We start from the raw sequence: 72089 nt of genomic DNA, 5'->3' as shown, positions 1-72089 counted from the left end.
AGTGACTATATGGATTATTCTCTTCACGAGCTCCTTCCTGCAGAAAATTAGAGCTTACTCCCCTTAATCCTACTGTGATTACGTCACAGTACTCCCTAACTCGCCAGTTACTTTTTCTGCACGCTGAAATCACACGGTGATTTTGCTGCTCCGTACTGCGACCGTCGCCACAGCTGTTTGCTCCGTTCAGGAAAGTCAGCTAAGTCATATTTTCCCTTTTGGGTTCCTTTATTACCATTCTAGTGCGTTTTTATACGCTTTTCTGGTGTTTTGGCGATTTTTTATAGAGTTTGATTTTGTAGCAAGTGGTCCCGGTTCTATTCAGTCGCCGGCCATGTGCATGGCTCTTCGATCGAGACTCTTGTAAGTTGGACAACTCTGGCACTCGGCACCCTAAACAGGTTTCCAACAAGTCCAAATACAAGGGCAAAGTGTCTAATAAATCCTTTAAATCACGCTCCCAGCCCTATAATAAAGACGACCGAAAAAAAAAAACAAGAAACAGTCTCCTCCTTCGGGGTCTTCGGGTTCCGGCTCAAAAGGGCAGCGCTCTGACTCCCCAGTAGCCCTCCCCCGCCTGGGGGGCGTCTTTGTCACTTCACCACCGAATGGCAGACAGTGACAAACAATCAATGAGTTCTGTCAGTGGTCAAACATGCGTTGTCGTCTCTAAAACCGCAGGTCACATTTCCTTGAAATTTGATGTACAAGTACATAGGATGACCCAAGTCGGGGTTTGTTCACACTGCGGTGAAATTTTCACATTTGTATTTTTGTGACAATTTTTGCTTTGTTTGGTCAAAAGTTTCTTTTGAAGAAACTGCTGGTCCGATTAGTTTGAATTTTGGTATGCAGGTCCCTAGGGAAGATGTGAGTCAGTTTTAGTGAAATTATGGTAAAATTTGCATATTTGTATTTTTGAGGATTTCAATTCCAATGAACTTTAATGTCTATACCTCAGCTCTAAGATTGATTTCAATTGCCAGAAGTCTCTTTTGAAGAAACTGCTGGTTTGATTAGTTTGAAATTTGGTATGCAGGTCCCTAGGGAAGATGTGAGTCAGTTTTAGTGAAATTATGGTAAAATTTGCATATTTGTATTTTTTGAGGATTTCAATTCCAATGAACTTTAATGTATATACCTCGGCTCTAAGATTGATTTCAATTGCCAGGTTTCTACTATAAATTCAATTTTAAGATTTCAATGACATCTAGCAGCCAGTGCGCTAAGGTTCTTAATGTTCATATTTTAACAGCTGTTTTTATCTCAAGTTTAAAAATTATTCAGTTCCAATCAAATGCATACAGATGATCTTTTAAAAGGAGTTTTATTGAACATTTCACTTGAATTTTATTGGCATAATTTGCAGATTTTATGGAATTGTTCTGCTGATATTAAGGTGTTTTCATGAAAGTGTTTTTGTTAAAATGAAGTTTTAAGCAACTTATTTGAGATTATAGACCAGTATTTGTAAAATTTTAGTGTTGGCATGGTGATTTGTATCATGGAACAGGTGTGTGGATGCCATATCTGATGTAAACGAAAACCAGTATGCAGGTGATGTAAGGTCATGTACTTCTTTTGCATATTAAGTGCCATTGTTAAACATTTGAACACAGTCAGTACTATGAGATAGAAATCAATTGTCAATATGTCACACGACCAGACCTCATTCATTATGGTACAGTATGGATACTGATTATTCAAGATTACTATGCAACATGACCGCCTCATTATTCATCTGCATATGTAATTCTGGGCTAACCAATAGGGCTTGGGCACCGACAATGCTGCTTGCAGCTTTAATTTGTGGGCTGTTTTTCTCTGGTGTCATCATTGGTTTCTTGCCCTATACTGTTACAGCTGATGAAATGATCAGTAGTTAGTTATAAATACAACCTTGTCATAGTTTGTTTAGAACGGAAAGACTGAACATTTCATTCTGCTATTTGGGAGGCAATTGATAAACCGTAGCTGATACATGGGAGAAAACACTAAAAATATATAGATAAATACAGTGACTGGGTCGTTCATGTGTCAATGTGCTAAGGTGATCTACATGCGTTTTGATTTGATTTGTACTCATTGCTGAAGATTTTGTGATATATTGTCATCGATTTCAGTACACAAGTGCTGCAAGGAAGTCTCTTGATATTATCAAATGATATTTTTTAGTCCCCGCGGACGCAGTCCGGCGGGGACTTATAGAATGGGTCCCGTTCGTCCGTCCGTGCGTCCGTCCGTCCGTCCGGAGCCGTTTCTCAAACACTACTGAACCGATTTTGTTCAAACTTGGCACATAGGTAATGCACTATGGCATACAGATGCACGTCGATTTATTTGCGATACGACCGAATATGGTCGCGAGGCGGCCATTTTTTTGCGAATTTTCGTGACTTTGAGCCATAACTCAAACATCCATTAACTGATTCTGTTCAAACTTGGCACAAAGGCAAAGCCTGATGACCTTCATGTGCACACCAATTTATATCGCGATACGACCGAATATGGTCGCGAGGCGGCCATTTTTTTTGCGAATTTTCGTGACTTTGGACCATAACTCAACATCCATGTACTGATTTTGTTCAAACTTTGCACAAAGGCAAAGCCCTATGACCCACATAGGCACATAAATTTATTTCACGATACAACCGAATATGGTCGCGAGGCGGCCATTTTGTTTGCGAATTTTCGTTACTTTGAGCCATAACTCAAAGATCCATTAACTGATTCCGTTCAAACTTGGCACAAAGGCACAGCCCGATGACCCACATGTGCACGCCAATTTATATTGTGATACGACCGAATATGGTCGTGAGGCGGCCATTTTTATTGCCAATTTTCGTGACTTTGGACCATAACTCAAACATCCATTAACTGATTCTGTTCAAACTTGGCACAAAGGCAAAGCCTGATGACCTTCATGTGCACACCAATTTATATCGCGATACGACCGAATATGGTCGCGAGGCGGCCATTTTTTTTGCGAATTTTCGTGACTTTGGACCATAACTCAAACATCCATGTACTGATTTTGTTCAAACTTGGCGCAAAGGCAAAGCCCTATGACCCACATAGGCACATAAATTTATTTCACGATACGACCGAATATGGTCGCGAGGCGGCCATTTTGTTTGCGAATTTTCGTTACTTTGAGCCATAACTCAAAGATCCATTAACTGATTCCGTTCAAACTTGGCACAAAGGCACAGCCCGATGACCCACATGTGCACGCCAATTTATATCGTGATACGACCGAATATGGTCGTGAGGCGGCCATTTTTTTTGCGAATTTTCGTGACTTTGGACCATAACTCAAACATCCATTACTGATTTTGTTCAAACTTGGCACAAAGACAAATCACTACGACCTACATGTGCACAAAAAGTAATTGGTCATTTATTGAATGTTGCTCCTATAACTTTAGTTTTGCAAGTCACAAGCCTGACTCAAGTTGCATCAATGTCATTCTACAGCTGCCTAGACGCCAAAGATTTTAAGAAAATAGACAAGCGGGGACTGTGTCATCAACGATGACTTGTTATTTTTAGTTTATAGACATGTTCAGTAAAACATCATGGCCATATTATTGGCCACACACGAGCAACTGATATCCTGTGAAGCTATTACAAGATATCTGATATCTGATGTCAGGTTGATTAACTCTTTGTCATTAATTTGGTGATCATACAGATGCTTACTGTTCCACATGGTAAAATGTTGTTCAAGAAGGTATAATGAGATATTTACTTAGTTTGGTCATTGTATCAAGTTTAAATTTGGAATAAAATACACAGAAATACCAATTCTGAGCTTTAGTTTGTAGTATTTATCATGCAGTATACACATATTGACTGGCCATGAGGGCAACAGCATACGTCTGTAACGCGAGGGACTGTGAGTCACCCCCAACACAGACTGTTTCCCGAGGCCGAAGGCCAAGGGAAACAGTCCGTTTTTTGGGTGACTCACAGTCCTGAGGTGTAACAGATGTATGCTGTTGCCCGAAAGGCCAGTCAAAATGTTTTTTGTAACACACCTCATTCGCAGTCATGCATAAGAAAGCAGGACCGAGAAATATCTCCACTTTCATTTCACTCGTCCGGGACGGCATGTTTGTTTACTTTCCAGTTCGGGCATGCCCAATATGTCATTTTTGAAGCGCTCCGGCATCATTTTTTGGAACTGATGCCCTGTGGGCAACAGTTCCGACAACTGATGCCTGATGACGACGTTTACATGGATCAGCGCAAAAGAATGCATACCACGTGACTATCAATTGATGAATGAGAACACAGACTGCGGATGAGGTGTGTTACAATATCATATGCATTTCTTTAACTCAACATTTTATGTGCAAATAACTGTATCTCATCACATCATCACATTTATTGATCCTTCTGGGATGTACTGGTCAACAGACAATTTGGAAATTCTAATTTTCTCATTTCATCAAAAAAGTAGAGCTTTAGATTAATTATCAGTTATCCTCAACTTTAATTTCTGACTTCATAAATCACTGGACTTATAATTCAGGCAGTACTGCCATTATGACAGACTAAGCTGTTGCCTGTCCTCAGTTGGAGGCAGCCTTTAACTGGGGGTAGGGGTGGACATGTGACAATGACTGCTGACTTCTTAAAATATCAAAGATTGCCCTCTGTAACCATATATTTTTGGAATCGCCATAAAATAATTGACCTAACAATGTGCAACTCTTTTGTCATCACTACAATAACTATACAAAATTGTGACCAAAACATATGTGTTTTTGCTAAGGATGGGGTACATTGGTAAATGATTTGGGAACCCTGGTAAAACTTTGGCTGTCCCCTAGTATGACTGCATCAATATGCCATTTACCTAGGTACAACCCTAAAAAAAACACTTTATCGAAATCTTTATTTTTTTTTTACACATTTGTTAATTTCCATAGAATATCACCAAAAAGCCATCATTTGCCATCCAAGTAGAGTGATATAAAATTGTCAAAATGTGGAGAGTTTTTTTTTGCATTTTAATTCATCAAGTATAAGGTTAGGTAGGTCGGGGAAATGTTTTATAACATCTGGCATCTTAAATTATCAGTAACTACTTTTAGAATTGCAATTAAATAATTGCCCCAAACATGCAAATTTTGATCATGTTACCCTGGAATTTTCAAAATGGTAGGTTACACAACATCTGGCATCTGAAATTAAAGTTTTCCCATAATGTTTATATATTTGTGTAAAACATAGAAGAATGTCCCAAAATTACGCAAATACAGCATACATGCGTTTACAGAGCTACTTTTGGGTTGCAGTTCTGGTCTACCTCTCACATCAAAGTTTTTTTTTTACATTGCCAGCCAAAAGCACACTATTTGCACCATATTGGCCATATGTTACTGACAGATCAATGAGTAATTTCTGTCCACCCCCCTGTCTGTTCACATTGTCAATTAAAAACAGGAGCTTGTCTAATATCTAGCCATTCAGAGGATCAAAATAAATTCTCTTCTCTCTATTCCATTTGGCTGGTATGGCAATAAAGGCAGTAGGCCTTGGCATCAGCATTTTGAAATATCAGGGGTCAAATTGTCATCATGCAGCAGTATATTAACCAGTGCTGAACAGGTTCAAAGAAATATAAATTGTGTCCACTGTTAACTAGCGAAGCATCAAGTTGTGTGTCCACAGTTGTACAGCAGACCCCCAACACTGTGTCCACAGTTAATATAGCAAGCCACCAAGTTGCGTGTCCACAGTTGTATAGCAACCCACCACAGTGTGTCCACAGTTGTTAGGCAGCCCACCAACATCGTGTGTGTCCACAGTTGTATAGAAACCCACCACAGTGTGTGTCCACAGTTGTATAGTAGGCCACCAATATTGTGTGTGTCCACAGTTGTATGGCAACCCACCACATTGTATGTCCAATGTTAATATAGCAACCCACCACAGGGTGCGTCCACAGTTGTATAGCAGGCCACCAACATTGTTTGTCCACAGTTGTATAGCAACTAACCAAGTTGCGTGTCCACAGTTGTATAGCAACCCACCACAGTGTGTCCACAGTTGTTAGGCAGCCCACCAACATCGTGTGTGTCCACAGTTGTATAGCAACCCACCACAGTGTGTGTCCAATGTTAATATAGCAACCCACCACAGGGTGTGTCCACAGTTTTATAGCAGGCCACCAACATTGTGTGTCCACAGTTAATATAGCAACCCACCAAGTTGTGTGTCCACAGTTGTATAGCAACCCACCACAGTGTGTGTCCACAGTTGTATAGCAACCCACCAACATTGTGTGTCCACACTTAATATAGCAACCCACCAAGTTGTGTGTCCACAGTTGTATAGCAACCAACCACAGTGTGTGTCCACAGTTGTATAGCAACCCACCAACATTATAAGTCCACAGTTAATATAGCAACCCACCAAGCTGTGTGTCCACAGTTGTATAGCAGGCTTCCAACAATGTGTGTCCACACTTATATAGCAATCCACCATGCTGAGTGTCCACAGTTGTATAGCAACCCACCACATTATGTATCCACATGTACAAAGCAAATAATCATCATATTTCCTGTACAAAACGGCAATATTTTATTTGGTTTTCATAATGAATAAGTAAATGCATATCCATTGCTCTATCCAAAACAACCCCTTCCTGAAAAACAACACCAACATTAACCCCCATAAAACTTTAAATATTTTAAAAATTGAGGTTAAGATTCATAAACCAAATCCTATGCCAGAAGTTTAAAACCACCGACTGGGGCCTCATAGACATCACATGTAAATTGATTCAAAATGACCATGGTGCACATAGTTTACTATTAAACAAGACAACTCTTAACTCAACGTGATGTCGAAGAAGCATGTGAGTCCTAGTTCATTTTAAATGTTAAAAACACACCCAATGGTGATTAAAATAATTGCTTTGGCGATCTAAAAGACAACACTTGCGAAAACTAACAGAGTATGCATGCCTGGTAACGTTATATTTACTGCTAGGTACAGCTTCTGAAAGATTGCAAAATATTTACAGGAAAATAAACTTTACACATGTGATTACAAAGTCCTGCCAAAAAGAATTTGATACATTTCAGATATTACCTTTTAGGCTTATTATACACAGCATTTGAAATGTAGAGCAGGTGAAAAAATACGTACTTATTATGGGCATTTTTCAGGTCATATCTAATGTAAACAAAGTGCCATATTATGATGGGATTTATTCAAATCGTGAACGAGTAAGTTATATATCCATAACAGTATCAAAAACGGGCAAATAAAACAAAAATAATTGTGTTAATTTGAGAATAACAATCCAAAACCGATGCTAGTGGGATGCTTTCGTACATTATACCCCTCAAAGTCAAAGGTACAATTGCCGGTATGTGGAGTCACATTTCACATAGTTTAATGACAACCTACTAATAGTATTGGGCAAATGTACAAAACAAGACCCTAAAGACCTGCCTTCCAGCATTATACATAGCAAACTAAAAAGTACAAAACGAAGACCTGCGATATTTCCAGTATTTAAGGGTATTATTTCACCATTAATGGCTTATTTTGTCAAGAACGGTGGGCGGAAGTCAATTCCTTACCGAAAATAAAGTTTGGACTACATGTAACTTTCGACGTAGTTTCAAAATAACCTAATCTTTTGGACATTTTTCAGGTCCAAATGTACAACACGAAGACCCTGCCATATCTCTCGTAATAATCGTCCATATTTCGTTGGGATTGATTCAATTAGTGAAGAAGTAAATTATACATCGAGAAAGTCATTGAAAATGGCCTTGTGAAACATTAAAACTTAAAATAATTGCGTCTTTTGGAGAATCGAATCCAAACCGATGATTGTGGCTTGCTTCCCTACATTATACGTGGCAAACTAAAAAGTACAAAACTAAGACCTGTGATAGCTCCAGTATATATAAGGGCCATATTTAGTCGGTATTGGCTGAATTTCATTTTGATTGCGAGTACTGTGTTTTATAAAATGTTAATGGCCACTGTTATGTTATGTCGCATAGCCGAGTATCCAGTCTGACTCGGATTGCTATAGTAATTTGGGGGTATTATGTCTGAAACAGGATATTAACGGTGTACTAAATAGTAAACAGTTTGATTCGTCTTTTCGGGTAAGATTGCCACATTGCATTGTCCCTATAATGAAAATTCAGGGGTCTTCGATCTTCATTTTGTACACCCCTAATTGTATACTAAAGATAAGATAAGATAAGATAAGATAAGATAAGATAAGATAAGATAAGATAAAAACTTTATTAAATCCCTAAAATAGGGAAATTTAAACGCCTGCTTGACAACACTAAAAAAACAATTTAAATCACAAATTAAAAAGCTAAAATACGTGTAAAACAGTACAACATCACAAACCATAAAAACAAAGTAAATTGACATGGGATACTTCATTCCTCTGTTAAAATTTGCATTAAAAATATTTACAGCTTGTGGAATAAATAGTTTGCATAGCGCTTGGTACGATCAAGCATCACCAGAGACTCTGGTTTGACACATGCCTATGTGACGACACTGTTGCTTTAACCTCTAAAGTATCTGAATTTCTAATGCCATACTACCGGTATTGTCAGATGTAAACCATATTTGAGTTGTCCATCAAAATGGCTGTAGGATTTTGCACTCACAGTTGCATTCAAATGTTGTTGGGCAGTGTCCACAGTTGAATAGCAGCTTATCAAGTTTGTGTCCACAGTTGAAGCCAACTGTGTGTCCACAGTTGAAGCCAACTGTGTGTCCACAGTTGAAGCCAACTGTGTGTCCACAGTTGTATAGTTGTTTGTACAAAATGTGTATATTGGGTGTGTCCACACTGTCTATGTAAAGATTCACATTAGTAAAACAAGGTATTTTCAAAAAACTGCTAATTCAGCAAGATTGTCTTCATTCGTTGGTTATGTCATTGCAATATTAATAGCCTAGGCCTTTAAATAAAAATGTCCACAGTTGGAGGTTGCATACCAAAGTCCACGGTTCGCACCTTCACATGTATGTGTGGTGTGTGTGTGTGTGTGTTGTGTGTGTGTGTGGTGATACAGTACAAGGCTGTCTGGAATAAGTATTGACAAACTAGCCATGGAGATCAACAAAATCTTACCTTTCTCGACTTGGCCCAATTGTAATAGAAGGGATGCCAGCTCTTTGTCTTTGTCTTTCATCTGTTCTGATAATTTGGCTTTCTGATGGTCAAGCTCTGTGATTTTTTCTGACAGCTTGTTCTTCTTCTTAGCAGTTTCATAACCACGTTCTGCTGTGGATTCCTTCCCCCGCTTCAGCTGAATTTTCTCCATGAGAAGAGAATGTTCTTGATTATCACTCTGTGTTTTGTCTTGATCTCGCCGATGTTTATGTGACCGCAATATGTTTAACCTGTCAGACTCCATTCCCTGCAGAGTGATGACTTTTCCAACTGATCTGAACTTGTTTTCCTTTAACTGCTGATGTCTCCGAGAAAACACACATACACCAGTCCTCCGAAGAAGCGCAGTCACACCCTGCTCCGACGCAACCGCTGAAGAACCTAGTAATGAGTGAACAGTAGGTCGCCCATGTTCTTGGCTTGAAATGATTAGATGTAGATGTGGAGATACTGGGCTTAAATCTGACATGGTGGGCTTCCTTGACTTGATCTCGTAGACTGATGAAACACTGTTTCTGCGTGATTTCATTCTCTTTGAATCTGTACAAGGCATTCATAAAGAATTAGTAAAACAATATAAGGTATAATGACGTGCCCATGTAACAGTAAATGCGGGATATAATTTACCAATATTACAAATAAACTATTGTTCCCAAAAGCAAATATTGTCATGTATGGAAATTGGCAGGCAACAAGTTCATTGCCAGCTTTCAAAAGCTTTTTACACAGTAAGTTTGGCATCTTTTACGTACCTTGCAAGGCAAGTAGTTCTTTCTTACAGAGCTGGTATTCTTCCATGTTTATGATCACTTGCAGAGAAAGGTACATCACACCTAGTTTGTTCATAACTTTTGGTGTGACCAGTATGTCTGCCATCATATTCAGCAGTCGTCCACTGCTATACTCTGACATCAGACATTCCAGTGCTTCCAGTGATTTGCATTTCATTATGAATGAAATACTGCCTGTCTCGGTGTCAACGACTTCAAGTTCTTTATGTAGCTTGTTTAACTTGGCCTGAATTTTAGCTCTTTCCTTTGCCATTTCAACTTCTACATCTCTAAACTTTGCTGCCTTTTCTTCTAACTTCCGTATTTTACGTTTCAGCGCCATTGCAGTTCGCCGCCTCCTTGGTGGAAAGAGGGCACGCTCCACATCTTTCACTGATTTGCCTTTCACCAATACAACACCTTCGATTCCAAGTTTTACTTTAACTTCGCCTGTTGATTGATTGTGAAGAAAACAAACGTAAATCGAAATGTCAAGTGGCAAAGATTTAAGCGTACCTTTTATTAACTAAGGGCACCATGTTGGAATGACAGATCGGATATTCCGAATTTACAACCCTATGTCCAAGATGACATATGTTGTTCTCTCAAGTATTAGTCATTTCTCTCTGCATTCATACCAAGCAAACAGAATCGAGCAAACTTTGGGTACAACTCTCATGACATAAATATTGAGCAACAGCTAAATTACAAAAACATTAACTCAATACAGCACTATACAAAGATTGAAGTGTTCCTAATGATACTCACAATTATTGCGTCCTTGTTCACTTGACAATGCTGAAGATGTACTTGTCGTGTCTGAGTTATCTGAATCAGTGTCATCCTTTTCGCTCTCTCCTGCCAAATTTATAACGAAAAGTTAGTTTCCATCTCAAATGTTGAATTTCCATCTCAAAATGTTGTTTAATTTTCGACGTTTACATGTGATTATCTCAATATGTTGATATTTTTTAAATGTTTCCAAGTGATTTAGCGTAAACATGGATTTTCGTGTATTTTTTCTTCAAATTCATTCTATTTGAAAAGATTTATTGTTATTTGCACAGTCAACACATCATGCAGAGTCATTAATTCATTCATTTGGACATGGAATAAAAAGCATGTTTGATAGTTACATCAATGTTCCCTTAATACATTAATTCACTGGATACAGAGCAGACAATTTCTGAATTAATAGTTTTTTGACTGGGCACTTGATAAAGTCTTAAATAGATGTGGAAAATTGACTGCGCAGGTTTTAATATCCCGAAGTTATTATTATAATAACTTCGGGATATTAAAACAATTACTATAATAGTAATTGTATACCACATTTGCATGTATTTATTGGATATTGTATTGGATGATTATGATTTATTTTTCAAAAGAAATTTGTCAATTATATCATGACCCACCTGAGTGTCTCTTCCTTTTCAGAGTTTGACCCTGAGTCACCGCTCTTTCACTTGCTCTCCTTTCATCAGTATTCCCCTTTTCATCTTGTTTTGCTGTATGTGTTACAAGATTGACACGACATTACTATATTCATACAAATCTGTCCAAAGCCAAATCAAATGAATGTTTAATATAACTGAAAATCCAAGCTTTGTGTTGGAAATAATGTTTTGACATTTGATTGTCGGAAGGATTATGTACTGATGGACCTGTTTTTATCATGTCATCAGGCCAACAGACTGTAACCATATAATAGTTTTCAGTCTATTTTTGTAATGTTGAATGTTGATATAAATGATTATCTTAATGCTGCCATTTAAAGGTAATACAGTAGAATGAACTTTGATCGAGATGTTTTATAATATCTGAAACCATAGCATAATTATGAAACGTAACCTGCTAGAAAGCTGCTAGCTGTGACTGAAGTTAATTTTTGATGTCAGTAATGAGATACCTACATTCACTACATTTATCTGTTTGGCGTGCTGAACATTGTGTTGCTGGCTCTGATGAGTATACTTCATCTCCTGATGGGGTGCCCACATCTGGTGTTTCAGCAGCTGTAGAGAATATACAAATTTATACACATTTTTGTTGAGAGAACATAGCATTCTTTAAATTCTATCACTTGGCCATATTCATCGAAATGCACCAGATCGCAGAAAATCATTTTTAAACTTTTCCCATCATTGTCTAAACTCACTGAATGAGCTCTATTTCATAGACTACAGTAACGATAGCAAAACTGATTCTATGTCAACACTCATCTCCTTAAATACTTCCCAAATATGTACAAGCAATGCCCTTCACAAATAAATATTTCCGACATTTGGCATTGACACCACAAAAATAAAATTACAAATTAAAAGTACCTTCCTAATTTCTACTGTCAACTTGTTAAAGGTAAAACCAAAGTTAGTCAAAATGTAAAATGAATATTCCAAAAAAGTCATGAAATTAAGATTTCATTTCCATTCCAACAAAAATCATGGAATTAGGATTTCATTTCCATTTTTGATATTCTTTAGTTTATTTATATCAATATCGCAACTAAACTTATCTTCAATTAACGTTGACTGTTTTGGTATTGAAACAACATGATTACAACTAACATTGGTGCCGACTACTTTCATCAGGCTGTATATGCATCTGCTCTCCATCTCCTTCTACAGTTTGTGAATCACCCCTGTCAGCTGGTATGATTTCTGTGTCATGACTTACACCTAACAAGTTAGAAAGTAGAAATCGATCCTTTCAGTAACATTCAGAAACTGTAGTATATTACCATACGTTTGTAACACTTAGTGAGTTAATCATGTCTTTGGCTTCATACATACATTAGGCATAATGATATAATTCTACATCTTCAAATACTGCGTGAATTGCATCCAGAGCCACATTTTTCTGTTCATCATGGTGGAGAATCAGGGTATTTTGAAACATGTGGCAATGGTATACTAATACATACAAGATAATGACTAGAACATTTACCTCTAGGGGTTTGATGATCAGTTTCAATGTCCACTTCTGCCATCTGCAGTTTAGTTTTCATAAATTTGACAAACACATCATTGGTTTCCTTGATTTTCGGTATTACTTCTTCCTTAACTTCTGCTTGATTATCTTCATTTTTTTCAACACAGCGCCATGTTTCTTAATCGTGTATATGATTGTCTCTGCTAGCACAGCTGTATTGCCATTCATGTTGACAAGCAAGTCGGTTTCGAATTCTTCCATGAACTCCTCAACAAAGCTGTGGCAAATAGAATCCTTTGGGGCCAAAACTGGAACTCCAATGGCCATCGACGTCAGAGCAAGATCTAGGACGTTGACCGACTTCGGGGGAATGAGAACAAGGTGTGAAGTTTGCAGTTCACATTCAAATTCTTTCAGTGATGTTGTCGAGAAGCAGGTCACTTCAAGTTTTGTGTGTTTTTGTAAACGTTTTTTTATTTCACTTTCCTTACTAGGAGGTACCCCAAGTATCTTCCACTTTGGTGGCTTGGTAAACATCTTTACAAAGCTCTCAGTAACTTCTTTCATTACATTGGCCAGGTATATGTGTTTGTCCAGACTATCGGCATCATGTTTATCAAGGAGAGAGCATATATGGATGAGCCCATTCAGCTCTGCCACAGGGGGAGAAAGATTGAAATATTTTCCTTCGGGCACAGGAGACAGCCTGAAGTGTTTGCCGCTTGCAGTATTAACATCAATAAATCTCTGTCTAATGAATTCGAAGGCATTTAATCCAATCGAGGATATCACATCGGCAGATTTAAATTCCTTTTCAAGGAAGACTGAACGTTTACAGAATGTGTCAGTAGACAAGCCAAGAAAGCGTTCAGATATTAGATCGTGGCTCCATAGATTCACAATTTGGATTTTTGCATCTGGAAAGAGGTCACGTTTTATTCGTATTGCATGACCCGAAGAGATCAACTCGAATCCAACCACCAAAGCTACATTCTCTATGGCTCTCATATCAGGGAAGAAATTGTCATGTTCCATCAACCAATCTGACTTTGGTTCTAAAGCGTCCAATTGTAGCCCAACCACTTCGCAAGGCAAACACAGCTTTATTCCACGATCTTTTGCCTCCTTGTTCACTGTTGGATTTGTCTTCAACAAAGTACAGTGGACCACCATTCCAATGGCTTGAAAGAGCTGTGTAAGAATTGACACTGCGCCAGCCACACCCCCTTGAAGAGCGCATTCCCATCGTTCACATACAATCAAAGCAGCAGGTTTGTTTTGCGTCTTCCTGTGCAGAGGAAAGAAAAATATTCATATATAACATTTCTCAAAAAGTCTCGCCTACCGCCAACAGTTGTCCAGAGAATAAGACATATGTTCATGATGACAAAAATCACATCTTACAACTTCCTGAACGCAACGTATACAGCATCCATCACTAAACCACATCTATGTTTTCTTAGGGTGTTCAACGAGACCTGCGCAGGGTATTGTTGTGCAACATTTAAGCCGCAAATAGATGTTGCATTAAAATCACGCAATAGTTGGACACAATAAATATTGTTGCAAAAAGTATTAAAATTTGTAATATAACAAGCAAGCAAGCAGAAATTGCCAAATTTGTTGTTTCGACAAATTTTCTCAGGACTTGTAAGGTAGCCCTGTAACATAACGCCCTTCGTTGGGAAGCGTTATCATTGTCATCTTTCATATCAGGTGTAAAAACGTCACAACAGACCTTATACAAAATCTAATTCGGCATCATATCCACCTTATGTACAAGTAAGCAGAACAGTTCGTTCAGAATCAGTGCAAGTTAAGATGATGACGACTCTCAACAGCTGTCATTCGTTTGATTCACTAACACCGATTTACCTGCCTAGCTGACCTGTTACTTTCTCGATGATTCGCATTTGCAGCGGGATCGAGCGAGATGTTTTCAACGTCTATGAATAGTGCCAGGAAAACGTTTTTCCTCACACTCAGGGCATAATAGAGGATTCATCACAGATGATCAGAGTCACACAATCTGTTGTTCGACAATCGTAGCACCTCATGCAATTTACATAAAATTGCTCTGATGGTTGTGAGCACGGTCCCTCCACAAAAGGACCGTGTTATGAGCAATGAAAATGGCATAGCAGCTTACGGCCAAAGACTTTACTGTGCACAGTCAAAGGTTGTTGGGTATATCGGCACAAATGAGTAACCAAATGCACGGTTTGTCCTCCATGAGAATGTGTGAAAAGATACCCTGGAGTCGATGGCAAATATTTTCTGAAAGGGCTGCAAAAATATGCAAGTAACAAGAACACCTTTACCAGCCAACAAGTGAGTCTGAAGCAATATATCTGAGTAAATTTAGTAAGCATAGCGCAGCAAGCGGTAGCAATGTGACGGGGAACCAGAATATAAGTTTAACAACTCTTTCGTTGATCAACTTCCGCATCATCAGGCCAGTATCCTTCTGCAGGTGCAACTCAAATCCCACCAAAGCTCACGAACTTTCAAGTCATGTGTGACGGCAGAGGATAAATTATCATAATTTGCCCACAACAGCATGCATATCGCACAGGCTTTTTGCCGGCCCATTACTTCCGCTGGCTGGCAGCGTTATACTAACTTAAAAAGCTTACGAACATACCCAAACCTGTTTGTAAATGGGCAAGGGAACCAAAGAATTATTCGCGTCGTCGTGTGTTCACGTCTTCATGTGCTTCAATGAACAAGGGTCTTTTTCAATTTCAACGTCGCAAAAACTTCGACAGAAGTGAACACAACACTCAGATAGCCTAAGAAAGGTAGGGTAGTGGATGGAAATGTGGAAACAGTCGTGATGGTGATGAAGCAAGGTAAGTAATGAAGGATCACTTGAACATCCAGCTGCATGAAGTGTCGTAACAGAGAACGTAAACACACTGCGACCATGTCACAGAAGAATAAAATAACATCCATGAAAAGTGATGACGGGGGAAGAAGTTAGACAGGGAGATGTTCAAACGGCTATAAAGAGATTAGAAGGATTGCAAAATAGTAAAGGTCTTTTGATGTCTGTAAATGTTTATCGAGATAACCTGGCCAGTAGCCAGTCATCGGCATTAATTGTAGAAAGAAAAAAACAGAAAATATAGGCGTGGTCTTAACATAACAAAAGTACCCGTCATGTTACCTGCATAGACGCTGTTTGTGAATGTGGGCTACGTGTAACAGTGAATAGAACATTTAACAATTTTGAATCCTGAATGACCGATAAAAATTGTTGTACTGTTCAATATTGCCAACTTTGTCGTCAATGGAGAGCTTAGGTTTACCATTTAATCATTATGCCCAAAATGATAATGAAATCGGACATACATATTTCCCGAGATATATTTGAATGATCATGCACTAGTTTCAAGACGATGTGTACTGAAAAGACTCATGAACTTGGCTTGTGCAGGTAATAATTGTGTTGGGCTGGTAATTTTGCACAGCACCTGCCTGGTGTGCAGGTAAGGCTGCACACAAAAATGGTGGTGGGGTGGCTGGATGAATTCAAGGGGATATGAAAATTCAGGGGATAACAAGACAACTTGAAAATGTTGCTCTGCCAGTAAGGAGAGACCTGAACATTTTTTGGTTCCTAACATTTTAATGTCATCCAATGATTCTAATGTCAGTCATAATTAAACAAAATATAGAACCATTTTGTCGCATTTCATGACTTTGATCTTGAAAAAAAATGTATGAAATCAATGCCATTTTTCGTAAAAGCAACAAGTTGGCCTTGTAACAGGGCAGGAGCTTCATTTGTTGATAATTTGTTCAGTATTTATTTGCAATGTATCAAATATAGTTTCTTGCTGTCTCGACAGCATGCTAGAACACACAATATTCAGACTGTCAACAAAGCCTATACATATAAATATCGTCAAGACTTAGAGTCATTTGTTAATGATACAAATGCACGGTACACGTACACAGTTCAACATACTGTTAGGAGTAGAACAAAAACCCTGTTGTACAAAATACTATCACAATTAAAGTTAATGTAGATACTGGCCTCGGACTGTGTCACTGTCACTGCATACCAGCAGTGACAGTAATAGCTTCGACTCTCGATGTAGTTGAAGAAGACTTTGGGACATTTGGCGCTCATGACAGTGAAACATACTTGTGCATAAGAAAAGGCCAAGAGCAAGACATGGAAGACCGCAAGACTCGACAGTTATCAGAGATTTATGAATTATTGCATATGGGAATATTAAAATACTAAAGAAACAATATAGGGTCACCATGCTCAATATTGTTCAAATGTACGACAAAACGTCACCGTTTTGACGAAAATCACTGAAAAATCATCACATAAAACCATTCATTTCAAGTTCGTGTTTACATTCTCATCGTACAATAACAGCAAAGTAAAAGTTAAAACAGTACAGACTCAAATTTAAACAAAAAATTGATATATATATATATGGAATTATTTATTTTTTGAACAAAATTTGTCATTATTACCGCAAAGTTCAAGAGATTAAAGCGTTCGATCTAATATTGTAACCTTCAGTTTTTAGGTCTCTGTGCTAAGTTTTTCACAATTTGGCAAAATGAAGCCAGGAATTCACAATTTGCGTACTCTTTCATGATTGTCATTTTATGTGGTCTTCAGCAAGTGCCATTGACCTGGCAAGGATTAAATCAAGTCGACTCTGACTGATAAATCCAAAAGGTCCACTGATTCCTTTAAAAATAATTCAATTGAAGAACTTGCCTTAGGAATATCGCTCCCGATACTGCTGATAAAAGTTTGTGTCAAACATCTGCACGCAGAACTAAGCTATACATTTTTTTCTTGTTTTTTGTGCTGCATCGCTAATACATATGCGGCTATATGATAATTTGGTGGGTGGGGGGACTTGAAAAAATTGATCATATAGACAGCCAAACTTGTAAATTTTTGTGAATTGTGAATTTTTGTGAAAACAAATGAAATTTCAACCACGATTATTCCAGCCCCCCCCCTCCCCACCACCACCACCACTATTTGTGAATGCAGTCTAATGAAAAAAAGAACTTTGAGATATATACTTTAAACAATCTCGGAACTTTCCTTACTTCTGAGATGAGTTTCAGCTTAAGCTTTAGTTTCGCGATCTATTTACAAAAGCATTAATTTCTCTGTGTATTCTGAGTTACTGTGCCAAGCAGACAGCTAGGACACTATGCTTTCTGTATCGCTTTCTCATAAAGTAATCCAAGGAATTGTATGACAAGCTAAGTGTTGCAATATTCTTAAACGGCTAATTTTGTTTATTTCCTTTGTGTAAAACCCTAGTTTCTTGGTGAAACACATGTTGTCTTTTTGTAAAACCATTTTCTTTTTGTTAACAATATTTCGTGCTGTAAAAATCTTATTTTCGTTTTTGTATAACTTTCAATCATGTTGGTAAAACCCATGCTTCTATTCCAAAACGACCATTCGTATTGGTCACGTGTCAAACCTGTTTGTGCTTGTCAAACTCATGTAACCTGTAGAAAAATGTATAGTTTTATTCGACATATCTATTATTATATTAAAAAAAAAACGTAAGCAAATTTTGTGTCTCTAAAACTTTCAGTCTTGTTAGTAAATCCTATGCTATATTGGTCATGAAACCTTTGAACTCAAGATGGCGCTCTAGTCAAAGGTTTTCTGAGGTTATTTGCAGATGTAAACCGTCTAGCACGTCTGTTATAGGTGTGTTAAAGCAGTACTAGGCGGCCCCGCTATGTTACTAAAAGTTTTACGAAGTTGACAATCCTGGAAGGTTACAATATTACATCAAAATTAACGTTTTGAAACTTTGGATGTAATAACGTCAAATTTGTTATAAAATATATAATTCCATTTAGTTACACATCTTTTCATATATTAGAGTCTTTACTGTTAAAAGTTTTATTTTTTGTGTTATTTTACGATGAGATTGTGAAAATTTCATTCATTGCACAAACTTTCAATGAATGGTTTTATACATTGATTTTACGTGATTTTTGTGCAACACTGGGATTTTTCATCGTTCATTTGTAAAAAATCAACCATGGTGATCCCATATTTTATTTTATTATTTGATTATTCTAAAATTTAAAAATCCCTGATAACTCTTACTTCTCCTGGTCTTCCATGTCTTGCTCAGTGGCCTGAGCTTGTGCACAAGTCATGAGCGTCATATGACCCAAACTCTTCTTTAACTACATCTGTGTCACTGCCGGTTTGCAGTGACATTAACACTGCCACTTGGCAGTAGCTGCATTAGCTTTGATAATATTGACAATATTTTTTCAGGGTATACATCTAGGTTCTTGTTCTACTCGCTCATGTTGAACTGTCCGTTATTTAGCTTGCCAACACGGCCTGAGTAACGTGTAATATGCACTGTATTATTCACAATGACTTTCCGTCTAGACTCCAATTCAGTATCGAAAATAGTGTTTTCATATAAAGACTGTGTTGACAGACTGAATATTGTCTGTTTCAGCATGCTGTATAGGGAGACACAAAGAAACTATTTGATGCAATGAATACAGAAAAATATAGAAAATATAGGAAAAATATATCAAACATTTGCAGCTTATGCCCCGTTACAAGGTCTACTTGTTTTTTACCTATAGAAATTGAATGCTATTCATACATTTTTAGATTTTTTTTGAAATAAAAGTAATGACATGTGACAAAATGGTTCTAAATTTTGTTTAATTGTAACATATTGTAACACGGATGACATAAATAATTTATTCATTTTGTCATTGAATTTCATTGAACAGGGAACGAAAAATCTTCAGAACAAAACTCTTTAGCTCCCCCTCTACCACCCCTCAAATTTTTGATCACAGAATGCTTGCAGCCTCCCCACCAGTATTTTCGAACACAGCTTAATAGCAGCAATCGTGCAAGGCGTGGACCCACATACCTACACCATGCTCAGTCGGAGCACAGACCTAAGTGCCTCGATTACGTGCTTGCCAAATGACTGTCTCTAATTGTGCCTCTCTGAAACACTGTATTCAAGGGGCTAATATAAATATTTAAAGTAATTTGTCTGTTATTGTAGCCTTATTTGATAGTGAAGGGAGCTCATAAAAGTTTTATTGAATCTGATGTTTTTGGGGGCTGCAAAATATGATATTTGTTTCTCATGTCCTGTCTGTAAATATTGTTCTTTTCCTTACAAAGTAATGATAGCTTTGTTGACGGCAGTATGCACCTAGAAAGTGAAAGATTTAGACTTTTGCTCAAACTTTCCTCGAGGAATCTTTGAACAATTATCTTTCATAATCACTAATAAAAATTGGGAGTCTCAGTGCAAATTTTGTTACCAGAGAACAAATTACTCAAGATTTACCAAAATTTGAAATTCAAAATTGCTGACACCTATGGAGTAAAATTCGATTTTCGAAAAAAAATAAGACGGCGAAGAGTTTTCTAATACCAAGAGCTTTAAAATGAACCCCGCAAGAGTGGAATAATTTATTATTTATTTAGCCCATCCATCCAACGGGTGCTTGCCCATTTACAGGATTAAGTACCCATAAAACCCACTACCCAATGGAGCACTGAGGAGTAAAGTGCCTTGCTCAAGGCAAGGGCACAACACCGAGCTAGAGTCTCGAATTCACCGTCCTCCGACAGTGAATCCGCTACTCTGGATCTACCGGGACTTGAATCGGGTCTCGAACTCACCATCCTCCTGTCATGTTTCTATAGTTTGTATCAGTTACTGTAAATCTTCATTCTAGTAATCGCCAAATTTCAACATTTCGCCACTTGGCTTGAATTCCCACGATTTACCGGAGGTGTAATTCTTAAAAATTGGCGGCAAATTTACATTTTCAAGTCTCTTCTGTTTAAAATTCAATGGCAACGCCATTCCAGGCACCCGCATGTCTCGTGAATTCCTATGATTATGCATGAAATGTCTCACGCAAGGTTGGACAATAGAAAGACAATGTAGTCGAACTTTTATCAGAACTGTAGCTGTTAAGTATCGTTTTTCATATTTCACAGCTTGGATTTAAAACAATGGTGTTGTGACATGTCTCATGCATACTACGTATTAATCATTGTGAAACTAGCGTTGGCAAGTTTTCTTGTCGACAAAGTATTGTAAATTTGGGAGTCGGACTTTGGGAGCCTTGGAGTGAGCATATCTCCAGGCTCTCGGAGCTAAGGGTTGCCCCAGGCAGCCATCAGGCTGACCTGGGGAAATAAAGTTTCGAGCGCAACGTTAATTCCTGTGTCGCCTGATCTATATATTTACTCCATCTACGCGTACTGTGGTCTGAAGTTCCCCTTAATCCTGATTCAGAACAGCATGAGCACTTCCTTACAATCCTTACAATTTGATATGGTGGAGAACTAAAACCCGGTTGCAATATCGACCAAATGTGGTGTTTGGTCGAGCCTCGAGCTGCAAAGCGAGTCGTTCTGCCAAAATCTGAGCTGCATGATTCCCCGAAAACGAAGAAAACGAAGCCTCTCACAGCAAAGCTGAATGGAATTTCCCGATAGAACTGCGAGAAGCGAGTCGCTCCCGGACACCTGAGTGAAATTCCGCGGATGACAAAGAGGATGGAGAATGCAGAGTTCAGACCGAAAAAAATTACAGGAGTTAAGTTGATATTTACAGAGGCAAGCTGAATCATTCAACCCAAGGAAGCTAGCGAAGAACACGTCAAGGTAGATCAACCATGAGAAGATAACAGTATTAAGATTTTGAAGGGTGAGCAGATTCGAGATTTGTCGAAGTTGAACAAGAGAACTGTGTATGATCGTTGGAACTGCGTGTTTTGTCTGCGAACTGAATTTGACAATTGTTCGAGGGTTTTTGTGGTCAAATAGTTAGTATAGTAGACTCGCTTTAATTCCAAATATTGGTATTGTTCAACAGAGAAATCTAATTATTTATACTCGTTTGTCTTTATTTTATACGAAGCCTCATCTACGCGGGTTGGTTTGGGGGTTGGGAGTGTTTTTTATTAAGTGAAGATAATTATAGAGCTACGAGAATTACCGACGCTGCAGTGCTACGCGTAAGACGTCCCCGATACGAAGGGTTGGGGGGTTGGAGAGTTGAATAGCTAGTTTTTAATTTGAACATCGTCAATATGGTAATTGAAATTGTTCTAGAAACGGATCTTACTGGGAGAAACTTTTGATCACAAACATAACCGCGGACATTGCCCGATACAGCTTGTATAATAGTACATCTGCTATCAGCACTGCAACACATACATTATTCGATTATTTTCAAAGAACGATGTCATATTTCTAATTACAAAAAAAAAATTGTACTTTCCACTTGATGTTCTTCTGAAATTCTGTACTTTCCTTGTGTATTTTGTGTAAATGTAATTTTTTTGTATTCTATCCATATTTGAGACACCTTTTATAAGGCTTGAGGGCAAGCCTTGTGGGAGAAAGAACGATATCATGTTTCTATAGTTTGTATCAGTTACTGTAAATCTTCATTCTAGTAATTCGCCAAATTTCAACATTTCGCCACTTGGGCTTGAATTCCCACGATTTACCGGAGGTGTAATTCTTCAAAATTGGCGGCAAATTTACATTTTCAAGTCTCTTCTGTTTAAATTCAATGGCAACGCCATTCCAGGCACCCGCATGTCTCGTGAATTCCTATGATTATGCATGAAATGTCTCACGCAAGGTTGGACAATAGAAAGACAATGTAGTCGAACTTTTATCAGAACTGTAGCTGTTAAGTATCGCTTTTCATATTTTCACAGCTTGGATTTAAAACAATGGTGTTGTGACATGTCTCATGCATACTACGTATTAATCATTGTGAAACTAGCGTTGGCAAGTTTTCTTGTCGACAAAGTATTGTAAATTTGGGGAGTCAGACTTTGGGGGCCTTGGAGTGAGCATATCTCCAGGCTCTCGGAGCTAAGAGTTGCCCCAGGCAGCCATCAGGCTGACCTGGGGAAATAAAGTTTCGAGCGCAACGTTAATTCCTGTGTCACCTGGCATGATCTACATCCATCTACGCGTACTGTGGCCTGAAGTTCCCCTTAATCCTGATTCAGAACACCTAGGAACACTTCTTTACAATTTGATCCGATAGTGAGTCCCTTACCCTAACCACTGGTCTACGGTGCCTCCCTTAAACAAGTTTGAGAACCCGAATATCTGTCCCTGAGGCGCATTTTACCTTAGGACTTAAGTGAATAAAGTAATTTCCTTTTGATCAATATATTTTAATGGGGATTTAGCATTTTATTTTCGTCCACGCTACTTATACTTAACTACAGTAAGAATTTACTGGCTAACCCCTGGCAACAATAACTGAACCCTCCTTTAATATATAGCTCTGCATGGCAGGGCTGTGTGTTACCGGCGTTATACGGCCTCCCACCACACACAGCCCTGCCATGCAGAGCTACTTTAATATATAGGTCACCAGCTACATACAGTGGTACCCATGGCTATTCACCAGGAGCATTGGTACAAACAACGCGTACGTGCTTTGCATGCAGTTCTTTTGTTACCACCTCGGTGCTGAATGATTGAAATAAACAGTTCTCTATCGTGGCTACTCCATTGAACATAATTGTAAGGTCACAGAATGACTGTGCAACCAAATGAGGTATCAAGAAATTTATCAGATTCTGAATAAGTGTTTTAGAAACATGGATGTGTTTTGCAACATATATATGCATACGAATGGCAGCATAGAGAATTTAAAATATTTAGACGTTTGACGAAAATAATAACGACGCAGGCCCTAAGCCCAATAGTGGGCGCGGCGCTTGTCCTGCACACAGGTAAGCTTTCTAAATAGCGCTCAAAGTTTAGAAAATAGCTGAAGTTTAGAAAGTCGGGTCTTAGGTTGAAAATTTTTTTCCAAGGATATATCGGATAAAACGATAATTATCACTTTCTAAGTAGCGCTCAAAGTTTAGAAATTAGCTGTAGTTTAGAAAGTCGGGCCTTAGGTTGAAATTTTTTTTCCAAGGATATATCGGATAAAAACGATAATTATCACTTTCTAAATAGCGTTCTAAGTTTAGAAATTAGCTGAAGTTTAGAAAGTCGGGCCTTAGGTTGAAAATTTTTTCCAAGGATATATCGGATAAAAACGATAATTATCACTTTCTAAATAGCGTTCTAAGTTTAGAAAATAGCTGTAGTTTAGAAAGTCGGGCTTGGAGTGGAAAAAGTTTCCCAAGGATATATCGGATAAAAACGATAATTATCACTTTCTAAATAGCGTTCTAAGTTTAGAAATTAGCTGTAGTTTAGAAAGTCGGGCTTGGAGTGGAAAAAGTTTCCCAAGGATATATCGGATAAAAACGATAATTATCACTTTCTAAATAGCGCTCAAAGGTTAGAAATTAGCTGTAGTTTAGAAAGTTTAGAAAGTCGGGCCCAGGTTAAAAAAATTTTCCAAGGATATATCGGATAAAAACGATAATTATCACTTTCAAAATAGCGTTCTAAGTTTAGAAATTAGCTGAAGTTTAGAAAGTCGGGCCTTGGGTTGAAATTTTTTTCCAGGATATATCGGATAAAAACGATAATTATCACTTTCTAAATAGCGTTCTAAGTTTAGAAATTAGCTGTAGTTTAGAAAGTCGGGCTTGGAGTGGAAAAAGTTTCCCAAGGATATATCAGATAAAAACGATAATTATCACTTTCTAAATAGCGCTCAAAGTTTAGAAATTAGCTGTAGTTTAGAAAGTTTAGAAAGTCGGGCCTTAGGTTGAAATTTTTTTCCAAGGATATATAGGATAAAAACGATAATTATCACTTTCTAAATAGCGTTCTAAGTTTAGAAAATAGCTGAAATTTAGAAAGTCGGGTCTTAGGTTGAAAAGTTTTTCCAAGGATATATCGGATAAAAACGATAATTATCACTTTCTAAATAGCGTTCTAAGTTTAGAAAATAGCTGTAGTTTAGAAAGTTTAGAAAGTCTGGCCCTAGGTTGAAAAAAATTTTCCAAGGATATATCGGATAAAAACGATAATTATCACTTTCTAAATAGCGTTCTAAGTTTAGAAAATAGCTGTAGTTTAGAAAGTCGGGCTTGGAGTGGAAAAAGTTTCCCAAGGATATATCGGATAAAAACGATAATTATCACTTTCTAAATAGCGCTCAAAGTTTAGAAATTAGCTGTAGTTTAGAAAGTTTAGAAAGTCGGGCCCCAGGTTAAAAAAATTTTTCCAAGGATATATCGGATAAAAACGATAATTATCACTTTCTAAATAGCGTTCTCAGTTTAGAAATTAGCTGAAGTTTAGAAAGTCGGGCCTTAGGTTGGAAATTTTTTTCCAAGGATATATCGGATAAAAACGATAATTATCACTTTCTAAATAGCGTTCTAAGTTTAGAAATTAGCTGAAGTTTAGAAAGTCGGGCCTTAGGTTGAAATTTTTTTCCAGGATATATCGGATAAAAACGATAATTATCACTTTCTAAATAGCGTTCTAAGTTTAGAAATTAGCTGTAGTTTAGAAAGTCGGGCTTGGAGTGGAAAAAGTTTCCCAAGGATATATCGGATAAAAACGATAATTATCACTTTCTAAATAGCGCTCAAAGTTTAGAAATTAGCTGTAGTTTAGAAAGTTTAGAAAGTCGGGCCCCAGGTTAAAAAAAATTTTCCAAGGATATATCGGATAAAAACGATAATTATCACTTTCTAAATAGCGTTCTCAGTTTAGAAATTAGCTGAAGTTTAGAAAGTCGGGCCTTAGGTTGGAAATTTTTTCCAAGGATATATCGGATAAAAACGATAATTATCACTTTCTAAATAGCGTTCTAAGTTTAGAAATTAGCTGAAGTTTAGAAAGTCGGGCCTTAGGTTGAAATTTTTTTCCAGGATATATCGGATAAAAACGATAATTATCACTTTCTAAATAGCGTTCTAAGTTTAGAAATTAGCTGTAGTTTAGAAAGTCGGGCTTGGAGTGGAAAAAGTTTCCCAAGGATATATCGGATAAAAACGATAATTATCACTTTCTAAATAGCGCTCAAAGTTTAGAAATTAGCTGTAGTTTATAAAGTTTAGAAAGTCGGGCCTCAGGTTAAAATATTTTTTCCAAGGATATATCGGATAAAAACGATAATTATCACTTTCTAAATAGCGTTCTAAGTTTAGAAATTAGCTGAAGTTTAGAAAGTCGGGCCTTAGGTTGAAAATTTTTTTCCAAGGATATATCGGATAAAAACGATAATTATCACTTTCTAAATAGCGCTCAAAGTTTAGAAATTAGCTGTAGTTTAGAAAGTTTAGAAAGTCGGGCCCCAGGTTAAAAAATTTTTTTCCAAGGATATATCGGATAAAAACGATAATTATCACTTTCTAAATAGCGTTCTAAGTTTAGAAATTAGCTGTAGTTTAGAAAGTCGGGCCTTCGGTTGAAAACTTTTTTCCAAGGATATATCGGATAAAAACGATAATTATCACTTTCTAAATAGCGTTCTAAGTTTAGAAATTAGCTGAAATTTAGAAAGTCGGGCCTTAGGTTGAAATTTTTTTCCAAGGATATATCGGATAAAAACGATAATTATCACTTTCTAAATAGCGTTCTAAGTTTAGAAATTAGCTGAAGTTTAGAAAGTCGGGCCTTAGGTTGAAAATTTTTTCCAAGGATATATCGGATAAAAACGATAATTATCACTTTCTAAATAGCGCTCAAAGTTTAGAAATTAGCTGAAGTTTAGAAAGTCGGGTCTTAGGTCTTAGGTTGAAACCAGTTGTGTGTCTTGAAGACAAATGTAAATACCGTAAAAGTAACCAGACTGCCACAGTTCAAATGACCAAGGTGTGTTGGGATTATCTTAGTTCCACGACAGGAGCAGATTAAGTAATGATGCAAATTAATGCTAATGGCCTTATCAAACGTGTTGCCCCTGTGGTTGCCATCACCTGGCAGCTGCGTGCTCGCAGTAAAATATGGCGTCATTAAGAAATCCGGGCCTGAAGTGAAACTTTTTTCCAGAATAAATCGGATGAAAATCTGCGAGCTTGTAGCAGCATTATTGTAGAACCAGGAAAATACTATCAGTTTTCCCCTGAAGTAAGTTTTACAATCGAAATCTCAAATGTGATGCCCGAGATACTATACCTTCTGCTCATTGCATTAGGCAAGAAGTATAATGTTACGAAGTAGAGAAATATGACAGTGAGTCAGCTTAAAACAAAATTTGTGAAGAAAAATTGTAAATGTTTGTTTTTCAAGGTCTGTCAAGCAACCTCCCGGCTAGTGTATATTGCAAATAAACCAGCTGTGTGACGTGAAGACGAATGTAAATAAAAGTGACCATATTGCCAAACTTAAATGACCAAGGTGTGTTGAGATTATCTTTGTCCACAACGATCGCGTCCATTTGTGCTGATTAATGCAAATTTATGCTAATGGTCTTATCAATTGTGTTGCCGGCCAGGCCGCCATCTCCCAGCTGCGTACTCACAGTAAAAGATTGGATCATTCAAAAAATTTCCAAGGATATATCGGATAAAAACGTTGGTACACCATTTCTGTTGTCATCTGTATATTCCCTAGTGTTTCAAGGGGAAAAGTGTGAGCTTGTAGGAGCAGTCTTGTAGAACCTGGAAAATACTATCAGTTTTCCCCAGAAGCAAGTTCTAAAAGCCAATGCTGAAATGTGACTTGTCCAATAGACCGACGAGATAGTACCTCCAAATTAATCCATTGGCCCTATCAAAAGTGTTGCCGGCCAGGCTGCCATCTCCAGGCTGTGTGTTCACCGTGAAATGTGAAGTGCGTGAGATGAAGTCCCGCAAACTTTTCCAAGAATATGTCGGAAAAAAGGCTGATACAACGTTTCTGTTGTAATCTGTATATTCCCAAGTGTTTTTATTAAAGTAAAAAGTGTGAGTATGTAGGAGTTTTCTTGTGCTTCAAGTTAATGCTAATGAGGCATTGATAAGGCTATTAGCATTAATTTGCACCACAATGGACACGATTGTCGTGGAACTATCTGACCTCTTCTTGTCTGTGTCTGAACACACCTTGGTCATGCGAATTGTGGCAGTATGGTTATTTACATTCGTCTTCACGTCACACATCTGGTTTATTTGTCATTAACACTAGCGGTGGCTATTTGACAGTCTTTGTTTTTGACGGTCAAAGAATAAACATTCACAATTTTTCGTCATCGCTCACTCAGAGCCACATTTCTCTACTTCATGACATTCAATTCTTGCCCGTTGCAATGGTCAATTCAATAAGGGGTGCTTTTCTCGCGGCTTTATGGAAAAAAATCACATTTGAGCTTTGAATTTGCCGCTTGGCAAAACTGATACAGTATTTTCCTGATTCTATCCGACATATCCTCGAACAAATTTTTTTCACCCAAGGCCCGACTTTCTAAACTTCAGCTAATTTCTAAACTTAGAACGCTATTTAGAAAGTGATAATTATCGTTTTTATCCGATATATCCTAGAACAAATTTTTTCACCCAAGGCCCGACTTTCTAAACTTCAGCTAATTTCTAAACTTAGAACGCTATTTAGAAAGTGATAATTATCGTTTTTATCCGATATATCCTCGAACAAATTTTTTCACCCAAGGCCCGACTTTCTAAACTTCAGCTAATTTCTAAACTTAGAACGCTATTTAGAAAGTGATAATTATCGTTTTTATCCGATATATCCTTGGAAAAAATTTCAACCTATATCCCAAAACTTTTTCCACTGCAAGCCCGACTTTCTAAACTTCAGCTAATTTCTAAATTTAGAACGCTATTTAGAAAGCGATAATTATCGTTTCTGGCTAAACTTTCTAAGTTTAGATTTAGATTTAGACAATGCTAATTTAGCTTTCTAAACTTCCAGCTAAACTAGCTAAAAACGAAAAAAACACAATTCCGCACCTTAATGATGTGTTCTAGGCGATAACAGACGGGCCTGCCATGGCGAAGTTAAAAACAACTTATGCACGTCCGACTTCGATCACGGCGCCTGCAGTTTGGGTTAATTTGCAACGCTAAGGACAAACAAACCTAAACCAAGGCTAAGAAGGCGGCTCTTACACAAATAAATACCCTTTCTTAACAGAATCATAACCTTGCAGACACTGTGCACCCGGACATAAATTTTTGTCAAGTCGTAAAACTAGTTACCTTAATATTGCTCTTTCGGGCGTACGAGCTGCGTCTACCGATCTGCCAGGGACAGCAGTTTCGTCGAAGCCTGAGGCCGTCGCCATTGCCAATCCCAGATACAAAAATCCCAAAGGAGTTTGACAGAAATTGCAGAACGTTACACGGACAAAGTGACGACGTTTGCTTTTACGCAGAGGACTGAGGAACAAAATGGCCTACACGAACATGAAAAACGTTTATGGTTTTTGTAGGGAACGAGCAGAATTATAAACGGTAGAGGGGGTAATGCTAGTAGACAATGTGGACCTATGAAAAATAGGCCGTGGGCTAGAGGGGGTCTACGTGCACCCCCACACAGGATAACAAACCTGTATTTTTCAGAAGCCTTGGGATCCCTAGAATACGAAATGGAATTTTAACAGAAAAAATATAGGGATGGAATAGCTGTTATGGTCATGTTTGAAGGGTACCGCAAAATCACGATTTTCCAAGCCAAATGCATTTTCGTCAAATCTGTCTTCTTGCAAGTCATGTGCTGAGCTCATTTGTTAACATAACCTCACTTGTTTGGTATCATTAGAAAGGGAATTTATTCTTCTTTAAGATGACATATTGTAATATACAATGTCATTCATAGTTTTTCTGGAATATGGTCAAACTTTGCCCCATACCCAAAAAGTTCAAATCGCAAATTACGGCTCATCTTAAATTCTACCATTTTTTGCTGCACATAATACAAAAGGCAATTCTTATTTAAAGTCTGATTTATTTGTTACAAACGTATGTTACAAGTATAAAATTAACTTTTAACTGGAAGATGATACAATTTAGTAGCCACTTGGATCATTTTTGGAGGGGGAACTCATATATTGCAAATGTATGTGTTTCGGCAAATTTGCCCTGATACCTGGGTACCCTTCCAAATATGATCCAAAGGCTACAAAATCATATTATGTTCTGTTAAAAGTTAATTTCATATTTGTAACATACTTTTTTAACAAAAACACAGATTTCATAGATTGCATACAAGCATTGCCTTTGATATGTAAAGTTAATAAATTGTAAAAAAAGGTAGAGTTTCAGATTTGCGGTAATTTGCTGTGTAAACCTTGGGGTATGGGGTAAGCTTTGGTCCTATTTCATGAAACCTAAACAAGACATTCCATATTACAATATGTCATTTTAAAAACTAGTAAATTACCTTTCTATTGATACCTAACAAGCCAGGTTATGTCAAAAATCAAGCTCAGCAGATGACTTATAAGAAGACAGATTTAACAAAAAAGCAAGCGAGTTTTCAATACTGTGATTTTGCGAGACCCTTCAAAATATGACTGTTACAGCTGTAGAGTCCCATATATTTTCTGTTAAAAGTCTATTTCATATTTCTGACATCCCCCAGTACCAAATCAAAAGATTTTATATAAAGCATTGGCTTATTTGTTACGTCTAGCTAGAAAATTGGTAGAATTTGACGATAGCTACGAAAGTAATTTTCGATATAAACTTTGTCGTATGGGGTTCGTTTTCGTCATATTCCATGAAAACTATATAAGATATGGCATATAACAATATGTTATTTTAAAAAGTAGTAAATTAGCTTTTCAATGGTACCAAATAAACATGGTTATGTTATAAAATAAGCGCAGCAGGTGACCTACAATGGGACAAAGTTAACAAAAACACATATGAGTCTGCACTGCTGTGATTTTGCAGTACTCCACAGAATATGCCTGTTACAGCCATAGAATCCCAATATTCTTTCTGTTAAAAGTCTATTTCATATTTCTGACATGTTCCTGTACCAAATACACAAGATTTAATAGCAAACTGGGCAGATTTTATATGTCTACGTAAAAAAATGGTAGAATTTGGTTTAGCTATGACTGAAATTTTCAATGTAAACTTTGGGGTATGGGGTAAGTTTTGGTTATATATCATGAAAACTATACAAGATATTGCATGTTACAATATGTCATTTTAAAGATTAGTAAATTATCTTTCTAATGATACCTAACAAACCAGGTTATATTCAAAAACAAGCTCGGCAGATAACTTATAAGAAGACAAATTTAACAAAAATGCATGCAAATCTGCTACATTGTGATTTTGCGGTACCCTTCAAAATATGACGGTTACAGCTGTAGATTCCCAATATTGTTTCTGTTAAAAGTCTATTTCATATTTCGGACATGTTCCTGTACCAAATAAAATAGATTTAATAGCAAAAAAGGCCAGATTTTTTGTGTCAAGCTAAAAAAATTGTAGAATTTGGTTTTAGGTATGACTGAAATTTTCAATGTAAACATTGGGGTGAGGGGTAGGTTTTGGTTCTATATCATGAACACTATACAAGATATTGCATGTTACAATATATCATTCTAAAGATTAGTTAATTATCTTTCTAATGATACCTAACAAGCCAGGTTGTATTCAAAAATAAGCTCAGCAGATAACTACAGGAAGACAGTTTTAACAAAAATGCATGCAAATCTGCTACGCTGTGATTTTGCTGTACCCTTCAAAATATGACTGTTACAGCTGTAGATTCCCAATATTTTTTCTGTTAAAAGTCTATTTCATATTTCTGACATGTTCCTGTATCAAATAAAACAGATTTCAGACAAAACATTGCATTTTTTATTATGCCTAGCTAAAAAATTTGTAGAATTTGAGATTTACTGTAATTTGCAATGTTAAATTTTGGGGTAAGGGGTAAGTTTTGGTTATATTTGACAAAAACTGTAGAAGATATTGCATAGTGCAATATGTCATCTTAAAGAGGAATAAATTCCCTTTCTAATGATACCAAACAAGTGAGGTTACGTTAACAAATGAGCTCAGCACATGACTTACAAGAAGACAGATTTGACGAAAATGCATTTGGCTTGGAAAATCGTGATTTTGCGGTACCCTTCAAAACATGACCATAACAGCTATTCCATCCCTATATTTTTTCTGTTAAAATTCCATTTCGTATTCTAGGGATCCCAAGGCTTCTGAAAAATACAGGTTTGTTATCCTGTGTGGGGGGTGCACGTAGACCCCCTCTAGCCCACGGCCTAAAAGGAAGGGTTGGCAACCGACCTGTAAAACGATTTTCAGAACCCGTCACGTTGAACTTCTAAACTATATCTATGGAAAGTGAATTTATTTGTAGAGACTGCCGGCTATGAGACGAAAACCATCTCAAACACGCTTCGCTCAGACATGAAGATGAAGACAACCTTGACTTTGACATACTGATTTATGAAAAGCCAAGTTTGATTGTGGTGGACCACATCGAGATTGACAGCCAACATTCTTTAACCATGAAGAAGTATCGTTAATATCTGCGTATATATATCTGACCCCATGTTCTAGTAACCGATAATGGTGCGGAAAAGGCAAGGATGTCAGTTTTCGTCTTTACACTATATCTTAATTCAATATGTCGTTACTCCAGCGGGATTTCTATCTCCTTAGTTGTTGTCCTTTCTGTACTGTTCCTAAATTGTTTTCTTGGTTCTACTAATCGCAAGTTTGTTCTCTTTATTTAATTTTGCAAAAATTATTGATCTAATAAGCGAACACTCTCACTACGTATAGGTACTATAGAATTATAATGCAAGTTTGCAAAATGCTCCGCGAATTACCATGACCCGTCAACGGAAATGGAACCATTCATCCCATCAACCTTTGCTCTATGTGAGCAATGTCGAATAAAAGATTCTTCACAGCCCTTCCCTACAGGTAATTTTGCTCTTCCCCGACTTAAAGTTTATTCATGATTGCCAACACGGCGATACTACACAATATTGTGCCGGGGTGTTTGCAGAACGTTTTTTTTTCCCGATTTTTTTTTTCAATCCAGCTATATGTTTTTCCATGGTTCCCATCCAAGTAGTATGTTGTAGGTACACGGTGGACAGCCCCGGTGACGCAGATAAAACACCCTGTTTTCGTAACCGCCGTTTACCTAATTTAAACGCGAGCGACTGTGGTGTAGAGATGCATGGTAGTTGCAGTTCAAGGCCGTTTACAACTTACTCACAAAGCCTAAATATCATCGTCGTTCGACATAGAGTTTATGATTTCTTTCTTTTTTTCTCTATTTTGAATTAAATTTTACGAGGACCTATTGTGGCGATTTATGTGTTTTTACTTTCCCTCCAAGGTGATATTTTTGGCCAATATTCTCTGTCGTCTTTGTTGAAATGTTTTGTATGCAAGATTATCCTGATAGTTGCATTCCCAAGGAGAGTGGGTACTCGTGCGCGTTCCCAAAATCTAATCAAAGGGGAGTTTTTGTTCACAATCTAGATCACAGAAAACATGAAAAGGGGTATTCTTTGCAAAAGTTAATCCGTGAAACAGTTTGAAATTTAGTACTTAATTTTCTTAGATGTAAAGCCACGTCAGAGCTTACTTTAGTCAGGTCCTTCGAGCTTTAAATGCCAAACTGCGAAAGCGCAATGGATATACAAATTGTAAATTAGCTGACCTCAAAATGCAAAATGTCTTTCAAATCTGTTTCGTAATTTTACCGTCAATATTTTGTTTTTATTTTTTCATTTTTTTTTAATTTTTCCTATCTATAATTCTTTTTCATCTTTTCCACGCTGTAAGAATGTTACAGAGAGGTAGACCAAGTAGAGGTGTAATGGTCTAGCACTAGAGTTTAATGTGATGTGGAAAATTGCGTGTACTTTCTTTAATTTCACGAATAACGTTTTTCTTTGAATAATGATGTGCTTTCGGACTGCTGTTATACGTCCTGAATATCCTGGTGAGACGATTGAAAAATTGCATGATTTTTTAGTAAAAGTATGCCCTGTTAACTGAGGTAAGTCAGTGATTCTAACATGTGGTTTCAATGAAGAGTTGATCAGCTTTATAATTTTATTCTCGATGACAACCACGTATGTCCCTGTGTAAAATTTAGAAAATGTTTCGGACACATTGCATCGTTCAAAGGACTCAGTTGTAATGCCAGGAAGTAATGTCTAAGTGAGCTGGTATTCATATTACCAATGGTAGAACAGGTGGAGATAAAGATGGTAATATACAAGTATTTCCTAAGCTGCTGCAAGTCAGATTGATTACGTCATTTCATCCACCGAAGTATTTCAAAGTACTTCATCCCAATGAACCAGGTCATATGCAGTCGTCAAATGTTTGACAAGTTCAGACAGAATCTGAAGAGAATTCCGCAGAGAATGTACGATATAATGCAGATATGTATTTTAAGAAAGTATGTCCTCCAATCAAGTAATGAATCTCCTTAGAGAATATTTAGATTGCTAACCATATATGGACACATCTATTTCGAATTTGATGAAGTCGTTAAAATGAGCTGGGGAAAACATGAAGTGTGTGGTACACTGGTTGGTTTGACAATAATTCGGGTTGAAGAAACGGTGTATGTATAATTATTTTAAAAAATTCAGAAAAACAATACAAACATGTAACAAAAACCGCGAAAATCAAAATTCTATCAAAGAAAAGCTTTCCAGAGAATTGAAAGATAGGTCCTCAGATATTTGGTCAAATTTAAGTCTTGCTTCGAGAGTCCGGTTCGAGACTTTCGAATTACTTTTGCTGTCATGTTGGCGTAAGACAAGTAACATGCTAAACTCTGTACTTTTTATTGCTTCATTGAAGAGTTGAATGTTATGTTAATTCTAGAAATAACGGAATTCAGCTTACTTAGCATATTTATAACTTGCTTGCATTGATGAATTCTGACGATGTCACATTCTTTGCTAACTTAGTTGTCAATTTACAGAAATATATCAACGTTTTTAGGGGACTTTGTAAAAACCGGGAATGATTGTAAATGAGGATCAAACAAAAGTAGTGGGGTTTAAGTTGTAGAAACATTTTAGTTGTTTATATTTATTGCAAATATCTAGGCGTTATATTGTCATCAAAATAGGTGGGACTGGGCGATATCTATGTTAGAAGAGCGAGTTAGTAAATATTTAGCTGTTTTATACGCCGCCAGTAAAAAGGTATATGTCTTTACATTTGCGACAAAGTTTGGCGGTTAGAAGGTAGAAGCCTGATTTTTTTAATCAAGGTAACTGGGAAGAGAAGCTCTTGTAGGGCCCTTAAGTGAACAATAAACACTGTTAATAAGACAACTTACAAAGTAGCTGAGTCTCACAAATGCTTAAAGTTACAGAATCGTTGGTTTTCTATCTGACCTGCGAAAACATGATCTTGTGAGGTTAAAACAAACGGATGCGTAAATCGATCTAATGTGGTTGTTAAACAAGTTACACATATATGCTGCACCTTGTACCTTTATATAAAGGAGTGCAGGTTTAGGATGAAACGGAGATAGCTGACCATGACGTTTGGCCTCAAATGACAGTATGGCACAGGTAAGGGCAACCAGTAGAGGGCGCTGTCTCCCATACTGTCAGCGTACATAGTTATGCAACTCCTGTGGCCCTTCGCAATGGTGGCTACATATTATGCTCTTTTATACAACAATTTTGCCAATATTATTGCACGCTTCTGATATTTTGGGCTTTCAGCAATTTAAAAAACGAAAAAAAAAATACGAAGAACACGGTGAGGGGCATTTGTGAGTTTATACCAGAGTAAGTACAAAAAACGGAGTAATAATGAATGAATGTGGCAGATTGCCAATCACTGTCTTTTCGTTCAAACGATATGTGAAGTTTTGTTTAAAATTAATTGAATTACCATGTTGGAGACTTGCGCCTCAAGCTCATACAATGCTTTTTAGACTTGATTTATATTAGAGATTTCCCAGAGTCCTGTGTGTGACCCATTTTCGATATGTCAAACAAACATGGACGAGTGCATCGAGCAGAGCCTCCTTTATTCCTGACAAGCTCGAAGACGAATTAGAAATTGACGAACTTTCAGACAATAGCTGTGTCAGTGATTTTGATTTTTCCTTAGCAGAAGAAATATCAAGCTGTAGACGAACTAGGAACTGAGGCATGCCGACAGAACAGTACGTTGTATACTTTCATTTTCAGACGTGAATAAAATAGTTCGCAAGCAAACACCTCATAAAATTTACCCCGGGCAAAGAGAAAAACACGACCGATTCATTAAATCGTATGCAACGCACCGGGCCTTTCCTTGTGATTTTGACAAGTCAATGGTATCGTACTACCTGTCGCAACCATATTTACTTTGCGTTGCTGTCAAGGCCAAAACACTACTTGGCGAAAATCGTAAAATAACACCGCAGCCGGTTATGTAAAACCTTCCTCTAATGGCATACCTATAGGAGACAACATAAGTGATCGTAAACAATTGGTAAAATCTGACAGTGTCAATTTGGTTTAAACACACCTACTTACATTCTTAAAATGTGAAAGGAATTTTGGAAATGGTCCAACACATCCCCCACCCCTGAAGCTCAAACTTTCTCCCGTTTTCGACAGGCACGCCACTTCCACCCACCTAGCACTAAACGACGACGACGACGACGACGACGACAACAACAACAACAACAACAACAACAACAACAACAACAACAACAACACGAACTTTCATGGAAAGACTTCCGATTAAAAATCGGCGAAAATCCAGAAACAGCCGAAGGATGAGTGTTCTGAAACTTTCAGAAAGCAGAGTCAAGGGCTACCTGTGCCGAGTTCGTCCATGGAAGGGATTAAGCTTAATAATTTGAAAAATATTTTTTCTAGTCTGTTTTTATTCTTAATCTGTGATGTCACTGGTTCAGATTTGTACATTACTTACACAGTTTTTGTATTAGCTGCAATAAACAGCAGTATACAATACATGCCTCTGCTATTTAAATTTTATGCCCAAAGATAGCTAATCTGCGAAGTGCTCTACTCTTGATCCCTCTGTGTACTTCTCCCTAAAACTGTCATAATAGAAGCAGAGTAGGAAGAAAATGCATCTTAAGAAAAATCTTTAGAGAATAATATCTTGCTGTTTTTGCACTCAATATTGTTGGAACACATTTTGGTGACAAATATGTTCTCCCCACCTTTATCAAAATTAAGTTCATGGCCATGCTTCCTGTGATTAGGCCAACGTGGAATATCTTCCGATTTTAAATCATTCAATTGCTTCGTTCCTTAACATTCTTGTTGAATGAAAACGACTGAATAAAGAAGTTTTCCAATTGTCGGTGAGAGTAAGCAGTCGACTGTTTTTGCAAGTCTTACCTGGACTTAAATTCTTCTCCAGCAATTTCCTTTACAGTATAATTTGTTTTGACAACACTCTTTGTAAGACATAACCTTTAAGATCGATGATATCATAGTCTTCTCCGTAAATGTGTTGTTGGTCCTAATTCATTACCATTTGTGTGGAAAAGAACTGATTGTTGGAAATTCTGGCATATGTTTATCTGTATCTCTTTTTTCGTGGCAAATTTTCCAACCGTTCAAGCAAGGCATCTCTGCATCATTAAATATGTCGTTAAGTATATTCCTAACATTTTCTTATAAAACAGGATCGGATATTCTCCATATTATTGTTGTGGCACAGAAGTTCACTAAGAAGGTTGTAATCTGATGTTGGACAAGTCAGTCTTTGGATTCCTAGTGACTTTATTCCAATTTATCAACACCGTACACCATTGGCACTTGGTTGCTGTCGACTTTCAAATCAATATGGAGTTAGTGCGGCTCACTGACCGTTAGTTATCACATAATTTGGCGTTCCTTGTTCTGAGTCATAAATTTAAGAAAGTTGAATTCAGTCAGCTACTTATTAACGTTTCTTTCAATGTCAGCGTGATGAAATCACTGGTGGATTTTCAAGGAATCTTTTTTTTAAATTTTTTAATCTCTCAAAAGCTTTCACTCGGTCTAGCCTGATGGCAATTAGAGGTTTATCAGCGATTTTGCAAAAAAAAATATGACTTTTTATGCAGAAAATATTATCATAATTTTCCCGACCTTTTATATAACCTCACAGAAATGTCTTAACGATTTTCACTACTTTTCCCCAACCAGTAATTAACGATCACTTCGGCCAGAATATTCGCTGTTTCTGGCTTTTTGCAAGGGCAACGGCAAAATATTGCGTACGATAGTGTGTAATGGGCCACCACCGTGACAGTTTTTACAGTACGGAAATTCAATCATTTAACAATTATAAAGAATTCTAATCTATAGAAGGAAATATGTTCCAAAAAGCAAGCAGGAAACACCCATTGTTGGACCCTGCTTGAAATCTCCTTGATCTATTAGCAACAATTTTGAACTTCTACTTCTGTTTACTGGAACGTCCACTTTGCAAGAATGCACCACTGGTGGCGCTATACAGCACTATACTGACAAACCAGCAGCGACGATCAAAGATTCTCTGTCGTTCAGGATAGATCGATTTTGAGGAAAATGATGTTTCAAGCCAAATTTACATCATTGGCAACTAAAGTTTCGTGCTAGCCTTCTCAACAGTCTAAGACTGTCTACGTCTATGACCAATGAAATTTAAGTTGAATCCATCGGGCAGGCGTTATCCAAGTCTCGTTGACTTTCTATGTTCAAACGAGCTTTGACAATTATATGATTACGGTTATATGGAATATATTGCAATGGTTTTGAAGAAAGTAATGCTCTGAAATTTAAGCTTGATCTACCCTCACCGTCAAACTTGAGCACCAAACTCAGTGGTCGCGTTTGACGCATAATTGTGCGTATTTGACGCAAATAGCAAGCTTGTGGACGCAGTTTTGATGGCATCTGCGTCCAATGGGACGCATTAGCTTCCAGTGGGGGTACCAACAACTGCACGTGTGAATATACAAAGACGGCCGGCCGCGAGGGTGATTGACAGTTACCAGTGGTAACGCTTTCACTAAAATAAACATGAAACAATTTGGAGCGTATCGAGTTTAATCAAAACCGTCGCGTCGTCTCCGTGATGATTTTGATCGATAAGAGTTGCGATATTTTTCGTTGTTTCCCTTTTTCTCATTGGTTGACAATTTTGACACTTTCCTAAGAATGAAATCCTAAAACGGTTGCGAAATTTCAAATATCAATCACTCATTACAGTGTGATCACACTGTTTGTACCGTTGTCGTCCTCAGCAGACATGAGTTCTCGTAAACAGTCAACCCTGTTCGGTTCAAATTCACAAACTCCGGTTCATCAGGTGACAAATGTTCAACAGCTGGTCGCGCAACGGGAGAAACTTGTGATGAAACTACTGCGACTCCGAGTGAGGTTCGTCAGCCAGAAACTTCAAGTATTGCCGCAGCCGTTGAACATGGTATTATGTGACTCCCGACTCGAGCACTACGCCAGCTAAATCGAGAAAACGAAAATATCAATCGGAGTGGGAGAGGGAATTTCGATGGCTACTGAACAAGACCGCCGTTATTGACGGGAAAAGTGAAGACAGGAGGTTTTGTTCACTGTGCAAAAGTAGTGGCAAAAACAAATTCCTTTACTAGTGCCGTAGGATGTAGCGACATGCAACGCTCAGCTTTAGTACGTCATTCTGAACACACCGATCATATCGACGCAAAAGACCTTGGAAATAAATCAAGGAAAACAGAAAGATTCACATGCGGCAATGCTTCGAACAGTATATTTTATGGCTAAGAAGGAACTACCAGATGATATGTTTTCATCTTTGCTTGAGCTACAAAACGAAAAAAGTGTCTAGCGCTTTCAGACGGCCAATACCACAAACACCACGAAAGTGTGAGGGAGATGCAAGCCGCGATTGCCAAAGTTTTGCAGACAGAACTTGATAAAGAGATTGCTGCAAGTCCCGTTATTTCGGTCATCGTGGATGAAACCGTAAATACTTTACGGCTAAATGTGTTCCTTATTCAGAATAAAATAATTAATTGATGGGGTTTATAAACACGTAATTGATTTGCAGTCCTCTACGGCCCTATGTCTCTCTTATTTTCTTTTTTTCACTTTTCCGGGGATCAAGAAGCGCCTTTATGTAACTACCATCGACTGACAGCTGTTCTAGAGTTTGTCTTGAATAGTTTACATAACGAGAACTTTGTTTTTTCCAGTCACATTGAAGAGCTCACAATGAGACAAATTGAAATCCCACGTAGAGTTTATACAGTCAAAGTCTCTCCAAATTTGATGACTTTCCTGTAATTTTTTCTGCAGCTTTCCAAGAGTATTTGTGGTCATAATTCCATTTCGTACAAGTATATGCATGACAACTTTTGGTTCAAATTATTAAAGGTAACCAATCTAAATGTTCACATGATTAATATCCAGGGAAGAACTGCAATTTCCAAGGAGTGCTTTCAAAATGGACGACTTTCCGGAGGTATAGAAACCAATACACAAAAAAACACATGATGCTTAAACTTCATTAAATTTTATTTATTTAAACTTTATTCCTTCCTTACATGTAGTGCTTTCCAATGTATACAGTTCCCAACTTCTCTGCTCATTCCTATGATGAAGCAGCTACCTTTAACATCCTCCCCTCATTAATTTTACATCAACCCCCACAGGTGATATGTTGTTCCTTTATTTTTTGTTTATTATTTATACTGAGTCCATATCCACAGCCCCGGCATGGCCATGGTGTTGTGTCCTTGAGCAAGGCACTTTATTCCTCATTGCTTCTCCCCACCCAGGAGTGATGGGTACCTGGTAGGACAGTGGTTGTAATGTGTGTGTTTAGCTCTGCTGCGCTTATTGGCTGCACATGTGAGCTGTAGTTTGCTCCCCAGGGAGTTGAGTGGTATCATATTAGGTCCAGTGACCAGGGGTAATAATAATTGTAAAGCGCCTTGATCACATGTACTTGTGGATATGTGCGCTATATAAGAACCCAATATTATTATTATTATTATTATTATTATTATTATTATTATTTGGATCTTCTCCATTGACTCTTTATGAACCCCTCAAGTGATGGTTTTGTTTATCACTTCTACTCAGTCTAGTTGGATGAATGCAGCTCCTTGCAAGATATGAACTATTACTGTTTCCCCTGAGATCTTCAAGATGTGGGCCAACAGAGTTCATCGTACAACATGACAATCCAGTCTCCCTCCTTAAAAGTTCATCAGTCATGACTGCTTTAACCTAAAAGAGAAGCAAAACATGACCTTGCATTATTGGTACCGTTAACTGAATTTACTTATTAACTAGATCACAATCCATGGAATGTCTATGGCAAGCTGCAGTCATCACAAAATAACACACATGTTAATAATGAAGTCCTGAGGTACTGGGTACGGATCAAATTGTTATTTCAAACCTGTGAGATGTATCAGCTTAGTCTGCAAAGCTTCAGTTATAGAAGATAAATATGTAGTAGGTCAGCGTAATAAATACAACTGTTTGTAATATTCATATTTGTTGATGTTAGTTCATTTTGTGGTTTCTGATTTTATTGCTGTGGTTGAAGCGTGGTTGCAGCAAAGAAGATCAACAAATATGAATATGACCAGCAACCACAGCAATAAAATCAGAAACCACAAAATGAACTGACATCAACTCATTTTAGTACTCATTTATGGTACCTTTTATATTCTTTATACCATGGGCATTGTTTTTCTTTTCTTCATTTTCCATAAATAATGCCAACACAGAGAAAGCAAATACAGTATTCTTTTTCACATAATACAAAATTTTGGTTACAAATAAAAACTGAAGTCTACAAGGAGTAATGAGCTGTTTAAAGCAACTAACCAGGAGTTTCTTTCTTCTTTAAGCATCTGCCAGAGTCGTATTTCAAAGCAGGTTCCTGTTTAAAAGTGGAATTTACAGAATTAAAAATTAAAATAGATGAATATTTTGACTGTAAACTTAGTATATTTTTTAATCTCCATATGAAAATAATTTGCAAAACCAAGCCTATTTGGAGTCACTCACTATCTCATACTGCATACCGGTAGTTTGGCAGTGTTTACTGCAAAACAACAAAATCTGAATGTCAAATCATCATGATATTGCTGAGGAACAGCAACAATGACCAGAAAAGCTGTGAAATGAATGAAACAGTTCTATTTCAATATGGTATAGTGATAATCTGCCTTGGAGAAATAATGTAGCCTTTCCCAACCAAATTCTTTGAAATAATTGTATGCATTTACTTAAAAGACAATAACCTTGCTTAGGTCCTTCTTTCAATATTAACTTGACTTGTGAAGCTTATTTGGCTCAAATCTGTGAAATGAAGAAAGATTATATTAATCCTTTTCCTGCCAGACAGTATCACTTCCCCATCAGCAAAGTCAGTAAAAAGCAGTATTCAGCCAAAACATGACGTTTGTTCAACCACTTGGCTTGGTATGTTATAGCATCTTTTGTCCAAAAAATCAAGTTTACAATATTTATGTTTTCAACAGCTTACAAATGTACAGTATATGTTAAAATACACCATATGGAATATGTTGTGTTTTATTAATGTTAACCATCTTGATCGGGTGGTGAAATATTGACTTGGCAGGAAAAGGGTTAATGTTACTTATAAATACTAGTGCCGTGGACATACAGCTCATTGTGTGCATGGAAATTTTCAGGATTTAGCAATGTAGCATCTGCAGAACATAAACAAAGCCTCACCGATATCATGAAATCTTGAGTTTTGACTTCAAGAATTTCATAAAAGACCTGGTACCATCTACTGTTATATTCTCATTTCACAACAAACATAGTGTGTGTGAGCTACAGCGTATGTGCAAGAAATAGATTGACTACGTCATTGTAGTCATGACTTATGAAATTATTTTGGCTTTCTGACATTCAATTAGAATTAACAAGTGTGAATGATTTTAAAAGGTGACAGGCTTTGAAGTGCATATGCATCCAAAACAAGTTCTCCGTAATTTGATAAGTCAACAAAAGAATTGCTGATGTGACTTGGATACCTATTTAATCTGACACCAAATCTTGACAATCAGATGAAGTCAGAACACTTACATGCATCCCCTAATCACAGTTTAAGCCATGTCTTACACTTGTCTTTGTAGTTCCTATGCTACCACTCGTATGAGGTGTACTCTGTGACTCCTGTGTAGTCATTTGGCTATGGGGTATTTTCTGTGACTCCTCTCTTGTACTTTGGCTGTGTGGAAAATGGGAGATGCATAAAGACTTTTCAAAATGAAATGTCTTGTACATCATGTCAAAATACAGAATATCAAATTTTAAGGGAAGCATACAAATTGATGATGAACAATCATTGTCAATGACATAGTCCCCACAAAATATAAGTTCTGTCACTGTAATACATTTAAAGTGCATAAATACAATAGTCCCATTTCCATGACTGACCATCCTGGTACTTCTGTTGGCATGTTGTCTGAAATAAACATTTTTGTGCAAGGAATGTGTAAAATCAACTTGTATTTTGATGGGTTTTGAACCTCGATCTGCCGTAACATGGAAGTCAACCATCATAACCACTTGGTCAAGTTCACTTGCACAAAAAGCTTTGTTTGAAAAATGAGATATATGGGTAAAACTACAGAATTTAAATTAATGCAAACTGCAGCCTGTGTCCATTAACACTGCAGTGTCATGCTTGCCATGACACCTAACAAAAATACTACCTGTCCTGTAATTTTCAGCCCCACTACAAATTTCTAAGAAAAAGTGATGTTATACTAGGTTACATATTTCAATATATTGACAATGTGATGGTTAATATTTCAGTTGTTATTAGTGAGAGCTATAAATACATTTTTGATCCTTCTCTGGATTCTGCATTTACCTGGATAAGTCAAGACAATGGCATTAAGGAAACAGAATTCCGGATGGTCCAAGTTGATCTCCTTGATTCTAATGACGTAATCTAGTGTTGATTGGATGAGTTCGTGACCCCAGCCGATCTTGATGGACTGCTCCGTCGTCAATTTCACGTCGGCGCCAAACTTGACGCACCCTGTAGTGTTCCTTGATCTGCAAATTAAATGTAAGTATGCGATGTGAAAACAGCCAATGATCAGGAAAACACGCATAGGTCTAAAAATAATTGGCATTTTTGAATTTTGCAAAAATTTATGTGGACAGGGGTGGGGGGTGCAAAAATGTACGGGGGTTTTAGGGTTAGGGGAGTCTGGGAGAGCAGGATTGATTAGTTGAAGACCAATGCATGGGAGGGCTATTCCACTGGTCTCAAAGATCTGTGAAATATTGCATGAGTATGAGAAAGAATAGCCATATGCAGGACTGGCTAATTTGACGTCAGGGCTGCTGTGCTCTCACTGACATTAGTGCCACGAAGCTCACTAAGTATAACATAAAATGGATCTGCTAAAAACTGGGATGGATTACACGCGACAAAATTCCACAAAGGCACATGTTGACACAAATGAATAATTGGACTTTGTCAAAAGTACTTTCTGATGCTCACAAATCCTTGGTCAATAGTTCTTTTACCGGCTCCATGACGCAGTGTACGGTACACTAGGGTATAAAACGTGTAGGTTACGCAGAGAACATTTTACACATAGGGTACACACAGGGTACGTTACTCATAGAACTCTATGGCAGATTACACCCTGACCTATATTTTCTTCGTTGATGGTTAGATTATACACGAGGCATTATTTGGCATTGCAAATTTGTGCCATTCTTCTATAGCAATCTGTTGTACAACACTGATCAGTATGTTTTCATTGTTTTGAGTGTGAATATGGTGTTTGATGTAACCACAGAAATGCATTGTGGGATAACGGGGAAGAGGTCTATTTACTGTGCAAGTTTGCAAAAACACAGTTGTGTCAAGTTGCTATGGCTGAGCAGACTACTTTTGCAGGCGAGATGAAGCAAAAAATACCAGGAGTATCAAATAAATGACTAAAATGACAGACGACTGAAGTTTTAAACTATCCATTTCTCAAGGATCACAAGGTCTACAATGGGTACACCAAACATGTGAGACAGTGCCCCAAGGCTTCACAGAGCTGCCAAAAGAAGCACCTCAGTTGTATGTGATATGCACTTCTGTTAAGTCGCCCTCTAGAATTATACAATTACTAGACAAATACAACTTTTGCCAAAGAAAGGAACTTTATACGTAGAGATTACTGTAGCGTTATGCCACGAATGGGAGGAAGTGCTGGTTTTCTGTTTGTCTTGAAATTTCTGATTGTGATGAAACTAGTCTTTTTTTTTTTTTTTTTATTTTATCACTCATCCAACAGGCGAACCAAATTACAGGATGAGGTATCAACAACCCAGTACCCAATGGAGCAATGAGGAGTAAAGTGCCTTGCTCAAGGACACAACACTGTGCTGGAGTCTAAAACTCACCGTCCTTCAACAGTGAGTCCATTACTCTGGACCTACAGAGTCTCGAACTCACCATCCTCCGATAGTGAGTCCGGTACCCTAACCACTGTCCCATGGTGCTTAATTTTGTTACTGTGCAGATATGTGCTGATGCTTTAAATGAACATGAAGGGCTGTATCTCCCAACAACGTTTTTTGATAACAAATAAGTGTAAAACATGGGCACTACTAGCTGATGTTTAAGAATAAGTAGCATTGCAATGTGTCTGTTATCATTGTGACAGGCTGTGCTAAGATTCAACACTAACTTAGGGGGTATGCTTGTATTTATTAACCATCACAAGCACCCTCAGATGAGCATTGACTTCAACAATGAGGGCGGCTGGACCCAGCATTCCTCCAGTATGCGGTAATTGAATTGCGTTGGCAGTTGGGAATATCAGAGTGTTGAAAGGTGTTCATACCTGTATGCCAGTCTCAGGACGTTCAATTCCATGAAGGATGCCTTCAGCAGCACCATCTGATCCTCCAGGAGGAGATCACGGAATCCCGGAACTTGCCGGGCCCATTTGATGATCAGCTGCAATTCCTTGTAACCATACTGCATCAGATCATCAATGCCAAGGTAACTCATGTCCTTCAAGCCTGCCAGGGAGGGAAAATGTGAAACATTTAAATCTATCTCACCCCTACTTCTCAGTTTAGAGGTCCAACCTTACCATAGAAAACAACAAGATTGGGTCAAACCATAGTGGTGAAAGAGGTAGGGTCATGTCTAAGACTTTCCCTTGCAAATTATTGACAGAACAGAAAGAGGGGAAGTGAGTACTCTTTTATCTTAACATGCACGGAAAGCAACAACTTTCTGACTACCAACCATATTTAACCTGCTCACCCCTACTAGAGTTATCTGAGGAATGGCGGCCATTTGAATTTCAAATATAGCAAAATGTTGGGTGTTTCACTAGTTCCAAACTTTTCACGGTGACCCCTGGTTTTTATTGTTGATTTGGTTAAGAGAATAGTTGAAAGTTTCATTCAGGAAAGTTTGAGCAAAAGTTTAAGTCTTTCACTTTTGAGGTGCATGGTACCTTAAAGGTAGAATAGTGTACAGGCACTTATATACCGGTACTACAGACCAGTAAAGAATACTACCACAGTATACCAGAGTACAGTGTACCTGGGGGGGGTGTAGCAATGGTATGCTGTGTTATGGAATACCTTGGCATGACATACACCCGGTATGGTGAGGTAAGGCCTAGCAGTATGGTACACTAAGGTACGGTATAAAACTGTTAACTGTACTCACAGTCTGATGTTGGTACGATGTCGGGCCTGGCAGCTATTAGGTTCTCAGCCAGTTTTTCATATTCAGCATTATGCTCAGGTATCGCAAACGGTGTGTTCCCACTGGCTTTGCTCTCGGCCCACGGTGTGCCCTCCTCCTCAAAAGATGGTATTGTGTTTTTCAACGGCTCAGCTGGTAAATCAACGTTTCTGTTTTCGTTTCTGTTTGACGATGGCTGAGTCGTGGCGCCTGTGTCGTTGTCTGTCTTTAACCGTTTCGCTTTTTGTTTCCCTCCCGGTGTGTGGTCCTCCCTGACGGCTGCTGTGAAAAATTGCAGAAATTGTAGAATAATTGGCATTGGGCAGAATAGATGACAGTGAGTTTGGTTTTGTTCTAATCATGATTTTGTTGGGGCAGAGCCTGAGGATTCTTGCCTCGAGGGGGACACTTCTTGAAACAAACACGAGCAATGTACCATAGAAATTACCACAGCACGTCTTGCCATTTTGATGTGTGGAATGTCAATGGGTTTACTTGAATGTGCCGAAAGTATCGGTGACTTTGCATAGAGCTTAAAGCCATCTGGGATCATTTCTGTTCTATGGTAATTTTGTCTCATTTGACAGGGAGGAAGTACAGCGGTTGAAGGTCTGCATATCACATCTCACTCAGTACCTTTCATCGACTACATAACATCAAAGTTTTCAAAGTGTACCACTGTACCGTCTGGACCTACATATTACAGGGACATAAATGTGATAAATTTTGCTGCCAAAAAATACATCACACATAGTGACAAGCAGTAAATTTTTTATTGACACAGTCATAACGGACACTGCTGACTGCAGAGTTGTGCATTTATAAACGCTTGTAACTGCATGCTTCCTGATTTTCAGGTTGTTGTTGTTGGTGGCGATACTATCAGCTGTAAGAGTGGTATGGTGATGGCTCTCTAACTTAGAGGTTTGTATCAACCCTGTCGGATAAATCTCAATATTCTCGACTCACTATTCATGTCATCTTACATAGGAGCATAAGGAGATTGTTGTAACAGCAAAAAACTCTGACCCACTGACTTCTTTCCGTGAGACCAAAATGTGCGACTCATTTCCACGCCAGAAGAGGTGGGCATACAGAACCATTTCAGTGTTTTGGCTAAGGTTGGGGAACATTGGTAAATGATTTGAGAACCCCTGTAACATTTCTGTTGTCCCCCTCACTTGATTGCATTGATATACCGAGGGGTACCCTGGTAAAATGACTGGGGAACCCCGGTAACATTTACTGGACACCGGCCTTAACAAAAACACTGCATTTTTTGTGACATATGCAGTCTGTGACATGATCGTGTGTACTGGTATACAGCCAACCTGTAGCTCCATCAATACACTGAGTTACACTTTTTTGTTATTCATGGTGTACTATTACGCAGCCAGTGCATGTAGCTGTGTTTTCTGAAGATTTTTCACTATTTTTGTTTTGAATGTCAATTCCAAATTCTTGTCCTATTCCCCACAGTATGTTGAAACACCTATTACAGTATTCAGCTTTCAACACAGTGTGTGAAATACACTGTCGCTGTTTACTTTTAGATTCCAATTTCTAGTCCGGACCAGAATTTGCATGTCAACAACTGCAATGCATTCTACACATGTACAGTACCGGTACAGGCAAAGTTGAAAAGCTGAATACTGTGTATCTCAATATGCTAATGGGGGAGTTAAACAAGAAATTGTAGCTGACATGAAAAACAAAAATTGTGCACTCCCCAGCTCCTGTGCCTTTAAGCTGACATCAGTTGTGTATGATAAACACACTGACATCACAGAGATGAAACCCATTAATAGTAGCAGAACAGAAACTGACACTCTCTTGAGTCTTCCCAGGGCTGTGTCTTACTCCTCAAGAATCTTATGACATAGCTCTTTTACTGTACAGGACTGAGTGACCCACTCTCCAAGGAATACCACAACTGTCCTTTTCTGGTAAAAATATATTCTTCGTGAATCCTAGCTCCTGATAGTCACCCCTTTCCCATATCTCTTCTGCTGTTTTAACATCACACACATTTTGAGTATTGGAGTGTTGGTACTGCAAGCTGTCACTGCAGTCTTGGTGAAAAAAAAGGCATCTGCTGCAGATGCCTTTTTTTTCACCATTTTTGTTTTGAATGTCAACTATATTTTCCTCTTGTACTCCCCCAAAGTATACTGAGGTACACAGTGTGGAGCTTGTCGACAAAGCCTGTACATGTTAAGACTGTCCAGACCAGAATTCAAAAGTAAACAACGACAGTGCATTTTACATGCATAAACATAGTGTTGAGAGCTAAATACTGGGCTTTCAACATGATTTGGTGAGTAAAAACAACAGAAATGGTGACTGGCATACAAAACAAAAATAGTGAAAAAAAAATGGAAAGTTACAGCGACTGTACTGACCCTTAAATTGACAGAGTCCATAAATAGGACATGAGTTTTCAAATCAGATTTGTTGAGTACAACAGGGCACAAAAATTTCAAATCTGCTTTTTTCAGAATGCAATTTTCTCTCAAGTGATTTGAATGTGATCTACCATTTCCCTTGTCATGTTAATTAACCATTTGAGTGACCAAGTTATTTTTGTCACCTATCTACAATGTAATACAGACTTTTTTTCAGATTAAGACAATTTTTTTTCAGATTTTTACCAAAATTTTGATTATAAACTTTGCAAAGTTCTAATATTGTAATAAAAAGTTATGTCCTGTTAGTACAAAATTATCCAAACAGTTACAGAAAAATTAAGTGGCCAAAATGTTGCACTACAATTTAGGTGGGAAAAATTACAGCATTCTTAAGGTTTATACAGCTCCTCTATCAGAGTTCCAATAATTCTCCATTCAAGTCAAGTTCATACAGGGTCGTCAGAAAAAATTATGCGGCCATGCAAAACATGGGCCTTGTGGTACACGTTGTACCTGCTGCAGTGCCACCACAGGGAAATAAGGCATTTATAGTCTAAGCCAAATATATCAATAATTATGAATGAAATATGAATATTATTAATAAAGTCAATACGGTATTAATCTGATTTGAGGTTCTTCTTTCGCTCTGTAATGCTTGAAATGTCACTAAACAGATTCAACTCTGAAAGTTGAGTTCCTTTCTGCTTTGCAATATTTAGAATATCACTGAATGCCTATGGCTTACACTTGACAGAGCCATTTACAGTATTTCCAATACAGTGTGTGTATGGGTAACTGGTCAACTTGACCCCGCGTCAACTGGAATCCAGTCAACTGAACACAACATCCAAGTCAACCAGACCCAACATCCATGTCAACTGAACCCTGCACCCAAGTCCACTGGACCTAAAATGTTTTATGCCAAAGCACCCTAGCCCTGATCAATTTCACTCGAAAAGTTTACTTCAGAGGCAATGATCCACTGATACAACTTGCAGTGACATTCTGGGCCGTGATGAATGCAAATCAAAACCAACCCCCTTGAACTCTTTATTTCCATCGCACAGGCAAAACAGGCTTAAATAAATGTAGACATGAAAATTCCGTGAAATTTGTGTCAGTCAGTCCTAAACTTAGGATAGAATACAAACGATACAAACTAGTGACAGAGTGACAGTATGTTCCGAATCAGCAACCTAGCGGCGCAGTTACAGACAGTTGTGTTGTAGGTTACTAGGGGATAATTATCTACATATGTGGGTCCACAAACATATTTTAATAAGAAACAGGGAAGAAAGGGGAGGTGGCCAGGTCTGTGAAAACCTTTTGTACATGTATCTTATTCACCACATGTAAGATTGGTTTTATACTCTTGGCTGTTCAATGTGAGGAGCGTGGGGCCATCAAGAAATGATGCGTTGATTGGGCTATTTGAGATCTGTCGTGAACAGTCTTACTAATTACTGCCCCTAACTGCCCTTGGCTGCCCGAGAACCTCCTGAGGGTAGCCTGAGAAAAAAAGATGGCCATATAAACATTGATTTGGCGTACACACGTTTTCTCCAGTGGTTATTAAACCCAAAAGACACCAGATTCCACTTCCCCATATCTTGATTTTGAGATCATACCATTTAGTGCAAGGGATGGTAGGTTGTCAAGCTGCCAGTGCACACAAGGAAATGCTATGGTACCCCTTGCATTGAATGAAATGGTCTCATTATCAAGATGCGATGTCCTTACAGTCCAGTTTTCCTGATTCCACAACTGCCAGAAAGAACATCACATAAATGCCAAATCAATGTTATTGTTGGTTGGCCAGGCATGATATAAGTTGAGAACCTATTGGGTTAGTGTTAGCATGGTCAAAATTTGGCCTACTTTTTCCTCGGACAGTCCTCGGGCAGCTACAGGCAGTAATTTACCGGTAGTACGACCCATTGTAAAGTGCCAGGCACTTAGTACCTAATTACAAGGGACTCAAATTTAGCAAAAATTAGTTATGGTGACACAAATTGACAGAGTATCAAATGAACGGGTAAGATGTGCTAAATTTGAATCCCTTGAACAGATATGTATAAGAAGTCTGGCTGTTGGGCCTGGCCATCTTCTCCTTATATACCATACATGTTTAATAATGTTGATTCAGGGGTGATCTATATACATTCAGTGACATCTAGCAACTGTAGAGAAGAAAAGTAACAAAGGTAAGAAAATACTAGACTGATCGTATAAATAATATTCATATTTATATGTTGTTTCATAGACCCCTCCGTTTTAGGGTCTATGGTTGTTTCCACTACAAATGCCTTATTCGCCTGTGGTGCCATCTGCGGCCCCAGTGGCAGTACTCCCTTGTTGTTCTGCGCAGGGGGAGCCAGAGGCGACCCCTAGCTGGCCGAAAATCCCTACTCTTGAACAGTTTGTTGCAGAGCTCAGTGTCCAAGGGAAGATGACACGGCCAAGCGAAGGAGTGGTGCTGGTACGGCAAAGAATCACCGCAGCAGAACGAAACAGTATGTACCGTTGTACGTTCATTGCATACGGTGGCGAGTGACATCATTGGTTTGACCTTAAATTTATTATGTATGCGGTCTGGCCTAGAAACGGTACCAGTCGTTCATGCAATCCCACACTGTAAAAGCGCTTTAAAAAGAATGTTCTACTCACCTTCCACTTTCATTCCCATGTTCAAACATTTTTGGAACCTGCAGAATTGGCAGTTGTTTCGACTGAACTTGGTCACCTCGCAGACCTCCTTTTCCCGGCACGAATATTTCAGTTGTTTTTGCACTGTCCGTTTGAAGAAACCCTTGCACCCTTCGCATGAATAGACCGAGTAGTGGTACCCGGACGCTTTGTCAGAGCACACGAGACACAAGAGCTCGTTGGTTGTTGTCACTGCGCTCGACGTGCTTGGCTCCTCATCCCTCGATGCCGATGGCTCGCCGTCGGCAAGTGGTGTACATGTTTCGAGATCAAACCTGGGCGCTGGGGCGGCCATGTTTTTTTTTCTATGGCAAAGAAGACCCCTCGAGTTTGTGAACACAGTACATGCAGTACGCGGTTCGTGCTGCAGATAATGGTCAAACCATTACTTGAAGGGGATGGCTGCTTTGGAAAAGAGGGGGAGCGACTGACTATTGCGACTCACAAATATCAGAGCATCACTTTGAAAAACAAGTATATCGTTCAGAATTGTTGCAAATTATTTAAAGAAATTTCGCTTAATTTGAGTTGAATCGACCTTGATATGCTGAATTATCATTAAAATTATATTTAAGAACATCTTGTGAGCAACGAGAAAAGTGTGAATCCTGGCCAGTAGACCATTAAGCGTCTGATATGTGTGTACAGCGAAAATGTGTCACCATGGCAACTCACAGTGGCAATGCATTGACGTCATCATTTGAATTTATAAATAAATAAATAATGTTTGCAGCGTACATGAGCAACAGCTAACACGCTGCGTTTTATGCCGACAACAAATAACCGTCCGCAATATCAGGTGCTTTACCCTTCATTGACTACAAATTGCATTTCGCGTGTAAAAAAACGTGCCAAAACGGATGTGGTATAAACAATTATTCTTGAAATCGTCATTGGCTTTTATCTAGAAAGATTTGCCAGGAAAATACTGTCTCGGTATGACACTGTCGGCAACAGCTGCAACGTCATCAGTATCTTCACATCTGTTGAAAATTACAGATTGCGACCTTTGTAAGTTTGGTCGGTGTTTTTACAACGCGACCCGGCAACGCGACGACTAAACTGCATACCTATGAAAACCGACAGACGCTAATAGCTAGGTACACGGCGGAGGGTCAGTGTAACCCATTTCTGGGTCACGTGACCGGACCCTTCCGTCATGTACCTAACCATTACTTAGCGACTGTGATTAGAACGATAAAGAATAAACAAAAAGCAAGAAAGAAACATTTACATTTCTACATCATTTTAATTAGAATGTTGCTAAAAATTGGTCACCCCAAGTCTTTATTTGCTATAAATCACACATTATGAGCACTTTGCACAAGCACTAACATCTGTGTCTGGAACCTCACTATAGATTTGACACCCCTCTCCCACTATGCTCTTTTTTCCGGTTTCAAACTGCTCATTGAAACTGAAAAGGTGCACGTGTACATATAGACATACATACATACATAAATACATACGAATGATATATATATATATATATATATATATATATATATATATATATATATATATATATATATATATATTCTAAATATATATATATATATATACATACATACACACACACACACACACACACACACACACACACACACCACACATATATATATATATATATATATATATATATATATATATATATTCTTCTTCTTCTTTCTTTCTTTCTCAGACGGTAAAATAAAATTAACACCAAAACTCCGAAGTCGCACCTACCTTCAAATATTTTGGTATAGTATCATCCAGGTCTGGTTTCTCGGAATACACGTAGCGCAATTACCATCAATCTTGTAGGCAAGAAAGCTGTTGCAAGGTTTGGTAATGAGAGAACATTCGATTTTTGGAGAGGTGGAGGATATGGCCATTGATTGGGCAGCATTTTTTTCTGTCACTGTAACAGCATTTCTTCCCATAGTTCTATATCCAATTATTTTTTTAGCGGAAGCAATTCATTTTTCTTACAATTTTTTATATTCACCATCATGACATTCGTCATCACCTTTATCAAAAGTGTTAGCCATATCCCATGCTTCTGGTGATCAGGCCCACTGCACCTGGGATATCTTCCTCTAATTTTCCCAACTATTTCCGATATGTGATTATTCAATTCAAGCAAGTCGTCCCTGTTTTCATATCAAGTGCTTTCAGAGGATGAAGTTGATGATGATTGTTCGACAGAGTAGGATAAGACACAGTGAATGAATACAACTGTTTAATGTAGAGTGAGCCTCGGGACAGATATTCGGACTCCCTAAAACTTTTCTTTTCTGATCTACCACTTGCGGAGGTTCAATATAAAGCTCTTTGTATAAAAAAAACTTTCAACCGTCTTAGTCTTAATCGAATTTTTTTCAGTCTATCTTGGAGTTAGTATGGCGGCCATTTGAATTTCAAATACAGGTATATATAGTGTAATTTGTAATTCTAGTACCAAAATTTTCACGATGACGCTCGATTTTTATTCTTGATTTTGAAAGAGAATGGTTCAAATATTCCTTGGGAAAGGTTGAGCAAAAGTTTCTCTTTCACTTTTGAAGCGCATTCTACCATTAATACGTTCAAAAGCTAATACACCTACGTAACAGATAAGACATCCCCAGCAAAGTTGTGTGATAAGCCTGGGAGTAAAAGAGATTAAAATAATGATGCAAGTGAATTTGTAGTGAATTTTCGGGTCCCGTGTGATGCGCCTTGAACTCATTTCACGCTAACCATGGCAAAAAGTCAGAAACATAGAATGGTTAATAATTGGAGATCAGTAAGCTCAAATCTACTGTTGATTATAACACTCTTGCTGAAGTGATCGATAATTATTGGTTGCGGAAAGTAATCGTGAAAATCTTCCTCTCAGATCTGTGTGGTTGTATTAAAGGACGGGAAAATTGTGATAATATTGTCTTCATATAAATCAACAGTTTACACTCAAAAATCACTGATAAACCTCTAATTGCTATCGGTCTAGCCCAAACGAAAGTTTCAGACAGATCATAAGGAGAATTCCTTGAAAAAAAACACACATTGACTTCACCTTGTTGGCTACACATCGGCGAGGCGTTAATACATAGCAGGCATGACAAGCTGGTGAATAAAAGACATTTGTAGACTCGTGTCATGTTGAAGTTGCTACTGATAATGAACGAATGTTTTGAATTATTCCGATTTAATTGATCATTATCTTGTGAGTTACACTGAAAATGTTAAATTAACTGTTGTTTTACTGTCATCAATTTACTTTCATCGACAATTATAGAACAGTACCGAGGGGTGCGGAAATCTCGTTATCACTGTGCTCAGAAACGCCAGCGGCATGATTACGCCCTCTACCGCTCGACCGATCGCGACCGTGCGTTTTTTCTTCCATGAGCGAGCCCCAGCAGCGTGAGTACTGCGGCCGGCGACGCTATAGTTGCTGAGATCTGGAACAAGCCTCTACGACCTGTGTTAGGTATACTAGTCTCAGCTGAATATACATGTACTTGAACCAAACACATAGTTATCGTTTCTAACACTTTTTGGCATCGTGAGAAAAATATTTACCGATATTGAGCCAGTTTTGAGGAAAACAATTAAAATTCTGCTTTTTCACGGACCGTTATCATTATCAACTGACAGTTTATTTGAAGGAACATAAAAATACACATGTGACAACGATTTGTTTCACGCGAAGAGTATCGCTATAAGAATTCAAGAAATAGCTTTGCAGACTGTCAAATATTCCTGTACAAACTGAACACCTATATTTGTGTAATTTGCAAACTTTGAAACTGAAACGAACATCGATGGCAGCGCCTCATCTCTCGGGGAAAAGTATTTTCAGGCCCAAGCTTACATGACCGTTCTCTCCGACACAGGAAGGCAACCATATTTGATATCGATGCAAAAACTCTCTAATGAATTTCTCTGCCGCTGATTTTGTTTTCTTTAAGACGATATAACGACTTATTTTTTAAATTAATGTGCACTCAGTATAGCTGGCTAAGTCACGCTGTGCGGTGAACTAGAGACACTAGTCGCTAGACGGCTAATTGTACTAAGCGAAATAGCGAAATGGCGAAATGACGAAATCACGATTTTTTTCAAATTGCACAATGAAGAAATAAATATACTACACATAGAGAAATTACCTGCAACCTAGAGTATGCTGTATAATCGATGTTAAGCCGAATTACCCTGGTGCACACTGCAATCTGCACGGTGGATTCCAAAACCCATGTGTATGCCGTGCAGGTTGGAAATTATAAGAAAATCTGCTGAGTTTCATCTGAACAAAGTCAAATTTAGTGAATCTGCACATGTTTTGATTCTCAACGTCGAAGTTTAGCACCGAAAGTACGATAAATTCGGCGAAATCGCGCGATCGCGAACCCGGAAGTTGACAGCGCTCAAAACCACGTATACCTCGAGGCTTAGGGACAGACCATTAGATTTTGGGAGGGGGTGCTCACGATCGGATTGTGAAAAAAAAAACCAATTTTGTACAACTGCAAATTTCAAATTTTCTTTTTTTTTCAAATGAGAATAGATGTGCAAATTATTTTTCTGAGTCTTGCAGATTTATTTTACTCAATTGTGTTCTAAATATTTTGTTTATTTTGCAATGTAGTGTGAAGATATTTCCCCAAACTTTCTGTTCTGAATTTTTTTTCCGTTTCTGACCACCCCTCCAAATATCTAAAGGTTTGTCCCTTAGATCTCTTGTACAAAGATAAAAATATTTTGCGTAAGCGTGCACGCGTACACATAGTTTGGCAGGAGTATGTGATAAAACGGTGGCCAAACAGATAAACTAAACCGATAATGGTATCATCGCTAATCAGTGCCTTTTCTTCATACTGCAAAACACATGCCAGTAATAACTTTACTTTACTTTACTTTACTTTACTTTATTGCTCAACAACACACTCAAGGAGTGCGGTAAGGCAAAAATTAATAAACTTGTTGTGGTCGAAATACTTTTCATATGACAGACCAGATATGAACTGTAAATGCTCATGTGTTTCATTATATATTGAAGTTATGTGTAAATTTGAACCTTTGCCACATGTTTGCAACTTCATTGAAATTATTATGATCAACATAATGAACAATAATCACCGCCGATTATTCTAAAATGTCATGAAGTATACAAATATGTAATTAGCTGAAATAAAAATATTAAAGTAATTTTACTGCTCTTATTGTATCACCACTTTATCTAGCAAGTGTAATTACCGTTGGCCAAGTCCTTCAAGCCATATGTGCCGAGCTGTGAAAGCTCATTAGATATGCAAATTATAAATAAGCTGACATGAAAATGTGAAATGACTTTCGATATTGTTTTGATCTAGTACCTGGTATAATCATCAATGTACATAGCATGTTTTGCCAACTTTGATCAAGTAAATCCCGGTATATATCCCTAATAAGCAAAGTTAATTAAATATGTAAATTAGGAAGTGGCTTTAGTTAAAATGCTTAGTGATTGTCAGTAATGTTGTATCATGGTATCTGCAATATGTGTAGCAAATTTTGTCAACTTTGGTCAAGTCAATTCAGACATATATCTCTAATTAGGAAAGTTCATTAAATATGCAAATTAGGAATTGGTTGAAGAGAAAATGCTTGATGACTTTCAATAATATTGAATTATAGAGTCTTTAATATACATGGTAAGTTTCATCAATTTTGATCAAGTCCATTAAGATAATATACCTAATTATGAAAATTCATTTAATATTAAAATTAGGTTTTGGCTGAAGTAAAAATGTCTTTTGACTTTCAATAATGTTATATCACAGTATCTTTGATGTATATAGTAAGTTTCAACAACTACAATCAAGTTAATTCAGATATATATCCCTAATTTGGAAAGTTCATCAAATATGCAACTTCTGAATTGGCTGAAGTAAAAATGCTTAATGACTTTCAAAATGTTGTATCATAGTGGCTTCAATACATGTAGCAAGTTTCATCAACTTTGGTCCAGTCATTTCAAATATATATCCTAATTAACAAAGTTCATGAAATATGCAAATTAGGAATTGGCTGAAATTAAAACGCTTAATGACTTTCAATAATGTTAAATCATAGTATCTTTAATATACATACCAAGTTTGGTCAATTTTGATCATGTCAAATCAGACATATATCCCTAGTTAGGAAAGTTCATTAAATATGCAAATTAGCATTTATCTTTCATGTCACCCTTAATGGTTCCCACTGCTGATATATCTTGGTGTGATCAACATTTGTAGCAAATCTCATCAAATTTTGTGTAGTTGTTTTCAATATATATCCATTTTTTCTAAAATCATTAATTATGCAAATGAGCAAAAAGTATGCAAGCCAGACCCACCAAAAACTAATCAGTTCTTGCCATTTGCTAACTGAATATATGTACCAGATTTGATTCTGATCTGATAAGCCGTTTTTGAGATAATGGACCAACAGACAGACAGACAGACACACAGACGGACAGACAGACAGACATCGCTGCGACATATGCCCACGTGTGTAAACACGTGAGCAAAAAATGACTTTGGTCAGTTTGGAAACAAAACATATGCCAGCTGTTTGTTCAGTCACTCAAAACTGAATTTGATTCCGAGGCCAATTTCAGCGATGTTCAACATGGCATTTTACATGTAATGTTGTACTAGTAAGAGTAGGAGACGATTGTAAAGCATACTCTAGGTGGCAGGTAATTTCTCTGTGTGTAGTTTCTTTATTTGTTTATTTTGCTATTTGGAAAAAATCGAAAATCGTGATTTTGCCATTTCGTCATTTCGCCATTTCGCTATTTCGCGGAGTACAATTAGCCTCGCTGGACGATGGTACATGCTGACACTATTTCAAATATTACAGCAAGTCAAATGTTTGTTTATCACGACCACTTCACCGTCAAATTCACTTATTTTTAGTCAAGAATTCTTTTTAAAAAGGACAGGAAGAAACGTCGATAGAAAGAAATGGTAACCATTATTGCACCTAAAGTAAAAGAGCGATTGTCACCGTTGCTTCCTCTTAAAACAGCAGAGGTGTTCCATCATCATTGTACAAGGAAATTTGATGCCATTATGAAAATTTCCCAATATATTTCTTTCGCTCCTCTGTCTGTCTGTATGTCTGCCTGTCTGCGCCCCCCCTCCTCTCTCTCTCTCTCTCTCTCTCTCTCTCTCTCTCTCTCTCTCTCTCTCTGACCCTCTGACCATGCCTTCCTTTCTAGCGATGAGTACAGCCACTGGACCATGGAATTCAAACAATAACGGAGGGGGCGGTGAGCGGAGATATCGACGATTGGCGCTGCAAACCTTGGGTTCTACCAAACTCCCATAAAGTGCAACCTCTGCAGATATTTGTACGGTCTAGAAGTGGAAATTGTTCTGAGCGGGTTACTTGCCTCGTGTCCTTCCTGTCTGAGTCGTGCCAGCAATCTTATCATCAAAATTATCATGAGGGTCATCATGCTTAATTAACGTTTAATTAATTCATTTATTCTTCAAACTAATGAGCAAGTCAACATACAGATCTACAATAAAACGACAAAAAGGGGACAAAACACACATGCGGATAAAAACAGAACCATACCAACAAGACAAAATCACCCAGAAAAGAGAAAAGATAAAATGAACATTACTTTTCCTGATAAAAAACGAATAAAACTGTACAAGGAAGAGAAAATGTCAATATCATGGGAAAGATGGTTATTATTTCTGATAGGAGCTGGTTTCTTCTCAAATTGACTGTGCTACAAGCTTGTTCGTGTATGGAACAATCATAAATACAAATTTGTGAAGTTATATCGTCTGATATATCAGTTTTACAAACAATATATTTATTGAAAAAAATATACATGTCTGGTTAATTATAGCAGATATATCAATGAATATTAACATTTCTCAGTCGACAAAGTAAGACCAATATTATCAAAATGTATCTGTTCACAGGAGACGAAGTTACAGTAATAATATCACAACATCGCTGAAAGGGAGAGGCAATAAACTACAAAACTGAATGACTTATACCTAAAACCTAAAATACAGCTCCTCTCAACGGCAATGAATAGTCTGTTTGATCTTATCAATTTCCTGAATGAATATTTGTAGATTTTTAATCTCCACTTTCACTTTCGTAATGATTTTTTTTCACATTTTTTTATTTTTCTCGTAAAAGGTATACATGTCTAAAAACTACAACGAAGTAACCAAAAAAATTACATGACTTTAAGCAAAGTTTCAATTTTCTGAGCGAGCTCTTTGATACAACTCGTTTCTCATAACAATCACAGAAGGAAATGACTTGGTTTTTGTTTCGTTCGAAAAAAATACACGTCAATAAGTGATAGGACTTTTCCGAATACAATAGCTGCTGTGTCGCCTAGCAACCAGCTGATCCATGGACGGCGTGGTGCAGACACGTTCGTTCAGTGACCTGGCGGACTAATTTGACAAAGTTTACAAATTGCCGTACAGCTGTATTGACGGTCAAAACAATATGGGTATTGATTTTGTAGTAATTGATCGGTGTACAAAAGTATTGCACATTTCGGTCACAAACATAGCTTACACGGACAGAGCAACATTTTTCATGTGCACTATTTTTTCACGGCGGATGCAGTCCGTCAGGCCGAAGTACACACCTCACGCCAAAACATGGCATCAGTACTGGCGACTCGATCACATTGTGATCTCCCTGGAAATCGTAAAATCTGGATATATTACTTCCTTTAGAAGAACGATTTTGACAGATTCAAGCGTGGTACACTTTAAAGAATCTACAGGTAAAGTTTGAACATTGTATCTATTGATTTGCAGCAAATATGACAAGATTTGACAGCGATGCTTTGATCAATGGTTTCAATGAATACAACTGTCAATGCAATCATGTATAAAATTATCAAAACACAACTTGTAAAAAATATGAAAATTTCAACCGATTGCTTTGATTTTCACTTTCTGAGCTTCATTACATTCTAACGTGAAATTCTAACCCTAACATGCCATGGAAAATTTCAAGTATTTCCAAGAAAAACCATGTTAATGTTTATATTTTGCAATGCAATCATCTCAAACCATTGAATACAAACAATACCTTCATCAATTTTCAAAAATATTCTTTTAAACAAATATAAAATTTCAACTGATCATTAAAATTTCCACTTTCCCAGATCAATTACATCAAGACGTAAAATTCTAACCCAAACATGGCAGGGAAAATATCAACAATTCTCAGAAAAATGAGAATATTTGTATTCTTGCATTCATTACAATTGCTCTTCAACAAACCAGAATACAATTTCTTGACAGTTGTACAAAAAATTACTCTTTAAAAAAATACAAAATTTCAACCAATGACTTCAATTTCACTTGGAGTCTTTTCTTTACGTCCTAACGTAAAATTCTAGCCCAAACTTGGCTGAGAAATATTGAGAGTTTTGGTGAAAAAAGAGGAATTTTCACTTTGGATGGTGTTGTTGTGTTGTAGAGTTGTATTTGCTGCAATACTTGCATAAACTGTCTTCTCATATTTCTTACGTGTAAATTACACGCACAGTGCCATCACTGACATCACTGACATCTGTATAAACTATTCTACCGTCTGCAAACACTGCAATGAACCAAGGCTCTCCATCTACAGTTACATCTGTCAGGTATTCACCCTGTGCACTAAAGATCTTTACTTTATTCTCATCTGCTACATAAATATTTTCTCCAATTGCATCAACACTGACTCCAAGTGGATTTACTAAGTGTTCATGTCCAAATGTGTGCAATGTGTTGAGATTACTGTCCAAAACATAGATACAATGTTCATCTTGACATGACACTATGAGTTGATATTTGCTATTCATGGTAATGTAGGGTTTACTGAGTTGTTTACTTGAAATCATTTCACCAGCCTTGCTGTATTTTATCACACGGCCATTGTAGTCTGCTACAAAAACAGTGTTGTCTGGACCAAGACATATCTCAGGTGCACTGACTTCACCAATATCTATTATTTGTTTCAATCTACTCTTTGCATCGCACACTAGAATGCAATTGTTGCCATCGTCGGCAATGTAATACAAATTATTTTTAGACATTTTCACATCTGTTGGTCTGAAAATATTTGGCAAGCCATGAAAAGTGATTGTTGATATGATCTGTGCAGTGTCTGCTGTTACTGTCTTCACACTGCCAGGCTGGTCATCATATTCATCATCATCATCTTCTTCTTCAATTCCATAGTCACTGACAACTACTTGTCCATTCTGGTTTATTGTCAATCCACATGGATTCCAGACTTCTCCTGGTCCATTGCCTTCCCTTGTCAATCTTCTGACTGTGTCTTTGGGAACAATACCTGCCATTACAAATGTAGGTCAAAGGTCAAGAGCAGTAAAGAATAAACTACCAGTAGACATTACTCTTCTTGTCATGAAATATGCATAATTTCGAAAATTATTTTGGTGAAAAACGTTGAGAATGGCTTAGGGTATATAAAATGTTCCAAAAATTGAATGATAAAACCTGTTTCCATGGAAACCAGCTGATTCTTTGATAATTTAACTTTTTAATGATTATTTCAATTCAAGCATTTGTCATGTTAATTAACAGTGTAAATTTTTTCTTCCTTGAGTGTTGTGTTTCCATATAAATTTTCTATCAACCTGATAGTTAATACCTCATTTACATGTTAAATGAATGTGACCAATTACTTTATGTCAAAGGTAAGCAAGGGTGTATATAATGTTTGATGACCTGTGCATTGAAGTGAATAAAATTTATGGGCATAGACATTACTGTACATTTTGTTTTACTGTTAGTGCTTCTCTTGTAATTGCTAATTTGCATATTTAATGAATTTCTGTAATTAGGCAATATCTTTGGAATGGCTGCTTTGAAAATGATGTGACTTAGCAGTATCATGAAGTGAACACTTCTGCATTTGTAGAGATTTGTTTGGTCAAAGTGAACTTTACACACTAATTACTAATTTGCATATTTAATGAATTTCTGTAATTAGGCAATATCTTTGGAATGGCTGCTTTGAAAATGATGTGACTTAGCAGTATCATGAAGTGAACACTTCTGCATTTGTAGAGATTTGTTTGGTCAAAGAGAACTTTAAACACTATTTACTAATTTGCATATTTAATGAATTTCTGTAATTAGGCAATATCTTTGGAATGGCTGCTTTGAAAATTATGTGACTTAGCAGTATCATGAAGTGAACACTTCTGCATTTGTAGAGATTTGTTCGGTCAAAATGAACTTTACACACGAATTACTAATTTGCATATTTAATGAATTTCTGTAATTAGGCAATATCTTTGGAATGGCTGCTTTGAAAATGATGTGACTTAGCAGTATCATGAAGTGATCACTTCTGCATTTGTAGAGATTTGTTTGGTCAAAGTGAACTTTACACACTAATTACTAATTTGCATATTTAATGAATTTCTGTAATTAGGTACTATCTTTGGAATGGCTGCTTTGAAAATGATGTGACTTAGCAGTATCATGAAGTGAACACTTCTGCATTTGTAGAGATTGTTGGTCAAAGTGAACTTTACACACTAATTACTAATTTGCATATTTAATGAATTTCTGTAATTAGGCAATATCTTTGGAATGGCTGCTTTGAAAATGATGTGACTAAGCAATATCATGAAGTGAACACTTCTGCATTTGTAGAGATTTGTTGGTCAAAGTGAACTTTACACACTAATTACTAATTTGCATATTTAATGAATTTCTGTAATTAGGCAATATCTTTGGAATGGCTGCTTTGAAAATGATGTGACTTAGCAGTATCATGAAGTGAACACTTCTGCATTTGTAGAGATTTGTTTGGTCAAAGTGAACTTTACACACTAATTACTAATTTGCATATTTAATGAATTTCTGTAATTAGGCAATATCTTTGGAATGGCTGCTTTGAAAATGATGTGACTTAGCAGTATCATGAAGTGAACACTTCTGCATTTGTAGAGATTATTTTGGTTGACATAATCATGGCTTCATTAAATTTATTGTAATTTTACAGTCTACCACTTTATTACCCATGTGACTATTCCTTATATGTTATTTTGTTAGATTTTTTTCACTAGTTTATCATTTGCATACACAATGAAAATTACATACTTAGGCATGCATGAAGCATAAGATACAATTTTTTACATGAAACAATGAGTAAAATCCTTACTTGCTCATATGTTCACACATATGAGCTATCGTTTTACCAATTTTTTGTGTCTGTCTGTGTTTTAGCCAGTGTCTGTCTTTCTACCTGTCTACGTGATATCTCAAGAACAGCTTATCAGATTGGAATAAAGTCTGGTACTATTGTGTTTGGGAATTTCAAGAACTGATTACTTTTTGTGAGTGTGGCTTGCATTTAATATTAGTGCCCGGACGACATCCAGGGGGACTTGTGGTTTGAGTTCAATCCGTCTGTCCATCCCTCCCCGTCTGTCTCTGACATGTCTGAGCCAGTTCATACAAGGATAATTCATAATGGCATACATATGCACGCCTATTGCTTTTGGTGTGGCATGCATAATTTGCATAATTGTGACTTTTGAAAAAGAGCTCTGTTTCTTAGGAGACTGCACCAAGTTTGATGAAACTTTATAGACATGTTGGTTACTCAGCTTCAATAACACACAGAGATATTTGTCAATATTGTGTTGATGTTGATATACCAGATCTGTAACAGTATGCAAAGACATTTAGCAGGATCATGTCATTTAATTGCAAATTTGCATATTTGATGAATTTTCGTAATTAGGGTGCTGTGTCAAAAAATACCCTCTAAAATTTGATGAAACATGGTACAGATGTTGATATACCAGATCTGTATCAGTATGCAGAGACATTTAGCAGGATCATGCAGGGATAGAAATACTTTTTTATTTCTTGTGGCAAAAGTTTGCCACCAGATATGAAATCTGGTGGCAATTATGAAAAATCTGGTGGCAGTTTAACACATCATGTTATCGGTATAATACAACATTTTGTCATTGCCACATACTCATTCTAATTTATAAATTCTTGAAAATATGGTGAGTACACGTCACAAAAAGTCAACCCATACTGCAGGCCTCGAAAAAAATTTTCAAACTTACTAACCGTGGGACACGTGAATTTCATTTTTACTTGCCCGAGAGGAAAAATTACTTGCCCTAAATTTCTAATAACTGTACCAGTAATTTGTAACAGAGAGCAAGAGTTTGGCCATATGAAGTGAATTCAAAGAGGGAAAAAACAGATTCAAACATGAACTACATCTTGTTAAAATGAAGGACTATTACCAAATCTGAAATGTAGCACAAGAAATGTGAGAATACTTTTGTCTTTTCTGAAGATTTGGCCATCTAGAAAACATCTTTGAATTTGGAATTTTTCCACAACCTAATCCAAATTAAAATCTTTGCATAAGAGTAATAAGATTGTGTGATTTACAATATGCATGGCTGGCTGCTGCTCTTTATTATCAAGCTGAGATCACAAACAACTGCTCTGCCAGTGTTTATCTGCCAATGCATACGCACATGTACATCTGCAACCCTTTTACCTGTTTACATGTTTGCTCACTGAGCACAGCAGTCTTTCAAAGTTTTATTTTGATAAATGTATTCGTCAAGAGAGCAGATTCAAGTTTCGTTTTTCGTTACTCTTCAGTGCAGATTTGTTTTCTTTAAAGTGAGAGCTGATCCCTAACACCAAGGTCACGTAATTTGAAACTGTCTGCGTCTCACGCACTACGTAGCTGCAATATGTGGCCTCCTTCAATCCTTGGTCGACTGAGCCCGTTTCGACTACGATGTAAACTTGTACTTCTTCAACTGGGTGTTGATTTACGTTGAACAGTAAGCATTGCCGAGATCCATGGCTTTGAATAAGTTTACATCCATTTACAAAGCACATGGTGCAATTACACTATCGCGTGAAGCCGATCGACTGTCATACGACTCATACACTTGCACAAAGAGAATGGCAACCACTGTCAAGAGCATACCACTTTACGGCACACATACAAAACAGTGAGTTCACTCCGTGTCGTCGGAGAGAACATGTCGCAAAACTCTATTTTTACGACTTTTTGTGTTTTACAACAGCAAGAACGATTATTTTGCGATGTCGGGCGGATTTTCAAGGGTTTCCAGAAAACCCTTCTGAGAGTTGAAGGACTTACAATGATTGTAGACGTGTACAGACCTAATGAAATACATTTTCAAGCTTGAATTGTCCAGAGCTTAGTTAATTCAACCGCTGGTGCACTTGCCCGTCGGACGGGAAGCATATTGATTTTACTTGCCCGAACGCAAAATTCACTAGCAACGGGCGTCGGGAGACATGAATTTTTGAGCCCTGTACTGGCTAATGAATTGCAAGTATTTATTATTATTTAAATCACGCAGGCTGCAGTTTGGCTTTGTTTTCAAAATGTCACAACATGCTTTTATCTTGTGCCGTATGACTGCATATGCGGCTATCACAGAGGACAACAACATGTCAAGTGTACAAAAGCTGCTGTCATCGATATGGAGATTAGCCAATCACAAGTTTGCATTCACGCTATGTTTTCATTCATGCCAAAATGTCGCAATTAGTTTGGGGAGGGTTGTTTGCTAATGAGTTTTTCCGCCGTCAGACAACGCGTGTTCCTTCAGTGTTCCTTCATTCAAGCCGTAGGATTGATGACATGATGACCCGAAATTTAGTAGCAGAAAAATACCACCAGAAAGAAATTTTGGTGGCAGATTGACAGTTTTTGGTGGCAAATGCCACCATTGCCACCGATTATTTCGAACACTGATCATGTCATTTAATTGCTAATTTGCATATTTAATGAATTTTCATAATTCCGATGTCAAGAAATACCTACTCAAATTTCATGAAACCTGGTACAGATATTCATATACCTAAGCTGTAACTGTGTGCAAAATTATTTTGCAGATTCATTTCGTTAAATTGCTAATTTGCATTTTTTATGAATTTCTGTAATTAAGGAAATATGTTTAGACATAGTGCAGCAAATATGATGAAACTTAGTACAGATGTTGATCTTAAAGTGTTGTAATAGCGAACAAAGACATTACGCAGTATTTTGTCAATTAATTGCTAATTTGCATTTTTAATGAACTTTCCTAATTAGTGTGCTATGTCCAGAAATATTGCACCAAATGTGATGAAACTCATAACAGATGTTGATCTCAAAGTGTTGTATTACCATGCAAAAATATTTATCATATCATGTCAATTAATTGCGTATTTGCATATTTAACGAATTTTTATAATTAGGCTGATACATCAAGAAGTACTTCATCAGATTTATTGAAACTTGGTGTAGATGTTGAGCTTATTTTGCTTTAACTGTGCATAAGGACGTTTATCAGTATCATGTTAATTATTTCTAATTTGCATATTTAATGACTTTTCTTAATTAGTTTGATACGTCCAGAAATCCTGCATCAAATTCTGAGACATGATACAGATATTGATCTTCTAGTTATGTAAAGTGAATAGTGACATCCTGTTGATAAATTATTTTATTGACTTATTTAATGACCTTTTGTGATTAGGGTGGCAGCTCAGATATCTTGTTCTTATGATTTCTCAAAGATATCTTGTAGTTTATATCAGTGAATCATTGTTTGCAAATTTAATGAAATTGTACAAACTTATGGATAATGTCAGAGAAAACAGTAGTGTCATCATTCAGACAACTGCAACATTTATTGAGGCATTTTAGTTCACAACTGGCTGTACATGTTATCGGCAGTGTTTTCTCTGCATGTTCACTGAAAGGGGCAATTTCTGCCCCATTCATCAAAATTAGGGGGCTGTAACAACAGCAAATTCAGGGGTCACTACACTATGAACTTGGGTCACCATCATATAGGCGTATATTGCTTGATGTGTTTTGTGCACGATTTTCGCGCTGTCAGTAACTTTCAAAGGGCAGAAAATGGTTCGAAATGCGCAATTTGCGCAATTGCGCAGTCGAGAGAAAAGCCTGTATCGGTAGCAGTGTGTAGACAAGAAATATGAGAAAATTCATGTTCTGTCTTATTTCTTCTGATATATGCAGTAGATGACAACATAACCTTGTGATTTTATGCAGACGTTGCTTTTGTGATAAATTTCAGCTCTAAGAAAATTTACAAAAGCTAATTAAGAGAGAAGCAACGTCATTTCATTTCAGTGTTTAAGGCATTGATCTGCAAATGTTGCTGACCAAGCTATGAAAATACTGGATTACATCTTATCATTATCACAGACATGAATGAAAACTGCTGAGTCAGCATACTTTGATCCTAATGCATCAATTACAATTATGTTCTCTTCCGCACAGAAAGCCCATGGTCTATTTTTAGCCTGCTACACGTGCTGAGATTTGTCGTCGTCATGGGGACTATCAAAATTTGCATACAACTTAAGAGTATGAGACAGGCTGTCAAGGGTCACCAACCGGCTTCCCTTTGGTAAGGTTTGCAAGTATTCCCATCAAATGTCAATAACTAGAAAATTAACTTCAGTGGTATGAAAAATAGGTCTTTTATTGTCTGGTTTATTAGAAAAAAATCCCTGAACAAAAATGCATGAGCTACCAGCCATTGTCACTGGGCTACAATTTCAGTAAATGGCAGCCAAAGTGGACTGCCAGGGAAAAGTTAATTTCGAGCCCTGACTTTGTAGCAGCCATGCACTTGTTCATTGTTACAACAACAAAAAAGTCAAAATATTTTCTGGTGGTGAACGCAATTGAAAATTTCAAACCCTGACTACACAAACTTGGCATTATGGCATTCAAAGATCATCATGTAAGGGGTAGGATTAAAGCATTTTCAGCACAATCATTATCATGTAGCACATAACTACACAAGTATTTATGTGCTGGACAAGTACATTTCTTAGAAACCAGACCCAGGAGCATTGGCATTCAATGCAATTCAAATCTCCTGGTTCAGCTTGAATGGGTATGCATCCCCCCCTATTTTCTCTGACAGGGAGATGTCTAGCCAAAGTGCCAAAGTGAGGAAGGAGACGACTATTGTCATAGTGACACCAGTATGGCATACACAGCCGTGGTTCTTACTAATGATGGAAATGTCTGTAGATCTCTCTGTCCTCCTTCCAACTTACCAGACACTCCAAGTCACACCAACCACATCCGTTACTAGCAGGAAGCAATCTGAAATTAGCGGCATGGAGGGTTTAAGGCAATCTCTCATCACAGAAGGAATTTCAGCAGAAACTGCCTAGCTTATGTCGAATGCATGGAGAAGGGAACATCAGAGTCCTGGAGAAAGTGGTGTGGTGAAAGGCAAATTGATCCTTTTTCGTCATCTTTTGCAAATATCTTAGATTTCATCACTTACCTTTTTACAAACGGATATCAATATAGGTCCATTAACACATACAGATTTATCTTATCAGCCTTTCAACCAGCAACTGATGGATATAGGGTGGGTTAACACCCAAAGTCATCATATTGCTGAGGGCAGTATTTAATGAGAGACCCAAGGTACACTAATACATGGAATGTTGATCAGGTTTTAAAGACACATTGAAATCACGGTTGAAAACACGAAATTGAAGCAAAAAGACTTGTCTCTAAAATTATGCATGCTATTGGCTCTGACCATTGCTGGACGTCAGTCAGAAATTCAGACACTAGATATTGGTAATATGTGTGACAATGGGGACTACATCACATTCAGATATACTTCATTGACCAAGTCAAGTAAGACAAAATTTGCAGCAACCAAAAAATTGTCAGATCACAGCCCCTTAGGTAGCATTACTTTCCACATGTTACCATCACAACCTGTATTGTGTGTGGTGTTGTATGTGCCTCAGAGAAAGTTGTCAGAACCCTGGCGTCATATTAGTGAGAGTAAATTACCGGTCAACCAGCTGTTACTTAGCTATGTCAAACCTCACAAACCTGTAACCACTAGTACACTTGCCAGATGGCTGAAGTCATTGTTGAGTGCAGCAGGTATAAAAACTGACATTTTTAAGGCACATTCCACCCATTCTGCTTGTACATCAAAAGCAACGCAGCAAGGGGTATCAGTCAGAGACATCTTGGCACAGGCTAGCTGGTCAAAAGCATCCACATTTTCTAGGTTTTATTTGAGAGACTCAATAACTGACGAAGTTGAGCCACACAGTCTGACATTTCAGAGTACAGTCATCAGTGGGCTAGCAGAATGACCTCTTAAAATGTCAAAGGCTTTGAACATGCACTGTTATATCTTAAGGAGGTTTTTGTGATATGAAATTGGAGATTCTACTTCACACACCAAAGATGTGTGAAATGGAATCCTAATTCAATGAACAAAAACCGAGTTAAGATATAACATTCCCACCCAACACCCAACCCACTTCTAAGTAGATTTCATGTTTTCTGATCTTACAGGAAGCAGTGGAGATGCATGACATGGATGACAACCGGTACAGAACTCGTGGTGCAGTGAAGGACTTTATCTTGAGACCAAGATTACATTGAAACCATAAAAGTTTTGATTGTGAAGCTTTTTTATGAAATGGATATCTCTTCATGGTTGTGTTTAGCAAATACTTGCCCATCTCAACAGAAGCTGATACTGCTTTGCAAATCATTGTTCAGTTCCCATGTGGACAATTAATGAGGCTTTACACTGCTAAAATTGGATTGTATGCCTCTGGACATAGTTTCACTTCAAGATTCATGTATTGAGAGAGTTTAGATGAGGATCTGACCTCTTGCAGTTGACAAAAAAAAAAAACAACACCAAAAACACCAGTCCAGTACTCCATGCCAGGATGTTGTTGTGTACTGGTCACAACCAGCTTTGTTGAGTTTTTGCAATAAAGTACTAAGGTTCTTGGCTAACAAATCACATTCTGCATAGCTCTGACTTATAATTACTGAGTGTACTGTGGTGATAGTGAGTGGTACATTTAATTATGAAACTGCACCATTAAGATGCAGGAAGTACAATGCACATGCTCAGACCTTTCTCTCTTTACTTTGAATGGCTGACACTTGAGGGCGCTATTGACATTTCAGGAGAAATGCATGGAATTAGGGTTCCATTTCACGCACCTTAGGTGTGCCTATGAAATCTCCAATCATATCATGCAGCACATAACTATACAAGTATTTATTTGAAAACTATTGTGTCAACATCATTTTTGAAAATGAAGTTCTTTGCATCAGTCCAACATTGCAATGTTTGCATGTAAATTGAAAATAGTCTAAATGTTGTAAATGTCTACATGAATCTGGTAGAATTTTTCCTTTGGTAAAGAGTCATGGAGGTGTAAAGATGAGACTCAATGGGTTTACGTCATTAAATGTGCTGATGAATATCCTTATATTTGTTACATACCGGTAGACCTTGCGGCTCGCAACACAACCAAAACAACTACATGTAAGGGACCGTCTCAGATTGTCGCAGAAGTTCAAAAAGCGAAATTTATTCGTTAGGGGGGGAGGGGGTTTGACCTCCATTCAATTAGTGAACTTCACTTTCGCACTTTTATTTTGTGATCACAAGTTTTCGTGTGTTTATTTTAAATTAAAGAAAAACTGCACACTCGTGCCAACAAATTTGTAACTGTTTCCATCTCGTTTGTGCCCCAAACACAATTTACCGATAGGAACATTGTATCCTAAACATTTCATTCATCAAATTATACAAAGACAAAAAGTATCATTTTTTTTAAATGTGCTATTTATAAGCGTCTGCTCTAAACACTAGATGTCTTTATTCTCACTTGTTATGCACCTGGTCATAATTAATATGATTGAACATGCCTGGGTCCCCTTGTCAAATATTTTGCTTATTTACCGCCCCTACCAAGTACAAATTGCGTGTTCACAAAGACAAACAACAGCACAAGAGATGCAAAAAGGGAAAGTAAAATAAAATGAAACTTTTATGCGGTAAAATGCCCTGTTAGTACTCAAATCTGATCGTTTACTTTAATTGTAATGTGGCAAGGGGAATACGTCTTTAGTAGCTATAGCAAATGCAACATTGTACTCTCAGGCAGACATGAACATTTCGCACTTTTGAAGTTTCGTTTAGGGGGAGGAGGGAGGGGGTTTTGATCTAAACGAAGAAATTTCGTTTCTTGAACTTCTGCGACAATCTGAGACGGTCCCTAAGAAAGCTATTGCTACCAATTTTGCCTAAACAGATAGCTGTCAGTGTATGAACACAAGTAATGTTAATGCATTAGCATTTCTAGAAGCACTATAACAAGTTCGTCATCATTTTGATAGCATTAGGCTATATTTGAAATAGTATGGTTGGTTGTCTTTAATTGAAAATGTAAATGAATTACTTTTTTAGTAAATTACTAATAATAAGCTGCATCCCTTTAAATCTTTCATATTGAGCAGACATGAGAAACCATAAGAACAAATGTAATTATTAAAAGGAAAACTATAAAATAGAATCTATACCAAAATAAAAGTCAGAAAATAGGTCTCATC

At 37.4% G+C, this 72089-nt stretch overlaps 2 protein-coding genes and 1 long non-coding RNA gene across 7 annotated transcripts; 1 reads left to right on the top strand and 2 right to left on the bottom strand.

Moving 5' to 3' along the window:
* Window positions 1–8669: 8669 nt before the first annotated feature.
* Window positions 8670–29195, bottom strand: LOC139126703 (uncharacterized; the record flags this gene model as incomplete). Its single annotated transcript, XM_070692746.1, has 9 exons — window positions 29005–29195; window positions 12898–14170; window positions 12519–12629; window positions 11865–11966; window positions 11367–11459; window positions 10720–10809; window positions 9934–10401; window positions 9140–9721; window positions 8670–8858 (listed from the first exon to the last, which is right to left on the bottom strand). Coding segments are annotated over exons 2-9 (1696 nt in total), but the record flags the coding sequence as incomplete, so codon positions are not given.
* Window positions 29196–40283: 11088 nt separating this feature from the next.
* Window positions 40284–51965, bottom strand: LOC139126705 (steroid hormone receptor ERR2-like). 4 transcript variants are annotated; one of them, XM_070692749.1, is made up of 8 exons: window positions 51579–51965; window positions 46486–46782; window positions 45641–45821; window positions 43654–43841; window positions 42861–43005; window positions 42032–42104; window positions 41628–41682; window positions 40284–41018 (listed from the first exon to the last, which is right to left on the bottom strand). In XM_070692749.1, the coding sequence occupies exons 1-5, from the start codon at window positions 51910–51912 to the stop codon at window positions 42959–42961; spliced, it is 1047 nt and encodes a 348-aa protein (XP_070548850.1). In that variant the 5' UTR covers window positions 51913–51965; the 3' UTR covers window positions 40284–41018; window positions 41628–41682; window positions 42032–42104; window positions 42861–42958. The 4 variants fall into 4 exon arrangements, with proteins under 4 accessions (XP_070548850.1, XP_070548849.1, XP_070548848.1 ...); XM_070692748.1 differs by having other exon boundaries at window positions 42047–42104; XM_070692747.1 differs by lacking the exon at window positions 42032–42104.
* Window positions 51966–59014: 7049 nt separating this feature from the next.
* LOC139126701 (uncharacterized) lies at window positions 59015–70970 on the top strand. Of its 2 annotated transcripts, XR_011550701.1 has the most exons (4): window positions 59015–60384; window positions 63860–63969; window positions 67950–68079; window positions 70023–70970. It is a non-coding gene; the product is annotated as an uncharacterized lncRNA (long non-coding RNA). The 2 variants fall into 2 exon arrangements; XR_011550700.1 differs by lacking the exon at window positions 67950–68079.
* Window positions 70971–72089: the final 1119 nt, after the last annotated feature.

Source organism: Ptychodera flava, unplaced genomic scaffold (assembly GCF_041260155.1).
Source record: "Ptychodera flava strain L36383 unplaced genomic scaffold, AS_Pfla_20210202 Scaffold_125__1_contigs__length_171678_pilon, whole genome shotgun sequence".
Classification (NCBI taxonomy): domain Eukaryota; kingdom Metazoa; phylum Hemichordata; class Enteropneusta; family Ptychoderidae; genus Ptychodera; species Ptychodera flava.
Note: the sequence above shows the minus strand (reverse complement) of the source record. Positions and strands in the feature narration are given on the sequence as shown.

Bases quoted from the DNA above. Each gene is read 5' to 3' on its own strand.
- LOC139126705 (XM_070692749.1), bottom strand. From the start codon at position 51,912: ATGGCCGCCCCAGCGCCCAGGTTTGATCTCGAAACATGTACACCACTT. The intron at 46,783-51,578 runs GTGAGTAGAACA...TTTTCACAGCAG, and splicing joins CATGGGAATGAAAGTGGAAG to CCGTCAGGGAGGACCACACA. The intron at 45,822-46,485 runs GTGAGTACAGTT...CCTCCCTGGCAG, and splicing joins CATCGTACCAACATCAGACT to GCTTGAAGGACATGAGTTAC.